At 42.2% G+C, this 59,576-nt stretch overlaps 4 protein-coding genes across 4 annotated transcripts; 2 read left to right on the top strand and 2 right to left on the bottom strand.

The window, feature by feature from the left end:
• Window positions 1-5,989: 5,989 nt before the first annotated feature.
• LOC118399037 (serine/threonine-protein kinase SBK1) lies at window positions 5,990-9,659 on the bottom strand. Its single transcript, XM_035794797.2, has 4 exons — window positions 9,270-9,659; window positions 8,020-8,164; window positions 7,708-7,910; window positions 5,990-7,209 (listed from the first exon to the last, which is right to left on the bottom strand). Exons 1-4 carry the CDS (start codon window positions 9,273-9,275, stop codon window positions 6,406-6,408), a joined length of 1,158 nt encoding a protein of 385 aa, XP_035650690.1. The 5' UTR covers window positions 9,276-9,659; the 3' UTR covers window positions 5,990-6,405.
• A 19,714-nt stretch (window positions 9,660-29,373) lies between these two features.
• Window positions 29,374-36,505, bottom strand: LOC118399258 (sialoadhesin-like). The gene is made up of 9 exons (XM_052471988.1): window positions 36,367-36,505; window positions 36,193-36,275; window positions 35,037-35,405; window positions 32,004-32,315; window positions 31,011-31,277; window positions 30,743-30,839; window positions 30,600-30,618; window positions 30,198-30,287; window positions 29,374-30,025 (listed from the first exon to the last, which is right to left on the bottom strand). Exons 2-9 carry the CDS (start codon window positions 36,233-36,235, stop codon window positions 29,942-29,944), a joined length of 1,281 nt encoding a protein of 426 aa, XP_052327948.1. The 5' UTR covers window positions 36,236-36,275; window positions 36,367-36,505; the 3' UTR covers window positions 29,374-29,941.
• Window positions 36,506-37,016: 511 nt separating this feature from the next.
• On the top strand, window positions 37,017-42,352 carry LOC118399259 (C3a anaphylatoxin chemotactic receptor-like). Its single transcript, XM_035795187.2, has 2 exons — window positions 37,017-37,309; window positions 40,571-42,352. Exon 2 carries the CDS (start codon window positions 40,572-40,574, stop codon window positions 41,613-41,615), a length of 1,044 nt encoding a protein of 347 aa, XP_035651080.1. The 5' UTR covers window positions 37,017-37,309; window position 40,571; the 3' UTR covers window positions 41,616-42,352.
• A 4,689-nt stretch (window positions 42,353-47,041) lies between these two features.
• LOC118399257 (fMet-Leu-Phe receptor-like) lies at window positions 47,042-57,408 on the top strand. Its single transcript, XM_035795185.2, is given in 3 exon segments — window positions 47,042-47,309; window positions 55,665-55,965; window positions 55,967-57,408. Coding segments are annotated over 2 exon segments (1,065 nt in total). The 5' UTR covers window positions 47,042-47,309; window position 55,665; the 3' UTR covers window positions 56,732-57,408.
• Window positions 57,409-59,576: the final 2,168 nt, after the last annotated feature.

The following is a 59,576-nucleotide window of genomic DNA, read 5'->3' as shown; positions in this document are numbered from 1 at the left end:
AAATCGCGCAACATTTCAGCGCCCTGCTATTCATGCCAGGAATATAGTATATGCATATGATTAGTATGTGTGGATAGAAAACACTCAGACGTTTCTAAAACTGGTTAAATCACGGCTGTGACTATAACAGAACGTGCGTTTCATCGAAAAGTGCAGGAAAATCTGATCACTGAAAATGGAAAAAAATATCCATGCGCCACTTCCAAGGATTGTTAAAGGTGAATCGGATTAAATGAGGTCGAGGTTGCAATACCTACAGCTTCCACACGTTGTCTAGAGTCTTGTCATTTGCGGACTATTTGTTTCTTGGTCAAACAGACTCAAGGCAGCACATTTCTTCCGGTCTCCGACCGGATATTTTAGTTGAGATTTATTCGGACAGCATTTCCAGACGGACACCTATAGAATTGACATCGCCTCGTGATCAATTTTATCGCTTATTAACGTGTACTAATACCTAAAGTTGCATTACAAAAGTATTTCGAAGTGTTTTGTGAAAGTTTATCGTCGACTTTTTTTAATTTAAAAATGACGTTACGTTAGAAAACGCTATTTTTTCCCGTTGTTCACACAGTGTTCATAGATCGATATCTAAGCTATATATGGACCGATTTAATCGAAAAAGACCCAAAATGATGTTTATGGGACATCTAGGAGTGCCAAGAAAGAAGCTCGTCAAAGGTAATGAATGTTTTATATTTTATTTCTGCGTTTTGAGTAGCCCCCGGCTATCGCAAAATCTGTCGTTAGGTGACGTTGAAGTATTTTGGGGGATACATGCTATCAGATAATAGCTTCTCATGCTTTCGCCGAAAAGCATTTTACAAATCTGACTTGGTGGATAGATTCACAACGAGTGTAGCTTTAATTCAGTACATTGTATGTGTATTTTAATGAAAGTTTGAGTTTTATCAAAAACTATACGTGGCGCACTTGAAATTTCCGCTGATTGATGTTCCCACAGCGGGAGCACTTCTCTAACAAGTTTTAACTGCACATACAGAACTAACATCAACATGCAGTCTTTCCTGGTTGAGGGTTGACGAGAAATTAACTTGCTTCTCTTCTAGTTTTTATGAAATTACTGTAATGAAAACTCCAGGTTGTCTGCATAATCAAATAACATTCAGCTCAGACATTGATACATAGCCCACAAGACATGCCACCAGGAGTCTCTTTACAGTCCCCAAGTCCAAAACGAATTCCCAGCAACGCACAGTATTATACAGAGCCATGATTGCATGGAACTCACAACCATCTCCAATTACTCAAGCTAACAGCTAAAATATTAAACAATATTTGATGGAACGGAAGAGACTGTGAGTGAACACACACACAGTCACACTCGCACACACAGACACGCTCTAACACGCTGACACACACGCACGCACAGACACACTAACACCCACATTATATTTGTTGTTGTTGTTGTATTATTTGCACTGTTATTTTAATTAAACGTTTTGGTATTGTTTGTATATCCTTTTGTATTTTAAATGTGTGTGACTGTCCTTGTCTATCATTGTATAAATGTTTAGTTACTTCTCATGTGTTGTATTTTTTGTGGACCCCGGGAAGAGTAGCTGCTGCTTCGGGCAAAAGGTCAACACAGTGTTATAATAGTTCATCAAGTTGTCATAAACCATCTATACATTAATACTTAACTTGTTTTATAAGCAGCTTTACAAGCCCTTTATAAAGCCTTTATTAACTATACCTTCATGTACAGGATTACCAAATAGATCAAAGAAAATGGCTGAAATCATATAACTTGAGAAGTTTTCCAGTTGTCTTGTGTCCGTTGATGGTTCTAGATATCCTTCCCGTCCTAGATTCTAGGCGCTGACCTCGTCGTTTCCAAGAAGCTGCGAGTGTCAGAGAGCAAATGTGTTCAAGAAAATAAATTGTCTAGCCGACCATAGTCTGCCGAACTATCGCGCGTAGGGTCGTAGTAAACAGAAACGTGTTGCAATTAGTTTGAAAGAAGGACTATTTTATGGACAGACTTATTGTACATGGAGTTAGAGGGATATGTGGACATGGAGTGTTAATTGTTCATGTATGCGCATTGACGGTAGGAGAAAGAGACTTTGACAGCACTATGTGTACATGTGTGGTCTGTTCAAGGAATTCACCCCGTAGGTTTTGATCATGTTGACTGAAAGTGTGTGTGACTTTTTAAGTGAATGCTGTGTGTGAACTGTTTGACTTTGTAGGGCCACAAGCGAGAAATTGGCAGAAAACGGGGTTGGGGTAGATAGATAGGGGATGATGACAGGTAATAAACTGTGTCCGGTCAATTTTAAATAGGTTTGTGGTGGCACCCTGGGAAGATCTCTGTGTGTGTGTGTTTGTATCTGCATGCGAGGGCATGTGTTTGTATATAGGCCTATGCATGCCAGGTCATCATATTATGGTCCTTGAATAATGTTCAGTTGCTCGCACAACATAATGCAAATGTATCATAACAAGCAGCCATTTTGTTCCAATCTACCCTGAATCTCAGTCACTATGTCCTCTTGTGGAGTGGAAATGGTCCAAATACATCAAATGGCCTCCATATTGTCGTCCATTTGTAATGGAGACGATGACAGATTCTGCCGCCATCGTGCATTATTATGGGCTTTTTTTTTGGAGCACCCTGCAGGGCAGACGAGCAGATTTATGATGTACCAGTTCCTTCTATGGCGAGGAGTATGGCTACTTGTTGAAGGCCCACTGCCTAGTGCAGGCAGTTCACATTATGGCGTGATAGTCATGACCCACTGGGCATAAACGTCAGTTCAACGTCTAGTTTTGACTTACATTTGGTTGAGATGAAATCAACAAAACATGTAGATGGTGACATTGGATTTAGGTTCAAAGTTGGGAGGAAAAATACACAATTCTCTTACTTTTTACAAAGCCAGTCAGTTTTCCATGTTGATTCAAAGTCATCACATCACATCCAAGATGACGTAGCAGTCGGACGTGTGTTTTGTCTTGTCCCGTCCTGTCCTGTGTAAATATCTTTCCTCGTTTTGTTCAGTATATATTTAATATATATTTTAATCTCACTGTCCAACTACGGACTGTATATACTCTCCTGCAACCCACCTCACCCAATGTGGTACGAATCTGCTATTTTTATACTTTTTAACCAGAACCCCCATCAGAAGCTAGCCAGCTAACTTGCTACTAAGTAGTAGTCAGTTAGCCACTGCTAGCGGTCTGCACCGTTAACTTGGACACCAGCCAGCCTCAGCTCGGTCAATACCTGACAGTCTGCACAGCGCAATATCAACCCAGAGCATATCGGACTGCTTTTTCTTAACCACACCTCCGTATTCCTACCGCAAGCTCTGAACCTTTACACCAGATCATTGCAGCTAGCTTTCTGCAATCCGTGGGCCAACTCCGAGCTATCGTCTTTGTCCCAAAGCAAGCACCAGTTAGCCTTAAGCTAGCCTCGAGCTAGGCCCATCTCCCAGCTAGCTGAAGAGGTCCACCAGCTAATTCTTGGGCTACAATACTTATTTTGCCGATTGGCCTGTTTCCTTTACTGCCGACACGGAGCCCCGCTGATTCATCATGACTGGTCTGCCGACGCAATCGCCCGAGTTGGTTTCAACAGGCTCTTCCATTGCGACTCCGCCGAAGGCCCATCTGCTATCCCCGGCCCACTAGCTGTCTGAATCGCCGTGTCTCCAGCTCGCCTAGTGTAGTAGCGACTACTGAATGGCTCCCTGACTCACCTATTGCTGTTTTGGTTAGTTATTATTGTATTATTTCACTGTAGAGCCCCCAGCAATGCCCAATATGCCTTAGATAGCTCTTACGTCCCACCCCCCACACATGTGGTGACGTCACCTGGCTTAACTGGTGCCTCTAGAGACAAAACCTCTCTCATCGTCACTCAATGCCTAGGTTTACCTCCACTGTACTCATATCCTACCATACCCTTGTCTGTACATTATGCCTTGAATCTATTCTTCCACGCCCAAAAATCTGCTCCTTTTACTCTCTGTTCCGAACGCACTAGACGACCAGTTCTTATAGCCTTTAGCCGTACCCTTCTCTGTTCCCCCGGTGATGTAGAGGTTAACACAGGCCCTGCAGCCCCCAGCACCACTCCTATTCCCCAGGCGCTCTCATTTCTTGACTTCTGTAAGCGTAAAAGCCTTGGTTTCATGCATGTTAACATCAGAAGTTTTTTTTTCTTCCACTGCTTTAGCACACCACCAACTCTGATGTCCTAGACGTGTCTGAATACAGGCTTAGTAAGGCCACCAAAAATCCTAAAATTCCCATCCCCAACTACAACATTTTCTGACAAGATAGAACTGCCAAAGGGGCGGAGTTGCAATCTACTGCAGAGATAGCCTGCAGAGGTCCCCAGTCCGGGGCGGCAGCGTAGCCTAGTGGTTAGAGCGTTGGACTAGTAACCGAAAGGTTGCAAATTCAAATCCCCGAGCTGACAAAGTACAAATCTGTCGTTCTGCCCCTGAACAGGCAGTTAACCCACTGTTCCTAGGCCTTCATTGAAAATAAGAATTTGTTCTAAACTGACTTGCCTAGTAAAATAAAGGAAAAATAAAAGTGAAGAGTTCTGTCATACAATCCAGGTCTGTGCCCAAACAATTCGAGCTTCTCCTTTAAAAAATCCACCTTTCCAGAAACAAATCTCTCACCGTTGCCGCTTGTTATAGACCCCCCTCAGCCCCCAGCTGTGCCCTGGACACCATATGTGAATTGATTACCCCCATCTATCTTCAGAGTTCGTACTCTGTAAACTCTCCTTCCAGACTCACATTAAGCATCTCCAATCCAAAATAAAATCTAGAATCGACTTCCTGTTTCGCAACAAAGTTTCCTTCACTCATGCTGCCAAACATACCCTCGTAAAACTGACTATCCTACCGATCCTTGACTTTGGCGATGTTATCTACAAAATAGCCTCCAACACTACTCAGCAAATTGGATGCAGTCTATCAAAGTGCCATCCGTTTTGTCACCAAAGCCCCATATACTACCCACCACTGCGACCTGTATGCTCTCGTTGGCTGACCCTCGCTTCATATTCGTCGCCAAACCTACTTGATCCAGGCCATCTATAAGTATTTGCTAGTTAAAGGCCTGCCTTATCTCAGCTCACTGGTCACCATAGAAACACCTACCCATAGCACGCGCTCCAGGAGGTGTATTTAACTCTTCATCCCCAAAGCCAACACCTCCTTTGGCCGCCTTTCCTTCCAGTTCTCTGCTGCCAATGACTGGAACGAATTGCAAAAATCACTGAAGCTGGAGACTTATATTTCCCTCTCTAACTTTAAGCATCAGCTGTCAGAGCAGCTGTACACAGCCAATCTGTAAATAGCACACTCAACTACCTCATCCCCATATTGTTATTTATATTTTTGTTATTTTGCACCCCAATATCTCTACTTGCACATCATCATCTGCACATCTATCACTCCAGAGTTAATGCTAAATTGTTATCATTTCACCTCTATTGCCTATTTATTGCCTTACCTCCCTAATCTTCTACATTTGCACACGCTGTACATACATTTTTCTATTGTGTTATTGTCTGTACGTTTGTTTATGTGTAACACTTTGTCATTGTTTTTGTCGCACTGCTTTGCTTTATCTTGGCCAGGTCACAGTTGCAAATGAGAACTTGTTCTCAACTGGCCTACCTGGTTAAATAAAGGTGAAATTTAAATAATACAATTTAAAAAAAATAAAATAAACGTTTTTGTTGAAATTACATGGAAACCACGATGATTCAACCAGTTTTTGCCTAGCGGAGCGCTTGCAGTCACAGTTGTTATTCTACCCTCCAAGTCCAATCATTTAGAAAAATCTGAAATCATGTCAATTGTCTTGGTTAACGTAATACAGTAGAGCAGCCAGACAACTTTCTATAGAATCAACACAAAGTGCAGAAGACTGTGTAAATATCACAGCAATCTAGAGAGGGAAACTTTGAATTTATGAGTTTAATCCAAACTCATAATAAACATTTTATTAGACTCAATTCTAACCACAGGAAATGATGACGTACAGATGATATTTACATATTATAAAAAAACATTAGAATACAGAAACAAAATCATCAAGTCACACTTACTGTAGAATTTACGAGATTGAACACATCAACATGCTAATTTATAAAGTGCTTATAAAGTCCCTATAGTAACCAAATGCAACTGTGTCTATCCCCAAAGGCTATCCGGTATCAACAATGACTTGGTGGCTATTTATCTTACAAAAAGTGCAACTGTAGTGGTATTATATACTGTACAGGGTCTTTTTAAGCACCAATGTGACACATCAGAGGATATGTATTGTTTTCTGGGGGTCAAAAATATTGTCTCTTTCACCTCGGAGTTTGTACGTTTATGATCGTGTGTCGCCACTTCCTTATCTCTCCACCCTTCCCTGCCTCTCTTTCTCCTTTCTGATGACCTCTCTCCCTTTAATTCTCTTCCTCTCCTCCTCCAACCGTAACTTCTCCTTCTTCCGCAACCAGTCTCCCCCGAGGTAGCCCAGTACATCGCCGGGCCTACCGCGAAGCCCAGGCTGTGGGTGGAGAAGTGCCTGGAAAAGGGAGCAGCCCAGTGGGGTGAAATAGGCAAACTGGGGGGCGACCGGATTGGATTTTTTCTCGTTCAGATTCCGCGTGCCTTCATCCAAACTCATCACGATGTCCTCGTCTTTTCCTTCCCTCCATAGGTCTAGTTCGTCATCCTGACCATCTTGATCTTTCTCCTGGTCAAACCACTCTTTGTACTTGATGTACGAGCGGTCGTCCGATGCGGTCTCCGTCCAGGGTAGACTGCCAGTCAGCATGGCGTAGATGAGGATCCCCAAGGCCCAGCAGTCTGTACTGACCTCAACCGACACCCACACCCTCTTGATCTTGTTGTCCAACCCATTTCCCCCATCAGGTTTTGAAGAAGTATTATGTCTACTATCCTCCGACTCCTTTGCTATCTCTGCCTCGGGCGTACAGTAAGCAGAACTGTACCACACACCGGGTACCTTGGTTCCCGTGGCCTTGGCCATGCCGAAGTCGCCTAGTTTGACCCAGCGGCAGGCAGCGTCAACCAGGAAGATGTTCTCGGGCTTGACGTCGCGGTGGACGAAACCCAGGGAGTGGAGGTGGGTTAGGGCACTGCTCAGCTGGGACACGACCCTCTGGACACAATCCTCCTCCACACCCACCTGGGAAAAAGACAGAGGCACAGGTGAACTACATTTCACACTCTTACGGCTCTGTTCAATCAGATCCACTTTAGTTGACATCCATCCGTAGGGTGGGTGTTTTGACAGTGTCGGGAGGTGGAACTGCATTATAGGTCTCAAATCCACAAGTGGTTCCCGGCATTATACCTGAAGCGGGCATTGCTATTGCAAGTTGGAACACTAGAATGTGAGATGTAATCTACACCTCCATTATGATGACAGAAACCCTTATTATTTTATTTCAGGATTTTTCCATTTGAGCGTCATTATTTCTATATAGCCTGCATTTTCTAGTTTGGAATTTCTAATGTGTGGATCGCAAGAGCAGCTGCTCACCAATTTGACATCTCCAACGCAGTTACACCTCCAAAACAGGCTCTATGCAGGCGTCTGCCATTGCCGCTTAACTCTTGATCTGATTGGATCTAGACCTTCATTAATACGAGAATAATGACACATTTCCCACATATACTATACCTCAGGGACAATGACGTCGTACAGATCACCGAAGAGGCTAGCTTGCTGGGCAAAAACGTAATGTGTGGGGGTGGAGAAGACAATGCCCAGTGCCTTGGTCAGGGACGGGTGGGTGCAGAAGGAGAGGGAGAGGTTATACTCTCGCAAAAAGGAGAAGAGATTTGTGGAATCACGAGGAAAGAACTTGAGAGCCATTGGAGTTCCTTGAGGGAAGGAAGAGAGAGAGAAAAGTGATCAGAACAAAAGAAAGAAATTCTGTAGATATGAGGCCAGACAAACTGGGTTTAGGGTTAAAACAAACACGTAGTTTACCTCTTTTCCTATGTACAGCCAACATGACCTTCCCGTACGACCCCTCCCCTAACATCTTGACCACCTGGAAGTGGTCCGAGGTCTCCAGTGATGTAAACGACTGGACGGTGAGATGGCACATCTCGTCCAATAACCTTGTGGCCGCCTTTGGAGATGGGAACATAACAGACATCTGTTATGATGCTTGTCGTCATGACGATTTTAGCAGCACTAAACCAGGTATAAACACATCCCTTTATAGCCCTATGAACAGCTCAAAGGCTCTCATTGGACAGTTTTCGGACACCCCCCTATTCAACAAGCCTTTGATTTATCCGTTCAACTGTTTACCTTTTCATTCGCAACAGGCAGGCGATTGTGGGATTTTTTTTATATGACCCCAAGACATCCCATGAATACATAGAGAGCCATGGATATGTACATCTCTGAGTGGCATAACTAGCTCCACAGGGGTAAGCCCTGCCCGGACCCCTGCCAGAGCGGCATAACCTGAACAGCCTGGAGGGACATGGGCTTAGCACCTTGGTTATGTAACTTTGTGTTGGGGGAAACGGAGGTGTGTGGTTTGGGATTAAAGTTATACTCCACTGTACCCAACTTCTGACTACTGCTCAAAATGTTAATGAATTACAATAGACAATGCTTAGGAACATTTGGTATCAATAGTGTAAGCATAAAAAGTATAGGGATTGATTAGATCAGGGTCAGCATTTTCTAATACATATCATGAACAAGCATTAGTAAACTGTTAATATTTCATTATCAAAAAAACATATTTGTAAGCTTTACAAAGATTCCAATTCATAAGCTTCCATAACGTTTCTAGTAATGAATACAGCATTTAAAAGAAAAATGTATAAGCATTTCAAATGGCTTAAGCATGAACATTATTATAAAGTGTTACCAAATAGTACATACTGCATAAACAATTTTCCTTATCTAATAACCTGCTGTCTAATATCAATAACACGTTTGATTGCATTTTGTCACATAATGGGGACATCTCACGTCGGTATAAGGCACTGCACACAATCATTTAATACAATAAAATGTTATTTTGAAATAATACATTTAGAAAAAAAATTAAGGAAGGAAAACTATATTAAGTCAATTTCATAAGAAGTCAGCATCTTAGAAAACTACTACAAATGTCTACCTAAACATTGAAGAATGCTGGCTGAATGAAACACATGGTTCACATTTCTTTCTTGGTTGCAGAGGAAAATGGGGTGAACGGATGGCTTACTTACTGTCATTTTGGCTCTGTGGTTGACTTCAGTCTCTTTCACAGTGATATTGTGATGTTCCTCACAGACAAGTTACAGTGAATCTGTATCCCTGTCCACATCGACCAAGTAGTGCACCTTTCAATACCGCTTCTACAACACATAGGCTGCACATCAGCTCTTCCAACTATAAGGTAAAAGAGTTGCACTAGAGATCTTGTAGAGTAGTTGTCCGTGTTTGTCTTTCTCAGCAGAGGCCGCTCTATCTCTCCTGTTTGTGCCTTTTGATATCTCCAACCCCTACTTTGATCCCTACATTATCTCGCTCCCCTTTTCCTCTCTTCCTGCACTCCTCCCACGTTCTCTCCCTCACACCGGATTCTCTGGTGAGCTGTCTGTCCCACCAGTCGAAGGCCAGCCCCTCCCACTGGTGCCTTTCCCTCCCTGTTGTGGAGCCCAAGGCCAGTCAAAATGTTGAGTTTGTTCTGTCAATCAACAAATTAAATGCCCGTGTCTATCCAAACACTCTAGAATCTCTCCCTTTTTCCAACGGCACCTCTCTCTCTCTCTCGCTCTCTCACTCACAAACACATAGACAGTGGACACACATTCTCTCTCTCTTTGTCTCTCTCTCTCTTGCTCTCTTGCTCTCTGTCTCTCTTTCTCTCTCTCTCTCTCTCTCTCTCTCTCTCTCTCTCTCTCTCTCTCTCTCTCTCTCTCTCTCTCTCTCTCTCTCTCTCTCCATGCTTGCTGCATTCCACCTTTGAAGAGGAGCGAGAGAGGACATGCCACTCTGACAAACCTGTGCTTGGATAACCACTTGTGACCTGTGCTTAACAAGCGGCGCACACTCCATCACAGGCTTTCAAGTGATTGCCTCTTTTCCTAAGCTTTTCCACCTGTTTTGTGCCTCTTCCTTTCTCTCTCTCCAACTCCCTCAATCCCCTCGTTTGACAAACCGAACAGCTGAAGGAGGTTGCATACCAAAACAGCTTTATAGCACGATCCTCTCGTACCTTGAGTGCCTGTCAACTCTATTTCCTCCAGCTTGCCAACTATCCAACTATCTCCCCCACCTCCACCCATCCAACCAGCTATTCTGGCCAACATATTTTCCAACTCCTCCAGCCCCAAGGAGGATCCCTTTCTCTGTGACTAGAATTACCACGCAACTTACACTTGTACTGTCACTTTAGCTGTGTTAGCAATATTTCATGTGTAGCAGTGTTCTGGGTGACACTTCCTTTAGAAGGTACCTTCATAAATACTTATTAACACAATCTTAACCTATACGTAACGAATTCATAAGCAGTTCATAAGCACTAAATATAACAGTCTGTGACTCAGGGGCTGGGTCAATGTTGATCTTCTTAGCCTTCCTGCGACACATGCTGCTGTGGGTGTCCTTAGAGGGCAGTCAGTATGCACTCACTGGTGCGTTCGGCTGAGCTTACCACCCTCTGTAGCGCCTTGCTGTGAGCAGTGGAGTTGCCAAACCAGGCTGTGATGCAGCTCGACAATGTGCTCTCGATGGTGCTCCTGTAGAACACTGTGAGGGCCATCGGGGACAGGCAAAATGTCTTCAGCCTCCTGAGGTTGAAGAGTCGCTGTCGTGCTTTCTTCACCACACCTCTTCATCACCGTCCTTGTGGTTTGACCATTTCAGATCCTCTGAGAAGTGTACGCCAAGGAACTTGAGGTTTTTGACCGTAACCACAGCGGCCCCATTGATGGGGATGGGGGCGTGCCCAGTCTGGTTCCTCCTGAAGTCCACAATAAGCTCCTTTGTTTTGCTGACGTTGAGGGAGAGGTTGCTTATCAGGCACCAGGCCGTCAGAGTGCCTACCTGTAGGCCGTTGTTGGTAATCAGGCATACTACTGTCAAGGAGTTCAGTCCCCGTGCCATGAGCTTTGCGGTGAGTGAGGGCACTATGGTATTGAAGGCCGATCTGTAGTCTATGATCAGCAAGTAGCCTGGCGGGTAGGAGCATTGGGCCAGTAACCGAAAAGTTACTGGCCCAATGGATCTGTCAGGGTGGTAGGCGAATTGGAGAGAGTTGAGTGTGCCAGGGAGGAGGTGATGTGGTCTAGCCTCTCGAAGCACTTCATGATGACAGAAGTGAGTGCTACGGGTCGGTAGTACTGCTATGATAGCATGCTTGATGAATGTGTTATGAAGTCATACGTACCATTAAAGGAAGTTACCCAAACAGTATGTCAGTTTGCATTGAACGATGTAAAGAAATGCAGGACAACATGGTAATGTATCACTGTCTTTAATTTTAGATGGGTAAATCCCATGGATATTATAATGTATTTGCATAAAAAAATATGTGATGCCAGCATCACAAATATAATAGGCTCAGATATGACACACTTGGGTCATAAATAACTATACATTCAGTAAACACAAAACAAAACAGGGTCATAGGCTCAGTCAGATTTAGGGTTAGGATCAGGGTTAACCCTAATTCAAGCACATTCTTCAGTAACAGCACTGTAATAAGGATGTAATAAATGACTGTATATTAAAGAAGAGATCTAACATGCTGACTAGACCTGACACGCACGTGCGTCCGTATGCGCCATCGCGTACATGTTGATTTTGTCCATCCACAACAGATGGGATCAGGACGTGCAGGTTTAAATATCAAAACGAACTCTGAACCACCTATATTAATTTGGGGACAGGTCGAAACGCATGAAACTTTCATGGCCATTTAGCTAGCTAGCTTGCTGTTGCCAGCTAATTTGTCCTGGGATATAAACATTGGGTTGTTATTTTACATGAACTTCTGAAAAGGTCCTCTACTCCGACAATTAATCCACAGATAAAAGAGTCAACCGAATTAGTTTCTAGTAATCTCTCCTCCTCCTCCTCCAGTCTTCTTCTTCTTCTTCTTCTTTGGACTTTATATGGCGGTTGGCAACCAGCTTTAAGGTGCATTACCACCACCAACTGGACTGGAGTGTGGACCTTTCAATCACCCACGTGGGTATATGCTCCCTAAAAACCAATGAGGAGAGGGGAGAGACGGGACAGTGCGTTCGCGAGCGTTGCAAAATAAATGTACACACACGTTATTCAATCATTTCATCCAAACTGCTCATGCGTGTCAACGAGCGTCTGCATAGCCAGGTGCTAAAATATAATTGGTTTTATTTTTTACGATTGTTGTGCTCCAGTCCAGTTGGTGGTGGTAATGCACCTTAAAGTTGGTTGCCAACCGCCATATCAAGTCCAAAGAAGTAGAAGAAGACTGAAGGAGGAGAGATGTTGCTGTTGCTAGTTAATTTGTCCTGTGATATAAACATTGGGTTGTTATTTTACCTGAAATGCACAAGGTCCTCTAATTAATTAATCCACAGATAAAAGGGTAAACCTAGTTAGTTTCTGGTTTCATGCATTTCAACCTGTGCCCAAATTAATATACGTAGTTGGTTCAGAGTTCGTTTTGATATTTCAACCTGCGTGTCCTGATTGCGTCTGTTGTAAGTGCGTGCCCGGTCTAGTCAGCATGTAAAAGTTGAGGACCCCTGATTTACGACCACAGGGGGAGGTAAACAGCAATTGACCTTATAGAGTGCATTATGTTTGAAAGAATGACAACATGTACAGTAAGCTGAATCTTAGATACTCAAGTCGAACACTTCTGTCACAGTAAGTAAGCTTCCCTTGAAAAGTGGCAAAACTCTTTAGTTAAATTCAAAAAGTTAACAGCGCTTTGGAGGAAGGCATTTGTTGTCGCAAAGAGTGGGAACCTAGGTGGCGGGAACCTTGATGTCAAAGGCCCTGAACCCGTGACTTAAGGAGGACCAGCACTCTGGTAGACCATTGACAGTAGAATCCTAACCGTTCAGGAATCTCGTAGGAGAGGAGGACCACGTCCCAGGTTGTGAGTTGAGTTGGGAAAGAAGGAATGGAAATCTGGGGTAATGGGCACGCGATCTATAATGGAGGGAGAAAGGGGGTGGGAAAAGTTAGCATGCCAACTAAGAATGTAATGTTACTGTCAAATATTACATCTTAGCATTCCACAGTCAATTATCAAAATCCAAACAGCTTTTCCATATTTGTTATGTTGTATAGGTCGTTTTTTCCCCACACAGTGACTAAGCTAAAATGCTTGAGTACATTAAGGTTTCTACCACTGACATTAGTCAGCTCTTTTCGTGCCACTTCAGCTGTGTGTCCCTATACTCCTCTAAGGTCAGTTATATTTTCTCTCACTTATGGATAAGGTTAGGAACTTGAGAGTGTAAGTGGATCCTAGATCTGTAACCAGTCTAACTGTCATGGTGGCAAGGCATGTGAAAACACATAGGTTGTAATATGGATTTATTTTTCTGGCCTGGCTTCCCCAGTTATTTTCCACACACACCGCTACTGTACCCAGAGTATATTGAACTACCTACCTGCTGTAGTGCAGTGGAGCAGAGGCTTGAGATATGCTGTAGGCCTCTAGTGACCTCTACTGTCGTGAGAGAGACTGGCAGGCTCACACTGACTCGGACATCAATCAGCCAATCAAGGTGCAGCTTAAAAGAGCGGAAATCCGTGTAAAGTTGTGAGAGAGAGTCGTTTAGCTGGCAGAAAGGAGAGAAGGCGACACGGTGAGTTCTAAAGACTCGGGACTTGACACTGTGTTATAAACACATTATTTAGTACAACATCGAAAAGCTTCTGAAAAGTGTTCCGGGTGAATTGATTAAAGCATCCCCTGATGTATTCCTCACAATATAGTAAATAAACTGAGCAGTGGTGAATTATGGAATACATTTATGTCGCTTTAAGTCACAACATTATCACTTTTTCACTTTCACTCAATGTAGCACTGTATAGGGTGCCTTGGAAAAGTATTCAGGCTCGTTGGATTTCTTCACATTTTATTGTGTTAAGTCATTGTCATTGTGTTACTTAATTGTCAGTTTTGGTCAACAATCTACACAAAATACTCTGTAATGTCATATTGGAAGAAAAATAAAAAAATTTAAAAAGATGAATAAAAATGAAATAACTAAAATATAGTAGTTGCATAAGTATTCAGCTCCCTGAGTCAATACATGTTAGAAACTGTCACGATCGTCGTAGTGAGGAGACCAAAGCGCAGCGTGGTGTGAAAACATTCTTTTAATGGAGATGAAAGAACACGACGAACACTAAACAGACAAACAGACAAACAGACAAACGTGACCGCTATCAATACTGTGTGCAAACATGCAACATCACATAGACAATAACCCACAAACCACAATACACAACCGTCTACCTAAATATGGTTCCCAATCAGAGACAACGACAAACACTGATTGAGAACCATATCAGGCCAACACACATAGAAACAGACAAACTAGACATGCGACATAGAATGCCCACTCATATCACACCCTGACCAATCAAAACTTAAAAACAAACAATGCAAATAATGGTCAGAGTGTGACAGAAACACTATTGGCATCGATTATAGCTTGCTGGGTAAGTCTCATAAGAGCTTTGCACACCTGAATAATTCAGATGAAAAGAATAATGGGGAAATATAGTGCAATATTTGCCCATTATTCTTTTGAAAATTCTTCGAGCTCTACAAAGGTTTTGGGGATCATGACGAGACAGCAATTGTCAAGTCTTTCCATAGATGATCAAGCAGATTTAGGTCAAAACTGTAACTTGGCCACTCAGGAATATTCACTGACTTATTGGTAAGCAACTACAGTAAAGATTTGGCCTTGTTGTTGTAGGTTGAAAGGTGAAACTCTCTCCCAGTGTCTGGTGTGAAACAGATTGGAGCAGGTTTTCCTCTAGGATTTTGCCTGAGCTTAGCTCCATCCTGTTTCTTTTCATCCTGAAAAACTCCCCAGTCTTTGTTGATGTCAAACATACCCGTACCATGATGCAGCCAACAGTATGCTTGAAAATAATTAAACATAAGGCCTTGCATTTATGCCTAAAAGTGTATTCTTTTGTCGTGTTTTTCTGCAGTATTACTTTAGTACCTTGTTTACTTTAATGTTTTGGAATATTTTAATTCTGTATATTTGTATTCTTCTTTTCACTCTGTCATTTAGGTCATTATTGTAGAGACACAAACATGTTGTTGATCCATCCTCAGTTTTCTACCATCACAGCCATTGACCTCTGTAGCTGTTTTAAAATCACCAATGACCTCATGGTGACACCCCTACGCAGTTTCCTTCCTGTCCTGCTGCTCGGTTCAGAAGGACGACTGAATCTTTGATGTTCTGGGTGGTTTAGTACATCACCCACAGCATAATTATTAACTTGACCATAACTAAAGAGATATATAATGTCTGATTTGTTATTTTTAACCATCTACCAATCACTGCCCTTCTTTATGAGGCTTTTCCCATGGTCTTTGTAGTTGAATCTGTGCTTAAAATTCAATACTTGACAGATGTTGTATGTATGGGGGACAGTGGAAGTCATAAAAAAATTATGTCAACCTCAATTATTTCACACATAGTGAGTCCATATAACGTATTATGTGATTTGTTAAGCAAAATTTTACTTCAAAACGAATTTAGTCTTGCCTTAACAAGAGGGGTGAATACTTCTGCAATGACTATATTCTTGTTATTTAATTTGTAGAATTGTCTCTTTACTTTGGCATTATGGAGTATTTTGTGTATATCAATGATAAAGTGTTGCAATTAAATCTATTTCAATTTGTAACACAACAATATGTGAAGAAAAGTTCAAGGGGATGTAGACTTTCTATCGGCACTGTATGTACTGTGTCTTCTGAAAGTGTTCACACCCCTTAACTTTTTCCACATTTTGTTGTGTTACAGCCTGAATTTAAAATGTATTACATTTAGATTTTGTGTCGCTGATCTACACACAATACCCCATAATGTCAAAGTGGAATTGTGTTTTTAGACATTTTTGCAAATGAATGAAAAATTCAAAGCTGAAATGTCTTGAGACAATAAGTATTCAACCCCGCTGTTATGGCAAGCCTAAATAACTTCAGGAGTAAAAATGTGCTTAACAAGTCAGATAATAAGTTGCGTGGCCTTTTAATGACTACCCTATCTCTTCTCTACATCACACATACAATTATCTGTAAGGTCAAAATCAAATCAAATAACATTTTGTTGGTCACACACATGGTTAGCAGATGTTGATGCGACTGTAACTAAATGCTTGTGCTTCTGGTTCTGACAGTGCAGTGATATCTAACAAGTAATCTAACAATTCCCCAACAACTGCCTAATACACCTAAATCTAAAGGGGTTAATGAGAATATGTACATGTACATTTATGGATAAGCGATGGCCAAGCAGCATAGGCAAGGCGCAATAGATAGTATAAAATATAGTATATACATGTGATATGAGTAATTGAAGACGTGTAAACATTATTAAAGTGGTATTGTTCAAAGTGACTAGTGATCAATTTTTTAAAGTGGCCAGTGATTTTGTCTCAGTGTAGGCAGCAGCCTCTCTGAGTTAGCGATTGCTGTTTAGCAGTCTGATGGCCTTGAGATAGAAGCTGTTTTTCAGTCTCTCGGTCCCAGCTTTGATGCACCTGTTCTGATCTTGCCTTCTGGATGGTAACGGTTATGTACAGGCAGTGGCTCGGGCGGTTGTTGACCTTGATGATCTTTTTGGCCTTCCTGTGACATCGGTTGCTGTAGGTGCCATGAGGGGCAGGTAGTTTGCCCTCAGTTATACGTTGTGCAGACTGCACCACCCTCTGGAGAGCTTTGCGGTTGTGGGCTGTGCAGTTGCAGTACCAGTGTGATGCAGCCTGACAGGATGCTCTCGATTGTCCATCTGTAAAAGTTTGTCAGGGTTTTGGGTGACAAGCTAAATTTCTTCAGCCTCCTGCGCTTTTGTGCCTTCTATACCACACTGTCTGTGTGGGTGGACCATTTCAGTTTGTCTATGATGTGTACGCAGAGGAACTTAAAAACGTTCCACCTTCTCCACTGCTGTTCCTTCGATGTGGATAGGGTGGGGGGGGTGCTCCCACTGCTGTTCCTTCGATGTGGATAGGGTGGGGGGGTGCTCCCACTGCTGTTTCCTGAAGTCCACAATCATCTCCTTTGTTTTTTTGACGTTGAGTGAAAGGTTGTTTTCCTGACACCACACTCCGAGTGCCCTCACCTCCTCCCTGTAGGCTGTCTCGTCGTTGTTGATGATCAAGCCCACTACTGTTGTATCGTCTGCAAACTTGATGATTGAGTTGGAGGCGTGCATGGCCACGCAGTCGTGGGTGAACAGGGAGTATAGGAGGAGGCTGAGCACACACCCTTGTGGGGCCCCAGTGTTGAGGGTAAGCAAATTGGAGATGTTATTTCCTACCTTCACCACCTGGGAGCTTCCAGCTTGATGATGAGCTTGGAGGATACTATGGTGTTGAATGCTGAGCTGTAGTCAATGAACAGCATTCTTACATAGGTATTCCTCTTGTCCAGTTGGGATAGGGCAGTGTGGAGTGTGATGGCAATTGCGTCATTTGTGGACCTGTTGGGGCGGTATGCAAACGGAAGTGGGTCTAGGGTGGCTGGTAAGGTGGAGGTGATATGATCCTTGACTAGTCTCCTTAAGCACTTCATGATGACAGAAGTGAGTGCTACGAGGCGGTAGTCATTTAGCTCAGTTATCTTTGCCTTCTTGGGTACAGGAACAATGGTAGCAATCCTGAAGTATGTGGGGACAACAGACTGGGATAGGTAGCGATTGAATATGTCCGTAAACACACTGCGCATGCTCTGAGGACGCGGCTAGGTATGCCATCTGGGCCAGCAACCTTGCGAGGGTTAACACATTAAAATGTTTTACTCACATCGGCCACGGAGAAGGAGGGGGGGGGGTGCAGTCCATGTTAGCGGACCGCGACGGTGGCACTGTATTATCCTCAAAGCGGGCAAAGAAGGTGTTCAGTTTGTCTGGAAGCGTGACATCAGTGTCCGTGATGTGGCTGGTTTTATTTTTGTATTCCGTGATTTCCTGTAGACCCTGCCACATACGTTTCATGTCTGAGCCGTTAAATTGTGACTCCACTTTGTCCCTGTATCGGCATTTCACTTGTTTGATTGCCTTGTGGATGGAATAACTACACTGTTTATATTCAGCCATATTCCCAGACTTCTTTACAAATTCGATGGTTAGCGCTTTCATTTTCCAGCCCGTGTGATCAAAACAATTTTGAAGCTTGGATTCCGATTGGTCAGATCAGCGTTGAATAGTTCTAGTCCCTGGTACATCTTGTTTGAGTTTCTGCCTATAAGACGGTAGGAGCAAGAGGGCGTTGTGGTCGGATTTGCCGAAAGGTGGGCGGGGGAGGGCTTTGTATGCATTGCGGAAGTTAGAGTAGCAGTGATCGAGTGTATTACCACTGCGCATAGTGCAATCAATATGCTGATAGAATTTAGGTAGCCTTGTTCTCAAATTTACTTTGTTAAAATCCCCAGCTACAATAAATGCTACCTCAGGATATATGGTTTCCAGTTTACATAGAGTCCAGTAAAATTCCTTGAGTGCCATCTTGGTGTCTGCTTGAGGGGGAATGTACAAAACTGTGACTGTACCTGATGAGAATTCTCTTGGGATGTAAAATGGTAAGGGGTTTGATTGTAAGGAATTCTAGTTCTGGTGAGCAGAAGGACCTGTATGTTATTATGATTACACCATGAGTCTTTAGTCATGAAGCATACACCCCACCCCCGCACTTCCTCTTCCCAGAGAGGTGTTTATCTCTGTCGGTGCGATGCATGGAGAAGCCCGATGGCTGAACCGATTCCGACGTCATATCCCGAGGGAGCCATGTTTTCGTGAAACAGAGAATGTTACAATCTCTGATGTCTCTCTGGAAGGCAACCCTTGCTCGAGTTTCATCTACCTTGTTGTTAAGGGACTGGGCAATGGCGAGTAGTATACTCGGGAGCGGTGGGCGAAGTGCACGTCTATGGAGCCTGACCAGGAGGCCGCGCCGTCTGCGGCGCCGTTGTTTTGTGTCGGCTTCTGGGATTAGATCCATTGTCCTGGGTGGTGGTCCGAACAGAGGATCCGCTTCGGGAAATTCTTATTCCTGTTCATAATGTTGGTAAGTTGATGTCGCTCTTATATCCAATTGTTCTTCCCGGCTGTATGTAATAAGACTGAAGATTTCCTGGGATATCAATGTAAGAAATAATACATTAAAAAAACAAAATACTGCATAGTTTCCTAAGAACTCAAAGCGAGGCGACCATCTCTGTCAGCGCAATCTTGCTCAGTTGAACAGTTTTCCAATGCCTCGCAAAGAAGGGCACATATTTGTAGATGGGTAAAAATGTAAAATTAAAGCAGACATTGAATATTCCTTTGAGCATGGTGAAGTTATTAATTACACTTTAGATGGTGTATCAATACACCCAGTCCCTACAAAGATAGATACTCCTTCCTAACTCAGTTGACGGAGAGGAAGGACACCGCTTAGTGATTTCACCATGAGGCCAATGGTGATTTTGAAAACCAGTTCCAGAGTTAAATGGTTGTGATAGGAGAAAACTGAGGATGGATCAACAACATTTTAGTTACTCCACAATACTAACCTAAATTATGGAGTGAAAAGAAGGAAACCTGTACAAAATGTTTTTAAATCCAAAACATGCATCCTGTTTGCAATAAGGCACTAAAGTAATACTGCAAAAAATGTGGCAAAGAAACAAACTTTTTGTACTGAATACAAAGCATTATGTTTGGGGCAAATCCAACACAACACATCACTGAGTACCACTCTTCATATTTTCAAGCATGGTGGTGGCTACATCATGTTATGGGCATGCTTGTCATCGGCAAGGACTAGGGAGTGTTTTAGGATAAAAAGATAAGGAATGGAGCAAAGCACAAAGAAAACCTGGTTCGGTCTGCTTTCCATCAGACACTGGGAGACAAATCCACCTTTCAGCAGGACAATAACCTAAAACACAAGGCCAAATATACACTGGAGTAGCTTACCAAGACGACATTGAATGTTCCTTAGTGGCCTAGATAGAGTTTTGACTTAAATCGGCTTGAACATCTATGGTAAGACTTGAAAATGGTGTCTAGGAATGATCAACAACCAACTTGACAGAGATTTCTTAATAATTCTTAAAAATGGGAAAATATTGTACAACACAGCTTTGCAATGCTCTTTGAGACTTACCCAGAAAGACTCACAGCTGTAATCGCTGCCTAGGGTGATTCTAACATGTATTGACTCAGCAGGTTGAATACTTATCTAATCAAAATATATGAGTGTTTTATTTTCCATTAATTATTATTATTATTTGTATTTTTTTACATTTACATTACATAGTATTTTGTGTAGATGTTTTAACACAACAAAATGTTGTCAAAGGGTGTGAATACTTTCTGAAGGCTGACATCATGCAATACGGACTGGACTCGAGAAGATAGATACATACCTTTAGTGAACTGAGGTGATTTGCCGTGTGTTCCATATCTGGAAGAGTGTCTAGGTTGTATTTCAGAAGCTCAATACCGCTGAACTCACTTTCACTCTAAAGGAAGAGGACATGGGTAAGAGTTATATCGGATGGTCAACTAATGAGCGTCTGTTGACTAGCATTGACTGTGCTGTGCCTAGCAAAATGTGGTCAACTCACTCACCTGGAGATTCCTTGTCAGCATCTGCAGGTTTCTCATTTGCTGGACCATCATCGTCAGATGGGCACAGAGGGGGCACTTGTGGGCGGGGCGTGGCCACGAAAGGACAACCCGCTGCGCCAGTAGCAGCAACAGGAGGAGAGACTGTGGTGAGTTAAGCCACGCTGCAGAGATAAGAAATAAATCCTTTAGAGATTAGAGAGGTACATTGTATGAGGCATTGGATCAGGGTTACATTCAAGATCGCAGCATTCATCCACGTTTCAAAATCGGTTTGTTTTGAACAATTGCCACTGTTTACAATGCTATGAAACATTATTCAACCATTACTACGCGGTGATTTAACAGCCTGGTACCAGACCAAATGGTAGGTCTACATTAGAGTGAGTGGACACGCTGATTGGTTGGCACGTAACAGGTTTTTGTCTTCCCAGAGAGCAAGAAGCCATCATGGAACCAGATCTTTTTTTTTACAATGCCACTCCCCTCTTCACTTTGGCACAACGGGGAAAAAGTGGGAAAAACATAGACATGACAGGTTCCATTTAAAAAGGAGGTTCCGTCTGATAATGGGGTCATCCAATCACCATGGAGTCCAACTGTTTCATCATTGACTCATTAAGCCGACAACTTCAAATAGTATTTTCCAGACTATGTGCTTATTGCTAGCAAGCACTATGACTCAGTCTGGACAGCAAGCTAGTGATTCATTTAATGCTATCAAATCATGAAATGACAAGTATTGATTTCAACTGTTTTCCTAGCCAGCAGACTGCATCAGAAACACTGCAACCAAACCTTCATATAAATCACCAACCAGAACTAAACAAGATATCACAGTTGGAGCCAAGTCATTGATGAAGAATGCTGAGTATGTTGTAATAGACATCTTTAGGTTCCTTGTAAACATAAAACGAGTGAGATGGTCTGAGCAGCATATTGGTGACCAGTACATCACCAGTAGAATAATACAGTAGCATCTATATCCCCCTGTACACTTCTTATAACCCGTTATCAATGCTTGAGAAACAGGATAGGGTTTGAAACAACTTCAAAGAAAGTCACCATTTCCTGTGCAGTACTTTCCTTTGATTGAAAAATGCATTTGTCATTTCATTACTTGATAAATAGAACACAGCCTGATGCAGGCAAAAATCTATGATGCTTAAGGTTAGAAACAACATACTTATATGAATATGTTACATTTCATACATTTAGCCATGGAGTTAAAAAGAGTTACCTTAGAGGTAGCCATTTCCTGTTCAGTCATTTCCTGGAAAAATGAATGTCACTTGCACTGTCAAAAAGTTATTTCTGACTCAGTTTTCATACAGATTTTCATCTGTGTCAGATACCACTAAACGGAAGTTTGATGTAGCCTTGGGCTGACCTAACCATGTACTTGAGAATTGCCTTAGAAATTCTGCACACCTTGTTGCTTGTAAGTGCATTGCTTTGTATACTTTCAGTGGATCAGTATTCTGGAAACCTATCATTATAGTGTGTTGGATATGCCTATATTACTCTCCTAAATAGAATAAAATTGCTTAAGTTATAAGGTCAGTGGTATATATCATATATTTATTTATTTGTGAATTTGTTTCCATGTTATTTGCCCAAATCATCTCTTAAATGGATTGTGTTGGTTTCAAATCCTATTTAGATGATCGGGAACTAAATTCTAAACGTTCTAAATGGTGAAGATTAATTTACATGAGGAATCAGTCCAAAAGTGCTGGTGTGGATTGCAGTCAATCTTTGTCCATAGACTGCTTTCAAGGTAAGGAATCAAATACAGACATGCTCAAATTTGTCGGTACCCTTTTACAGCTCATTGAAGTAATGCTTCATTCCTCCTGAAAAGTGAGGAAATGAAAAGCTATTTTATCATGTATACTTGCATGCCTTTGGTATGTCATAGAATAAAGCAAAGAAGCTGTGAAAAGAGATGAATTATTGCTAATTCTACAAAGATATTCTAAAATGGCCTGGACACATTTGTTGGTACCCCTTAGAAAAGATAATACATAATTGGATTATAGTGATATTTCAAACTCCAATCTTGTAATCAGTCATGCAGCCTATTTAAATGGAGGAAAGTAGTCACTGTGCTGTTTGGTATCATTGTGTGCACCATGTTAAACATGGACCAGAGAAAGCTAAGGAGAGATTTGTCTGAGGAGATCAGAAAGACAAGAATAGACAAGCAGGGTAAAGGTAAAGGCTACAAGACCATCTCCAAGCAGCTTGATGTTCCTGTGACAACCGTTGCAAATATTATTAAGAAGTTTAAGGTCCATGGAACAGTAGCCAACCTCCCTGGGCACGGCCGCAAGAGGAAAATGGACCCCAGATTGAACAGAAGGAGAGTGAGAATGGTAGAAAAAGAACCAAGGATAACTGCCAAAGAGATACACGCTGAACGCCAAGGTGAAGGTACGTCAGTTTCTGATCGCACCAGCTGTCACGTTTTGAGCGAAAGTGGGCTCAATGGAAGAAGACCCAGGAGGACTCCACTTTTGAAAGAACAACGTAAATAAAAAAAAGCCAGACTGCAATTTGCTAAAATGCATATTAAAAAGACAAAATCCTTCTGAGAGAATGTCCTTCAGACAGATGAGTCAAAACTGGAGCTTTTTGGCAAGTTAAATCAGCTCTATGTTCACGGACTAAAAAATGAAGCTTTCAAATAAAATAACAATAAACCTACAGTGAAACATGGAGGAGGCTCGGTTGCCTTGAATATGTGCAGGGCACAATGAAATCTCAAGACTATCAAGGCATTCTGGAGGGAAATGTACTGCCCAGTGTCAGAAAGCTCTGTCTCAGTTGCAGGTCATGGGTCCTCCAACAGGATAATGACCTAAAACACACAGCTAAAAGCACCCAAGAATGAATAAGAACAAAACGTTGGACTATTCTGAAGTGGCCTTCTATGAGTCCTGATCTGAATCCTATCAAACATCTATGGAAAGAGCTGAAACTTGCAGTCTGGAGAAGGCATCCATCAAACCTGAGACAGCTGGAGCAGTTTGCTCAGGAACAGTGGGCAAAACGTCCTGTTACAGGTGCAGAAGATTCATTGAGAACTAACGAAAACATTTGATTGCAGTGATTGCCTCTAAAGGTTGTGCATCAAAATATTAGGTTACGGGTCCCATCATTTTTGTCCATGCCATGTTCATTTGTTTTGTTATTTATAATAATATGTTGAATATAAAATCTAAAGAAAAGTCTGATTTCTATTAAATATGGAATAAACCTAGAGATTCTGGGTTCGAGCCCAGACTCTGTCGCAGCTGGCCGCGGCCTGGAGAACCATGGGACGGCGCACAATTTGCCCAGCGTCACCTGGGTTAGGGGAGGGTTTGGCCGGCAGGGAAGTCCTTGTCCCATCGCGCACTAGCGATGGGACACACTGACAGGGTAGACCAGTTGTACGGTGTCCCCTGCTCGCCTAGCGTAGTAGTGACTACCGAACAGCACCCTGAATCACCTATTGCTGCTCATTTGACCCTATGGTAACTTGACTACACAGCTGATGCCCCCTGGACTGTTTCAATAACACGGTACCTCATTTTGTTTACCTGTCAGGTCAGGTCCTGTAAGTACCTAACTGACCCGCTCTGCCCCTTCATCACCATTTACCCGTTGTTCTCTTAGCTCTCCTGATCAACACCTGTGATTGACATTAGAGAGAGGCATAAAGCAATACGCCTTGTCTACTGCTGTCTTGGCTAGTTGGCTAGTTGTTATTGTTTTATTTCACTGTAGAGCCCTCAGTCACGCTCAACATTCCTTAGATAGTTATTTTGTCTCACCCCACACACATGCAGAGACCTCCCCTAGGTTAACAGATGCCTCCAGAGACGAAACCTCTCTCATCGTCACTCAATGCATAGGTTTACCTCCACTGTACTCTCATCCTACCATACCCTTGTCTGTACATTATGTCTTGAATCTATTCTACCACGCCCAGAAATCTGCTCCTTTTATTCTCTGTCCCCAACGCACTAGACAACCAGTCCTTATAGCCTTCAGTCGTACCCTTATCCTACTCCTCTGTTCCTCTGGTGATGGAGAGGTCAACCGAGGCCCTGTAGCCCCCAGTTCCACTCCTATTCCCCAGGCGCTATCATTTGTTGACTTTTGTAAACGTAAAAGCCTTGGTTTCATGCATGTTGACATCAGAAGCCTCCTCCCTAAGTTTTTTTTTCTCACTGCTTTAGCACACTCCGCCAACCCTGATGTCCTAGCCATGTCTGAATCCTGGCTTAGGAAGGCCACCAAAAAATCAACTACAATTTTCCGCCAAGATAGAACTGCCAAAAGGGGTGGAGTTGCAATCTACTGCAGCGACAGACTGCAGAGTTCTGTCATACTATCCAGGTCTGTGCCCAAACAATTCGAGCTTCTCCTTTTAAAAATCCACCTTTCCAGAAATAAGTCTCACACTGTTGCCGTTTGTTATAGACCCCCCTCAGCCCCCAGCTGTGCTCTGGACACCATATGTGATTTAATTGCCCCCCCATTTATCTTCAGAGTTTGCACTGTTAGGTGACCTAAACTGGGATATGCTGAACACCCCGGCCGTTCTACAATCTAAGCTAGATGCCCTCAATCTCACACAAATGATCATGGAACCTACCAGGTACAACCCTAAATCCGTAAACACAGGCACCCTCATAGATATCATCCTGACCAACCTGCCCTAATACACCGCCGCTGTCTTCAACCAGGATCTCAGCAATCACTGCCTCATTGCCTGCATCCGTAATGGGCCCGCGGTCAAACGGTCATCCCTCATCACTATCAAACACTCCCTAAAACACTTCAGCGAGCAAGCCTTTCTAATCGACCTGGCCCGGGTTTCCTGGACGGATATTGACCTCATTCCGTCAGTAGAGGATGCCTGGTAATTCTTTAAAAGTGCTTTCCTCACCATCTTAAATAAGCATGCCCTATTCAAAAAAATGTAGAACTAAAAACAGATATAACCCTTGGTTCACCCCAGACTTGACTGCTCTTGACCAGCACAAAAACATCCTGTGGCGTTCTGCATTAGCATTGAATATCCCCCGCGATATGCAACTTTTCAGGGAAGTTAGGAATCAATATACACAGCCAGTTAGGAAAGCTAAGGCTAGCTTTTTCAAACAGATATTTGCATCCTGTAGCACTAATTCCAAAAAGTTCTGTGACACTGTAAAGTCCATGGGGAATAAGAGCACCTCCTCCCAGCTGCCCACTGCACTGAGGCTAGGAAACACTGTCACCACCAATAAATCCAAGATAATCGAGAATTTCAACAATAATTTTTCTACGGCTGGCCATGCTTTCCAGCTGGCTACCCCTATCCCGGTCAACAGCTCTGCACCCCCCACATCAAGCCTCCCCCATTTCTCCTTCACCCAAATCCAGATAGCTGTTGGTCTGAAAGAGCTGCAAACTCTAGACCCCTACAAATCAGCTGGGCTAGACAATCTGGACCCTCTCTTTCTAAAATTATCCACCACAATTGTTGCAACCCCTAATACTAGCCTGTTCAACCTCTCTTCCGTATCGTCTGAGATCCCCAAAGATTTGAAAGCTGCCGCTGTCATACCCCTCTTCTAAGGTCTTCGAAAGCCAAGTTAATAACAAACAGTTCACCGACCATTTTGAATCCCACTGTACCTTCTCCGCTATGCAACCTGGTTTCTGAGCTGGTCATGGGTGCACCTCAGCCACACTCAAGGTCCTAAACGATATCATAACCATCATCGATAAAAGACAATACTGTGCAGCCATCTTCATCGACCTGGCCAAGGCTTTCGACTCTGTCAATCACCGCATTCTTATCAGCAGACTCAACAGCCTTGGTTTCTCGAATGACTGCCTCGCCTGGTTCACCAACTACTTCTCAGACAGAGTTCACTGTGTCAAATCGGAGGGACTGTTGTCCGGTCATCTATAAGTCTTTTCTAGGTACAGCCCCACCTTATCTCAGTTCACTGGCCACCATAGCAGCACCCACCTGTAGCACGCTCTCCAGCAGGTATATTTCACTGCTCACCCCCAGAGCCAATTCCTACTTTGGCCGCCTTTCCTTCCAGTTCTCTGCTGTCAATGACTGGAACAAATTGCAAAAATCACTGAAGCTGGAGACTCATATCTCACTCACTAACTTTAAGCATCAGCTGTCAGAGCAGCTTACAGATCATTGCACCTGTACATAGCCCATCTGTAAATAGCCCACCCAACTACTTCATCCCCATATATATATTTTGTTTTTGCTCCGTTGCACCCCAGTACCTCTACTTGCACATTCATCTTCTGCACATCTATCACTCCAGTGTTCAATTGCAATTGTTTTATTGTTTCGCCACTATGGCCTATTTATTGTCTTACCAAAAAAATATATATATATTTATTGTCTTACCTCCCTAATCTTACATAATTTGCACACACTGTGTATAAACTTTTCTCTTGTGTTATTGACTGTACGTTTGTTTATTCCATGTGCAACTCTGTTTGTGTCGCACTGCTTTGCTTGATCTAGGCCAGGTCTCAGCAATTATGAGAGCTTGTACTCAACTGGCCTACCTGGTTAAATAAAGGCGAAATAAAAACATTTTTAAAAAGTCCTCTGACACATTGGTGCGGTTGGCTTCCGGGTTAAGTGGGCTTTGTGTCAAGAAGCAGTGCGGCATGGTTGGGTTGTGTTTCGGAGAACGCACGGCTCTTGACCTTCGCCTCTCCCGAGTCTGTACGGGAGTTGCAGTGATGAGACAAGACTGTAACTACCAATTGGATACCACGAAATTGGGGAGAAAAAGGGGTAAAAAATGTATATTCTAAATGTAAAAATAAATAAATATGGAATAAACAATGGTGGATGCCTATTACTTTTGTCAGTTTCAAATTATTTCAGAGAAAATAGTGCATTCTTCGTTTTTTGTGGAGGATACCAACAATTTTGAGCACTTATGTATATAAATATGTCATAATCGCACAACTAAAGATTAAATTTGCACCCCCAACCCAACACACACACATACATCCCCAGTCAATAGTATATCAGAAATACTTACTTTTCATTGTCACCCCAAAATCCAAAAGCTGTAAATAAACTGTCAGCAGCCTCAATCGTTCGTCCCCCTAAATGAGTTCACAAACCCAAACGTTCTCTTTTATAGAATCTGTACGATGACACGTCACCTGAGTCACCCTCTCCATTCATTGAAGAATGCCCCCGCAATTCTCCTCTCTCCCTCCTCCCTTCCAAAACACAGCTATTCACTTTCTTTTCTTTGTTTTCCATCATACCGGTTGGGTTCTTTATACTGGTTGGGTCCTTTTTACTGGTTGGGTTCTTTATACCTATTGGATTCTTTATACTGGTTGGCTTCTTCACCTGCATTGCTTGCTGTTTGGAGTTTTAGGCTGGGTTTCTGTACAGCACTTTGAGATATCAGCTGATGTACGAAGGGCTATATAAATAAACTTTATTTGATTTGATTCGTACTGGATGGGTTATTTATACTGGTTGGGATCATTAGTTGGGTTCTGGTTGGGTTCTTTAAACCAGTTGGATTCTTTATACTGGTTGGGTTCATTAGTTGGGTTCTGTTTGGGTTCTTTACACTGGTTGGGTTCTTTATACTGTTTTGGTTCTTTATACTGGTTGGGTTCTGGTTGGGTTCTTTATACCAGTTGTATTCTTTATACCGGTTGGGTTCTTTATACTGGTTGGGTTCATTAGTTGGGTTCTGGTTGGGTTCTTTATACCAGTTGGATTCTTTATACTGGTTGGGTTCTTTCTGCTGGTTAGGGTCTTTATATTGGTTCGGGTCTTTATACTGGTTGGGTTCTTAAAACTGGTTAGGTTTTACTGGTTGGGTTCTCCTACCAGGCTGTTCTATGGAATAATCTTGGCTTTGAATTAGTGACGCAATCACACACTGGGGGAAAAAATTGTCCCACTCCTTAACTCTGATATGATATGAGTTGCAATGAGGCTCAGCTAAAAGAGATGATTCAAAAAGACCATTAATCAGACATGTTTGATACTGTATTTGAAACGGTTGCTAAGTGGTGATTCATTTTTATCTGAATTTTAAATCGTTCTCCTCCCTTAGTAAAATAATCCCCAAAAATGTCCCCACACTGCACCCCACACACAACCCCCCCGACCCTCTCTGTAGCTAGCAAGTACTGTCAGATCTCTCTGCTAGCATTCTGCCTGTTGTTGTTTCATGGATGGACATGAACGCAAAGAGACTCACACAGAGCAGACAAAGGAGATGAGTGCTCTATGATGTCATCAAAGATCCGCCACTTCCCTCCTGGTGGGAAATCAGGGGGCCCCGAGGGCGGGGGGGGGGGGTCAAAAAGTGATGTCAGATAACGCCCTGCTTCTTTTGCCATTTCCCCCGACCGGCCACCCACTCCTCTACTTTCTTTCCTGTTCATTGATGGAGGCAATGGAATGTGTGGAATTTCAAGAGAGAAAACACGGTAGAATGGCATTTAGAGATTTATTCGACTGATTACCACACAACCCCCTGCATGGTTTAACATCATCTACAGCGAAGACGACAGCAATACACTGATGATGCTGAACCTCAAACCAAAATCCTTCAAGAACAATTTAGTACTATTTTAGGAAATACAACTATCAGTGCATAAAGCATTGCATTAATTCAGATATACAGTCTTACACATTGAGATGTAAATACATAGCTCACAGGGGCAACACAGAGGCATTATGCCCATTGAGTTTATCCATTTGTACACTGAAAATACAGAAGCTATTACGCATGAATCCAAAGATATGCAATTTGGCCATCAATGCTCCCTTTTCTTTAAAATCAGGTGCATGACGCCTCTGGATCATGTTGAACTCTTTCAGGCGAAATACACTAGCAGAGGTTGATGACATTCAGAAAACAACAGGTTAAAATATATAATATCATGTCTTCTGTGACAAAAAAATATACAGTATGATCCGAAGCAAAAGATACAAGATGATCATTTTCCATACAAAAGCTCAAATGAAAAGGATCAATCTGGAGCTGTTTTGCCATGTGGTTTCAGGGCGCAGCTCTTTCACTTCCTCTGCCAATTCCATTGGGGTTTTCATGAGAGTTAGATTTACCTGGGACAGCCCTGGTCATCTGTCAGAGGAAAACATTGTGTATGGACACACACACGAACACATTTATGATTTTTGAACTGTACCTTATTCAAATGAATCCTCATACATAACAGTTAGCTTAAATACCTAAAAACTCAGACTTTGTATTTTGTTGTTTTGAATTTATATTTGAAGTTTTTCTTCATAGTCACCTGGAGTTCGTCATAATCAGAGCTGGTGCTGGCGATCCTTAGGTTGGTGTATGTGTTGTCCGCTTTCCCTGAGAGGGAGAGCTCTATCTGCTAAAATATTGAGGATAAATCATTTCATGTAAACAGAGGAGTCATATTACCCAACAGAGGTAGCAATACTATATAACATTTAATACAAAATAGGAGTATTAGAGTTACATGTTTTATACAAAACCCCAGTAAACGTTGTCAAAGGCACAACATGTATAATAGTCATACTGAGAATTGTTAAAGTTTTGACGTGGAATTTAAAACATCAAACTCTGAGTATCAAACTGCGTCATCTACTGCCAGAGTCTTCAAATTGCTCAGTGGTTGAGGTTGGTTAAACAGAATGTTATGAAATGAAAATGTTCCTCTTACTTTCAGTCTTCTGGAGAGACTTATGAGGGAAGGAAAAGGGGGGACTTGGGTTAGAACAAAGAGGATTGGAACAGTCCTTCAAGAAATCTATTATATAAATCTATTCCTAAACTCGATGGGCATGACTACGTAAACAATGATACCTTTTATATTTATACACATCCACAGTGACAGTCAGAACATAAAGCAACACCATCACTCCACAGATGATGTAGGGGGACATCTTGAAAGATTGGTCGCCTGAAAACAATCAGAATAGAACATGTTTTTTTTAAGTGAATTTGTTGTCCATTTGTCTTGAGTGTTACCCACAGCAGTACTTTTCAACCAATCAAATGGCACTCTATTTCGTATAGTGCACTATGAGGTCAAACGTAGTGCACTATTCATAAAGTGAACAAAATGGCTTACTTTCGAACTCCAGAGGCATGGCCTTTGACCTCTGTGATCCGTTCTGGTTGTGGGCCTCACAGAGGTAGAGCCCGCTGTCCGCCTTGCTGACCAGGAGGACTAGTGTCTGCCCATTGGCCTTCCAGGTCTCCTTCCCACTGATGTCTTTGTACCAGGAGTAGCGCTCCACCGGTGGGTTGGCATCACTCTGGCAGGTCAGGGTCACTGCCCTACCCTCAGGCACAGGGCCTGTTGGGTTGGACAGGGCTACAGTGTTTTTAGGGGCATCTGGAAGACAACATCCACACAGTTAATTCAACTACCTGTGAGGCATACAAGCTCATTTTGATTTTGAAATATTAAACACCAATTCCCACAGGGGGAACGTTCGTCATGTGAGCGTCAACGAGCGTACGGATGTCAACGAGCGTACGGATGTCAACGAGCGTACGGATGTCAACGAGCGTACGGATGTCAACGAGCGTACGGATGTCAACGAGCGTACGGATGTCAACGAGCGTACGGATGTCAACGAGCGTACGGATGTCAACGAGCGTACGGATGTCAACGAGCGTACGGATGTCAACGAGCGTACGGATGTCAACGAGCGTACGGATGATAGAAATACAACGTATTGAAGTGAATGAGAGAAAACAGGAAAAAATACAAATGATTAGTGTCATTTTGAAGTCTCGCTAGTGAGCTGGAAAGCTGCCATAGTATTGAGAACGTGATCTCGAAACCACTATTGAGAAGATACACATACAGTTTACAGAATGAGGAAGGGAAGAATCCTTGCACAGGTATGATTAGCTAAATCACTGCCTATTATCTGCTAATTCATGTCTAAGCAGTTCGTTTTTTAAGCCCTGTGCTCTTCAATACTGTGTAGCACTGTTTAGCACACTCACAAAATATGTTTAAACACAGAATAAGGAGATTACACTACTGTTTACGGTTGTGGTCATAAGGTGGCGGTATGACCATATGATTATGGTTGTTGTGGTCTCTCACACAGAACATTGAGGGTCAGGTTCCCCTGAGTCGTCTTGGTGGTGCCCCCTGGCTGCAGTGTGTAGCAGGCGGCGCATTTGACCATCAGCCCGTGATGCCCGAGTGAGGCGGTAAATGTCAGGGTGGAGGTCATGGTCATGAGCCCATCTACACCCTCCTGTAGCCGGCTCTCAACACTTCCACCCAGCCTAGAGGTCCAGGTCAGGGAGGGCGGCAATGTAGGGCAGGGGGCGGGGGCAGAGCAGCTCAGTCTAGCCCACTCCCCTTCCATGATGTTGCCCATAGGGATCAGTTGAGGTTTGGGTGGGTTGTCTGGGTGGATGACGATATGTGGGAGAAAGGGTGATATTGAATCAATAACATGACAGAAGGTGGCCTGAGTATAGCTCAATGGCATGCCGTGGTGGGGCATCCAGGTTGAAACTAACTTTGCGAACAATGTCACTTTTCATATTGAGTATTTGATTCTAGGGAGCTCGATTCAATCAGATCCGCTTTAGCCGACATCCGCAAACGGTTGTTTTGGTGATTTCTGAGGTGGAATAGTTCAAATCCACAAATGGCTCCTTGCCGTTACCTCATCAGGACACTGAATTGGACCACCAGATTTTACAATTCGACAAATCCCATTGCAGACACATTAGAAGTAGGCAGTTCTGAAAACGTTGCCTCATTGATGACTCCTTACATAAATAAGGAGAACGTAGCCAGGTGGCTTTTGTTGGCTATAGCCCATTTCGTTTAATGATATTACTTGAGAGTAATCATTTCTATCATCGATAGAGCCTACACTTTCTATCCCTGTTTTGAACTTCTAAAGTGGTAGGGATAATAAGGAAGGAAGTGGTTTGTGACACCCAAGAGCAGCCACTCACCAATTTGTCAGCTCTTTCCGCAGTCACATATCCAACACCACCAAAACATCCATTATGCGGATGCCAGCCATCACGCGTTAACGCTCCATCTGACTGGATCGAGCCCTCTATTTGCTGTTAGGATTTATAAGAGTTCAATCTAGTCATTATGTTAGAATGTTTAGCCCTAAGGCTATACTTCAATTGGAAATCATATACAGTGCATTCGGAAAGTTTTCAGACCCCTTGACTTCCCCACATTTTGTTATGTTACAGCCTTATTCTAAAATGGATTAAATTGTTTTCCCCCTCATCAATCTACACAATACCCCATAATGACAAAGAAAAAACACGTTTTTTTAGAAATGCTAGTAAATTTATTACAAATAAAAAAACTTAAATGTCACATTTACATGAGTATTCAGACCCTTTACTCAGATCTTCGTTGAAGCACCTTTGGCAGAGATTACACCCTCGAGTCTTCTTGGGTATGATGCTACAAGCTTGGCACACCAGTATTTGGGGAAATTCTCCCATTCTTCTCTGCAGATCCTCTCAAGCTCTGTCAGGTTGGATGGGGAACGTTGCTGCACAGCTATTTTCAGCTTTCTCCACGGATGTTATATCGGGTTCAAGTCTGGGCTCTGGCTGGGCCTCTCAAGGACATTCAGAGACTCACCTCAAAGCCACTCCTGCGTTGTCTTGGCTGTGTGCTTAGGGTCATTGTCCTGCTGGAAGGTGAACCTTCGCCCCCAGTCTGAGGTCCTGAGCGCTCTGGAGCAGGTTTTCATCAAGGATCTCTCTGTACTTTCCCTTGTCCTGACTAGTCTCCCAGTCCCTGTCGCTGAAAAACATCCCCACAGCATGATGCTGCCACCACCATGCTTCACAGGAATGGTGCCAGGTTTCCTCCAGACGTGACACTTGGCATTCAGGCCAAAGAGTTAAATCTTGGTTTCACCAGACCAGAGAATATTGTTTCTCATGGTCTGAGAGTCTTTAGGTGCCTCTTGGCAAACTCCAAGCGGGCTGTCATGTGCCTTTTATTGAGGAGTGGCTTTCGTCTGGCCTGATTGGTGGATTACTGCAGAGATTGTTGTCCTTCTGGAAGGTTCTCCCATCTCCATAGAGGAACTCTGGAGCTCTGTCAGAGTGACTATCGAGTTCTTGGTCACCTCCCTGACCAAGGAAGTATCACGTTTCAGGTATGACTCAGAGGCAGACAGTGTCAAAGAAACAAAAGTTTATTTCTAAATAGAGGGACAGGCAAACGACAGGTCAAAGGCAGGCAAGGGTCAGTAATCCAGAGAAGATGCAAAGGGTCCAGAACAGCAGGCAGTCTCAGGGTCAGGGCAGGCAGGGGTCAATAATCCAGTGAGGTGGGGCAAGGCATAGCATGGCAGGCAGGCTCAGGATCAGGGCAGGCAGAAGGGTCAAAACCAGGAAGACTAAGAAGACAGGTGCAAGAAACAGAACAAATGCTGGTATGTTTCACAAACAAAACGAACCGGCAACAGACAAACTGAGAACATAGGTATAAATACACAGGGGATAGTGGGAAAGACGGGCGACACCTGGAGGGGGGTGGAGACAAGCACAAAGACAGGTGAAACAGATCAGGGTGTGACAGGAAGAGTCTTGGTGGTTCCAAGCTTCTTCCATTTAAGAATGATGGAGTCCACTGTGTTCTTGGGGACCTTTAATGCTCCAGAAATGTTTCGGTACCGTTCCCCAGATCTTTGCCTCGACACAATCCTGTCCCTGAGCTCTACGGACAATTCATTCGACCTCAAGGCTTGGTTTTTGCTCTGACCTGCACTGTTAACTGTGGGACCTTATATAGACAGGTGTGTGCTTTTCAAAATAATTTCCAATCAATAGATTTTACCACAGGTGGACTCCAATTAAGTTGTAGAAACTTCTCAATGATGACCAATGGAAACAGGATGAACCTGAGCTCAAATTCGAGTCTCATAGCAAACAATCTGAATACTTGTATAAATACAGAATTTCTAAAATCCTTTGTCATTATGGGGTATTGTATGTAGATTGATGAGGGAAAAAATAGATATAATCAATTTTAGAATAAGACTGTAATGTGACAAAATGTGGCAAAAGTGAAGGGGTCTGAATACTTTCCTAGGGCATTATATTTCTTAGGAAAGGTCAAATTCAGTACCTGTATGATTGATATTTACACCTGGTAGAAAGTTATACTTGAGGGGATTTGTTTCAGCACATTCCAGCCTAAAGATATATGTGTCATCATATCCAGCAGAGAAACTGTTGAAAATAGTGGTGCAGTTCTTGTTCAACAGATTTCCTAACATCACTCCCTTGATGATGTTCTTGGCATCCGTTTGGGCTGAGTGGAAAACGATATTTCCCCATTCTGAATGTTTCTTCCAAAGCCCATGGGGTGTGCAGTTGTTCAAGGTAGCATCAAACTCCGCAGGGATCTGGAATCTACATGGGACCATTAGGCAGGATCCACCAACAGCCACAATGCTTTGGGGCATCCACAGACTCCACTGTTGGCAGAGAGCACCTGGAGAACACCGCACCATCAACAAACACTGAACATCAAAACCTGGACTCAGGGATAGACATAACATAGTAAACATAAAATCTGTCTGCCTTCATTTAGTATGATATGTTACGAATTATAATTCGTATATGATATATCACGCATTTCAATTTGTATAATATGTTACGAATTCCACTTTTCTGTGCAAATGTGGGGTTAGGGTTAAAATTACGGTTAGGGTTAGGGGTTAATTTTAGGGGAAGGTTGATCTAACAGGCTAAGTACTACTGTGAGTAGTTGCAAAGTTGCTATTTCGTTAAAATGCTAAAGTTGTCCGTGATTTGATAAAAAATTGGACCCTTGGGTTGCTAGACGTTCACGTCTACCTATCCTCCCCGACCAACCTCCCTCCTTCCTTTCGTTTTTTGAAGTTAATAACCTTCTATCTTATGTAACCATACCAAAGGTAACATATCATACTAATTTGAGTGTCACAGACGTCCTTCTATTATATTACGTCTAGTCTAGTCTATGCACACACACACACACACACACACACACACACACACACACACACACACACACACACACACACACACACACACACACACACACACACACACACACACACACACACACACACACACACACACACACACACCAAGATGTATCAATCTCACACACATTTGTTAAAACGTACAAGCACACATTGCGGAGTTGTTATCAGTAAAATGTCAGTAAAATTGTGAGTAAGTCTAAGTGTGTACAAGTTAAGAAGTACAGTACGCACAATTAGGGAGAAACTGACCTTTCAACAGAAACATGGTGAACGCAATTAACCACAGACCCATCTCTGATGTTGTTGAGGTTGCCTTCCACAGTAACAATACACTTCAAATAAACATAGAGACAGAAAAAAGACTGTGTTTATTGTGTAATACTCTAAAGGTGTCTTTCAGATTCATTTATGAAAAAGCCTTACCTGTGACTGAGTAATGGAGATCATGGATATTGAGATCACAGATATATCCGAAATGGCACAGGGTGTTCAATCAAAGCAAGAAGTTGTCTTTTCTTTTATATGCATTGGGAAATAAAGGGAAATCCAAACCCTGTTTGCTTAATGTTGAACCAATGACAAACATCAGAATAAAGAGGATGTTGATGGAACATTAGAACATTTAAAATTGGTTGCAACATTCTGTGACAGGACCTCTCTGACTTCTCTATTGTAATAAGGCACAACGTGATGACTTGACACAGTCTGCCACCAGAGTGCAACATCCCCATGTAGGAGCCACCAAAACTATCAGGGGCCTGAGGCATCCCGCAGATAGCTTTTATAAAGCTCTGTATACAGTCGTGCAGTACATGCATCAGTAAGACAGCTATTGGTACATTTGGAGAGTGATATACTCTAATCCTAAAGTCATAATTTATTACTAATTACTTTTGATTTTGGGCGCATTCGCCTCATTCTGGGTGTCTGTTGGCTGAACATAGAGAATACAGGCAGGAAGTCGACACTCTAGGACTCCAGTTGAAGAGGGAAGAGCGTCTAACAACCCGAGTAAGGCATGGGCAGTAGTACACACCCCCTTACACACCCCCTATCTGTGTGAGCGGAGAGAGTGGATGGGAGCGAGAGAGATGGAATGTGAGAAAGAGAGAGCGAGAGACAGGAAGTTCACACATCTGATTACTTTTCTCTGGCCACTTCACCCAAGTGACACAATGACTTATGGCTGGAGTTTCAACACTTAGATACACAGACGCACTCACACACTCACACACTCACAGGAAAGACGGAGAAGATCGTCTGTAAACTAAAGACACACAGTTTAGAACTATGAACCTCCACGCTTTGTTCAACCACTGAAGCTAAACATGCTGGACAGCTACTTCTGAAGCATCTCAACTCATAGGTAAGCATTATCCGTATGAATAACTACTGTAAAACAGCATTTTTTTGGCTTTACTTTTCATTTAGTTTCTTAAATCACTTCATTTGGATATTTTAAAATACAAGAGAGAATATTCTCTAGATGTTCTGACTATCTACACTGGCCACTCAAACTGTACTCGTACGTAGTTGTAGCATGCTATGGCCTATTCTGGACAAATGATGAGATTCTGTGGATAGTTAGCTGAATATATACAGATCATCCATCAGGGACTATATAAAGAAGATACTGTATGTTACTCTTTATCTGTGTCCATTGCTTTCCATTGCAATATCACCACTTGCCAGCTCAAATTGAGTTGCCAACCAAACAGATAATAATTAGCCGCTGATATACATTACTACCGTAGATTAAAATATTGAGTCAAATCTAGGCTAGATATGGACGTTTTTTCCCCAGCATTCATTGAAACGTAATTTAGCCAGCAACAGTAAATCGTTGAAAACAAAGTCTCTTCTACGTTTACGAGCAGGGGCGAACAGCCTTTAATCACGTAGGCAAGCATAAATATTGCAGTAACACAAACAGTGCCATAAAATAGGAGGCGTAACAAAACACTGTAATCTTCATCGTGTATACAATGAAGTCCAGAACAAACCGTCCACTGTGCTAGTGGACGCCAGTACATACAGTATGTCAGTCACATCTAACGATAAGACATCATTCTTTATCTTGACAATAAAGATATGAAGCAGAAAGGATTTGACTTTGTAAGGTGTATTTACATGAATGCAATACATCCTCAAACTGATAAAGAACAATCAATGAATGTAGCCTGTCAATATTGATTTTGACCTCGTGCAGAGAGCCAGCTTTATGACAACACTAGAATTTAGGGCGATTCAAATCATATTAGCGTCATATCAAAGAAGCCTCTGCTCTTAAAACAACACAAAACCGTACGAGAGGTGGATTGAGTCCTTGGCTCATGGCACAATAACACATTCCTAATTGTCTTGCTCCTAGGTAAACCCCATCCCTTATATAGACTGGAAGCGTATTGGTTGCCAGACAACAGGACTATGTTTTGTTTTACTGTCTGCTCACTCATGGAAATATATATACAGTGCATTCGGAAAATATTCAGACACCTTGGGTTTTTCAATTTTTTGCTACATTACAGCCTTATTCTAAAATGGATTAAATAGTTTTTATTTCTCATCAATCTACACAAAATATCTGATAATGACAAGGCAAAAAAACATTTTTTAAATATATTTTTGCAAATTTATTCAATACAAAAAATTGGCTGGTGACCAAGAACCCAATGGGCACTCTGACATAGGTCCAGAGTTCCTCTGTGGAAATGGGAGAACTTTCCAGAAGGACAACCATCTCTGCAGCACTACACCAATCAGGCCTTTATGGTAGAGTGGCCAGACGGAAGCCACTCCTCTGTAAAAGGCACATGGCAGCAGTTCGCTTTGTGCTTTTAAAAAGGGTGCCTAAAGGACTCTCAGACCACCAAGAGTGAACTCTTTGGCCTGAATTCCAAGCGTCACATCTGGAGGAAACCAGGCACCGCTCATCACCTGGCCAATACTATCCCTACGGTGAAGATTGGTGGTGACAGCATCATACTGTTGGGATTTTTTTCAGAGGTAAAACAAATTAATCAATTTTAGAATAAGGCTGTAACCTCTTCTGCAGATGTACTATCTCACCACCAGGGGGTGGTGCAGCACCCCTAGTTCTCACAGCTATGACACAGAGACTGGTCAAATGAGTCATAAGCCAAAAACATTTTATGATTCCTGTCTATGCATGCCTCTGGAAAGGAAATGGAGATACTGTATGCAAAGAAGATCAGGATGGAATCGTGTTCTTACACGTTCCTTGTTGGACTGATATTTTTCAGGGGGATTGCAGACAGTATGTCAATATCCGATGAATTGCATAGTATGTGGGCATGCACCACAGGAGGTTGGTGGCACCTTAATTGGGACTCGTGGTAATGGCTGGAGTGGAATCGGTGGAATGCTGTCAAATACAAAGTGGAATGGTGTCAAATACATGAAACAGGTGTTTGATACCATTCCATTTAGTCCATTCCAGCCATTATTATGAGCTGTCCTCCCCTCAGCAGCCTCCTGTGGTGTGCACTTTGGGAAAAAGTTTTTTTTTAAAGGGTAAAATAGTGGGTAGTTCACAGTCCCAGACACCCGCCACATACTCACAAAAATACCCACACACATTCCCAGTCACACACACAGAATGACTCAGACTTAGAAATAGATTGTCCTGAGTAGACTACATCATGCCTGGTACACAACATCCCATCTGAAGATTCAGAATACTTCCTAAATTGCTAAATATATTTAATTGTAATCTTAAAGTCAAGAATTTATAGAGTTCTGTTCATTTGTGAGTATGAGTCCTCTTCCTGATAATATTAAAACTTCTTAAGGATCCGCCCCTTTTTTAAAGTTTTCGTCTAAAATGACATACCCAAATCTAACTGCCTGTAGCTCAGGCACTGAAGCAAGGATATGCATATTCTTGGTACCATTTCAAAGGAAACACTTTGAATATTGTGGAAATGTGAATATAACACAATATAACATGGAATGTAGGAGAATATAACACAATAGATCTGGTAAAAGACAATACAAAGAAAGAAAACTAAAGTTATTTTGGATTTTGTATTTCATCTTTTAAATGCAAGAGAAAGGCCATAATGTATTATTCCAGCCCAAGTGCAATTTAAATTGTGGCCTCTAAATGGCAGCAGTGTATGAGCAAAGTTTTAGACTGATCCAAGGAAGCATTGCATTTCTGTTCAAAACATTGTATCAAGACTGCCCAAATGTACCTAATTTGTTTATTAATAACTTTTTATGTTCAAAATTGTCCACTCTCCTCAAACAATAGCATGGTATTATTTCACTGTAATAGCTACTGTAAACTGGACAGTGCAGTTAGATTAACAAGAATTTAAGCTTTCTGACAATATCAGACATATCTATGTTCTGGGAAATTTTCTTGTTACTTACAATCTCGTGCTAATCACATTAGCCTACGTCAGCTCAACCATCTCATGGACAGTACACCTATCCCGAAGAAGATTTTAACTGACTGGCTGCTGGCTGTGACAAAGTGTTCTACCATTAGAGGAAACAGTGTTACACTATATGACTCATCTGAAGGAAAGCCATTAAGTATACTGTAGACTAGAAGGAAGTCATGCTGTGTATTCACACCCTTGTTGCCTTTTTTTTACAGAATGACACCAAACGCCACCATTCCGTTTGCCCTCGTCACCTCAGCCGCCCGAGATGACGAAGCCAAGGTGGTGGACATCGATGCCATCATGAACAAATTAAACATTGTCCTTCTCACGCTGACCATTGTCCTGGGCACCACGGGCAACTCTGTAGTCATCTGGGTGGCAGGCTTCAAGCTCAAGCCCACCATCACCAATGTGTGGCTGGTCAACCTGGCCGTGGCCGACCTCATCTTCTGCCTGAGCCGTGTGCTCTCGCTGACCAAGAAGCTCTTCTTCGACTACTGGCCGTTCGGCATCTTCTTATGCAAGTTCAACGGCTTCTTCAGGTATGCCAACATGTTCTGCAGTGTGTTCCTGCTCGCCGTAATCAGCATGGACCGGACGCTCTGCATCTGGCACCCCGTCTTTACCAAACGCCGTAGGACGATCTGCTCCGCCCGCCTGGTGAGTGCCGGCGTGTGGGCTGTAGCGGCCATTTTGAGCGCCCCCCACTTCGCCTACCGCCAGGTTTACCTCGGCAAGAATAACCTGAGCAAGTGCTCTCTGGAGGACAATGAGCCAAAAGGCGATAACAGCGCTAAGCTAGCGCTCTACCTAATGCGCTTCCTATGCGGTTTCCTGCTTCCTTTCCTCATCATCCTCTGCTGCTACATCCTGGCAGGGCTAGGCATCAGACGCACCCGCCTGTTGGGCAAGTCACGTCCACTCCGTATCTTGGTTTCGCTGGTCTGTGCTTTCTTCCTGTGCTGGGCGCCCTACCACTGCCTCCTACTGGCAAAGATGGTGAACAGCAACAGTACGTTGGTGACGGGGGGGCTGACAGTGGCCACAGCCTTTACCTACTTCAACAGTTGTGTGAACCCGCTGCTGTACTTCTGTATGGGGTTGGACATGAGAGGGTCGAGGTTCAGGCAGACCTTAGTGGGGGTGTACCGGAGAGCACTAGCCGATGACAGAGATGGTCGAAACACACAGTCCAACGAGCGAACAGTGCATAATAGTTCTGGTTCTGCGTCACAACCTGCACTGAGTCTCAAGTGAATGTGGCCCACGTCTGAGAGAAGTCACATTTGGTATGAGGAGTGGTTTCAGTCCTTATTAGCTCACAGGCTAGTAAACACTGAATAGGTTTTCCCAACTTGTGTAGACACACATATTTCAGAGTTTTTATCATTTGGGATACATATAGACATAGTGCCACTGGTGAATTTGTCATATTGCTAACACCTCATTCACTCTCATTGATGATACAAAGAGGGGAAAATAAAAAGTTGAGAGAAAATAGAAAGAAAGGTGAAAGGGAGTCAGAAGAAGAGGATGTGATCTGGACAACTTGACTTGAGGAAGCGTGGTGGTTGCTTGTTTCTCTTTTTGTCACCACATTGCTCCTCCTAGACAGACGGTTTCCATCATGTCTCAGTCACAAAGCTGGTCTCTCCTTCAGACTAACTGTATCAGAGATGAACACAGAGGCTTAGCTGAAGCTCTCTGGTTGCCAGTTCAGATAAAACCGTGTGGTCACGTTTCCACTTAATATGCAATGTCACACTCACAGCGGAAGAGAAATGAAAACCACAATTCAGTTCACTTTCCGTCTCTTTCTCGCTCTCTCCCTCCTTCTCCTTTCTCTGATTATATTTTTCAGGACTCCTGTACTAAAATATAAGGTATGAAAGAGACAATTCAGCTGACATCTATTTATCTTTTGATAAAAATTCTCAACTGTTTTCCTGTAATGAACACACAGCTCATAAAGAAAGTGGAACTGTGCCTAGATAATAGAAACTAACCTATCAGGGGAAGTGGTATAACAATTGAGGAAAGTCATAGATGACTTCAGTCATGCTATGTTGTAATAAGTGTCATGTTTCAACAGTGGAAAAACAAGGATATTTATTCCCATTTTACATTTCAGCTTTTACATTTAGAGTCAACGTCTACTATCCTTATGTGCTACTGGTGAATTTTCCATATTGCTGACACCTTAATTGATCATTCAACGAGGGGGGTCTGGACAACTTGACTTGAGGAAGCGTGGTGGTTGCTTGTTTCTCTTTTAGTTACCACATTGCTCCTCCTAGTCAAACTGTCTCTATCATGTCTCAGTCACATGACTGGTCTCTCCTTCAGACAAACTGTATCAGAGGTGAACACAGAGGCTAAGCTTCAGCTCTGTGGTTGCCAGTTCAGATAAAACCAGGCTGTCATGTTTCCACTTAATATGAAATGTCAGACACCACACTCACAGTGGAAGAGAAATGAAAACCACAATTAAATTAGCGTTCTTTCTCTCTCTCTTTCTCCCCCTCTCTCTGATTATATTTTTCGGGACTCTTGTACTGAAAGATAAAGTATGAAAGAGACAATTCAGCTAACATCTACTTTTGATAAATATTCTCAATGAGAAACTCAAAACGGTTTTCCTGTATTGTCTGAAACTGTGTAGCTAGCGTTGTCATTCATGAAAGGCCTAAACGTCCAGGATGCAGAGAAACAGAAATCCCCCTCAGGACAATGGAGGAAAGGAACATACATGGATGGGAACAAACAGAACAGACCAGCCAGCCACACCCTCCTTCCTCTCATCTTTTTGATGCTCTGCCCTTTATCAATGTAAAATTATTTTTTTAATCAATGTGTGTAAAACAAATTGACCAATTGCCATTGTTGAGAAAGTACCACGCCAACGGATATCACATTCTTCAATCAACATGTTGACCTATAGGAAGAGGGAACTCCTACTTTATGTCTGATTCATTTGATTTGTCATGAGTCTAAAGGTCTTGAATTGAGCAACATGTGAAATAATAAAATGGATTGGAGGCAGTGGGGGTGAAGGGTGCTGCTGGATATGTATTTAATACACAAGTTAGGTTTTTCTTTGCCTCTATTCCAGCAACACACATCCTCTATAGTTGCTTTTTCACTGGTCAACATTCACAAGGCGGAAAAACAGAGGTTTTCTTGATGTCTTCTCATTTGTTGTGAAAGCAAAAGAAGAGTATCGTGTCTTGTTGTCTTCCCTTGCTAGCAAGTTTGCTAAACACTGCAAGCTAGCTAGCCTTTTGAAATAATCAGATTTCTAATGAAATAATATTAAATGGCAAATACTTCCCAGTGTAACCTACAACATTATCCCAATTTGATTTGCTGCTTCAATGTATTGGCTCACATATCAGCTAAACATACAATGTCATCATTTTTATTCAGGGCCTCTCCTGTTTTAAGCCCCACCTGTTTAGCTAAAAAATGTAATGTTGCCTGTTGTGCATGCTATTTTTGGCAGTAATATTATATTTCAAAATTATTATTATTGAGTTAATAAAGCGGCATACAAACATGTTCTCTTTGTTGCATCTCCAAAATGCAGGCGTTTCAGCCTAGCTCAGTGCTATCTGTGGTGGAGAGGCAGCCAGTGGAAAATACTGAGCCTTAGGGGTTGGTAATCTTCTCTAGTTGCGCCGTGATTGGCTCAGTGTTCTGCCACTCATGGGGACACTATGTCACCACAAAATCTACAGGGAGAGCTAGATAGTTCAAGCCCCCTTGAGTACTGTCATAGATTTACATTCGAAGTGCCCATCCAAGAAGGCTCAAGGTCATTGGCCACAGATTAAAATTACGTCAAATCATGTTATATTTACCATAGCTTTGATAATCTTAGCTAGCAAGCTAGACAAGCAGTCATCATCATGAATCACGTCGGCAAATCCTTTTCAATCCTTGTCATATGAATAGAAATGATAGATAAAACGTATCAGTGCTCATCGGCCATTGGATATTAACATTACACAACAAGTTGGAAATCGCAAATTCAGAAATGAATGGTTTGGATAGAATCAGTGGCTAACTGCAAGTTTTTTATTTATTTATTTTACTAGGCAAGACACTTAAGAACAAATTCTTATTTTCAATGACGGCCTAGGAACAGTGGGTTAACTGCCTGTTCAGGGGCAGAATGACAGATTTGTACCTTGTCAGCTCGGGGATTTGAACTTGCAACCTTTCGGTTACTAGTCCAGTGTTGCAAAGTGATCACTATTTTTATTCCACTACCTTGTAACGGCTGTTGGAAGGAGAGGACATACTTTATTTGGAATGAACACTGAAATAACAAAAATAACAAAGAGAACGAACGAAAACCTAAACAGTCCTGTCAGGTGCAGAAAGACACAAAACAGAAAACAACTACACACAAAAACCATGTGGGAACCACACCCGGCCAACAACAAAGAAATACAAAACATAGAAAATTAACATAGAATGCCCACCCTAGTCACACCCTGGCCTAACCAAAATAGAGAATAAAAGCCTCTCTATGGCCAGGGCGTGACATACCTGCTATTCGGTGGTGAAGGTGGTCTAAAGTCTGTGTTTAAGAGTCTCTTTTCCAAGCTTAACAGGATAAACATTCACACGCAACATCATGGGCCAGAAAAGGTTGAACAAATAGCCCATGCTGTTATTCCAGCATGACTTCTGCCGTAGGCAAAACAGCTGGAAACTCCATGTTTGAATGGTCATCCAACTTGGAATTCCAAGTCGAGAACTCAGGCCTCACTCTAGAGCTCCGACCTGAAGATCACTGACGTCATGATTCAACATGGTTTTTTTCAGAGTTCCCAGTTGTCTTGAAAGCACCATAAATCCAGAGGATGCCAGACTTTGATGACAACGTTTCATTACAAAATGTACCCACAAGAAGGACTGCCAGCACAACATTCCTGTTCAGGTGAGCACAGCACAACACGGTGAGTCCAAAAATGTATTGTAGGCTGCTGCATAAATTATGTAATATGCCAGGGAGATGTGTATACTGTAGTTTAGAAAGTAATACTAAGTGTATGTTGTGTAGTAAGTTATAGGCTAAAGCCCATGTGCCTCACCCAAATAATGTGGTCCCTTTCCCCTTCATAACTTAGCGGTGCACATTTAGCCTATAGCCTGTTTTAGAGAAACATCATCATCGAATATTGTAAGAGCTTTCATTGTCTGCTTATATGTCCCCTTTATTTATCTTACTGTTCTGACTTGGTATACAGAGAGTATATTGTAAGAACGGCCCATGTTCTGAATTCTGTCGCTGTACATTTCAAAAGTGCTGAACAAATAGTTATATTGACTATGTCCGTCCTAGCTCGCTCATCAATGTCTTAATCGAAACTACGGATTGCCTCTTATCCGCTCATTGTTCCCTTATGCCATGGTTTGTACAACTCAATTGTCAGTAGAAACCACATTTGTCAGCCATATCAGCGATGTTTTTTAAAAAGGCAATAAATGAGGCTGAATTAACTGTTTCACTGTCAGACAAGGCTTCGCAGATAGCCAGGTGTAGCGGTGGTGAGGATTCACTCCATGGTGCTGAAAAGAAAGCTCTGCTGTTGGGACAGTTTTATGTAGGCCCTAACTGTTTGTGGGCACTGTTTGTCACTGTTATAGTGCAATTCATGTATTGTTTAGTGTTGTGTTGTGTAATGGCTTTGCTGGCATGCATACAAAGAAATAGTGACGTTAAGTTTGCCCCACCAAGATTTACATGCTAAAATCGCCACTGATCTTCTTTGAGTTATTGTTTGAACAGTCGCTAAGATTATATTTATTTGTCAATGCCAAATAGGCTGCTTATTTAGTACCAAGCTAAACTGAGACAGTAAACTTGAAGTTTAAGTGATTTTAAAGAAGATTAGCTGTGAAATAATCACATTTATAAATTAAATTATATGTTATCAGTAAAAATGTCAGTAAAATTGTGAGTAAGTCTAAGTGTGTACAAGTTAAGAAGTACAGTACGCACAATTAGGGAGAAACTGACCTTTCAACAGAAAAATGGTGAACGCAATAAACCACAGACCCATCTGTGATGTTGTTGAGGTGCCTTCCACAGTAACAATACACTTCAAATAAACATAGACAGAAAAATACTGTGTTTATTGTGTAATGCTTCTGAGATACTCGTGATGACTTGACACAGTCTGCCACCAGAGTGCAACATCCCCATGTAGGAGCCACCAAAACTATCAGGGGCCTGAGGCATCCCGCAGATTGTATACAGTTGTGCAGTACATGCATCAGTAAGACAGCTATTGGTACATTTGGAGAGTGATATACTGTAACTCTAACTAAAAATCTGCAATAAAACAAAACATAGTGATTGAATGATGCATTTAGATACTTTGAGATTGGGATGCCATCATGAAAAAGCCCTCATCTTGACTTAATAAGCTACTAACTACACCATCATTCATCGTCCTAATTGTATTGAGGCATTCATCTCGTTCTGGGTCTGTTGGCTAAAAATTGAGAATACATGCAGGAAGTGGACACTCTAGGACTCCAGGGAAGAGTGTCCAACGACCGAGTAAGGCATGGTCAGTAGTGCACACCCCCTTACAACTCTTGCCCCTTGTATCTGTGTGAGCAGAGAGAGGAGGTGGGAGATAGGGGATGGGAGCAAAAGAGATAGAGCGTGAGAAAGAGAGAGCGAGAGGCAGGAAGTTCACTTCCCTGTGGCCTTTTCACTCAAGCGGCACAATGACTTGTGATTGGGGGCCACATCATTTAGACATGTACACACAGACACGGAAAAGACAGAGAAGATTGTGAGGATTGTAGGGACACAAACCTATCTGTAAATCTAAGACACACAGCTTAGAACTATGAACCTCCACGCTTTGTTCAACCACTGAAGCTAAACATGCTGGACAGCTACTACTGAAGCATCTCAGCTCATAGGTAAGCATTATCAGTATGAATAACAACAACCGTATACAGTGTTTTCTGGCTTTACTTTTAATTTAGTTTCTTAAATCACTTTATTTGGATATTTTCATGGGATGCAGGAGAGAATATTCTCTAGGTGTTCTGACTATCAAGAGACGATCGGTTCGATTTAGTTAGAGACCACCTAAACTCTTTTGACATGAAGCAACTCTGTCTTCTGACTATCAATACTGGCCACTCAAGCTGTACTCATACGTAGTTGTAGCATGCTATGGCCTATTCTGGACAAATGATGAGACTCTGTGGATAGTTAGCTGAATATATACAGATCATCCATCAGGGACTATATAAAGAAGATACTGTATGTTACTCTTTATCTGTGTCCATTGCTTTCCATTGCAATATCACCACTTGCCAGCTCAAATTGAGTTGCCAACAAAACTAATAATGATTAGCCACTGATATATATATATATATATATATATATATATATATATATATATATATATATATATATATATATATATATATATATATATATATATATATATATATATATATATATATATAAAACTACTGTAGATGAAAATATTGAGTAAAGTCTAGGCTAGATATGGACGTTTGTTTTGCAGCATTTATTGAAACTTAATTTAGCCAGGAGCAGTCAGTAAGTCATTGAAAACAAAGTTTCTTCTACGTTTACGAGCAGGGGGCGAACAGCATCTGTCAGCCACATCTAACAATAAGACATCATTCTTTATCTTGACAATAAAGAAATCAAACAGAAATAGTGTGTCATGTTTGTCAAAGACAAATGATCGGATTTGACTTTGTAAGGTGTATTTACATGAATGAAATACATCCTCAAACTGATAAAGAACAATATTGACTTTGACCTAGTGTCGAGAGCAAGCATTATGGCAACGCAAGTATTTACGTGGGAATGCTAATCATATTAGCGTCATATCAAAGAAGCCTCTGCTCATAAAACAACACAAAACCGTACGAGAGGTGGATTGAGTCCTTGGCTCATGGCACAATAACACATTCCTAATTGTCTTGCTCCTAGGTAAACCCCATCCCTTATATAGACTGGAAGCGTATTGGTTGCCAGACAACAGGACTATGTTTGTTTTACTGTTGGCTCACTGATGGGAATATATATATACTGTATACAGTGCATTCAGAAAGTATATAAGTAGAGTCTGAATACTTATGTAAAGGTGTTTTTTTGCTTTTATACATTTCAAAACATTTCTAAAAACCTGTTTTTGCTTTGTCATTATGGAGTATTGTGTTTTGATTGATGAGGCTAAAAAAAAACAATTGAATCCATTTTAGAATAAGGCTGTAACATAACAAAATGTGGAAAAAGTGAAAGGGTCTGAATACTTTCCAAATGCAATGCTCACTGATTGGAATATTCAGCTCTTCTGCAGTTTTACTATCTCACCACCAGTGGAGCTGCAACACCCTCAGCACCCCTACTTCCCACGGCTATGATCCAAAGAGACTGGTCACATCACAGCTGTTACCGCCACACCAGCGGTCACGAGTCATGGAGGCAGTCAAATTCAAATTCCATGTGAAGTCACGGTAATTCGGCTTCTCCAAGCTCTGATGCTGCTGATGGTTATTAGTAGCCTACCAAACTTGCTAACTGCCTGGTACTCACCACTCTATTGTCACTCTGAGAACAATGCAAATGTAATCGAAAAATCTACTCAAACACTTCATGAGAGACCATGAGCTCATTTCTATAGGCTATGTAATTGTGTGAGAAAACAGAGTGATGGCCTCTACTAAAAAGAAGAGGATCCCATCAGCTAGGCCTACTATATTTATTTCTCAACTTTCCTAATATTAAGCACCTTGCTTCTCTTTACAGCACGAGTATAGCCACATAGCTGGCATGAAAATGAACCTTGGGAAAAGTGTCCTCCATTCACTATTTAAGTGCATAGATAAAATATGTATTTTTGTCCCCTGCCCCTGTTTCTAGACAGGTGCATGATAATGGTCCATTCCAAATCAAAACAAATTTCACAGATATTATTTAGTATATGTAAAGGCAAGATTCAATTAAGAATAGTGTGTTGGGTGACAATATTAGCTTACTTGTGAATGAAATATTATCACTTGTGAAAGATGCCCAGCATAAGGCAAGAAACAATGCATACCTTTTTGTTTTGCTACTCTTTCAAATCATAGTCCCACACATCGGCCTCAATGTTTTGACAAGGTTTGTATATCACAACTAAAGTGTCCATATAACTGTAGATTCAAACTGGCTTACATACGCAGTGAGTGAGTTTCAAGTTTGGGGAAGATCATTTTCACCATTAAAATGCACCTTTATAATAGAAGCATTACATGCGTAATTCCATTTTCTTCACTTTTGATAATGGTGTTTTCCAGCTAATGGAACATTCGGTTTATAGCCTACTGGCGTTTGTGCATTGCTGCACAAATAGTTTATCAACATTTTAAGCTAAACGTTCTGATCTGTTGCATCAGCCTCATTGCGTTTTTTTTTTTCATGCTAGCAGTTGTATTAATTTGGGATCTATCACATCCCACAACTGTCCCAGACTATGTTTGGAATATTTATTTTTCGCACAGAATAGAATAGGTAAACTTTTGTACTATGGGGGTGTTAGAGGAATTCTAAATTCCTATATGCTTTATAGCCAAAATCAAATTTGCACTCTCTCTATTTCATTAATGAGTTGTAAATTCATTAATTATGCATAAAATGGATCGAGACCAGTCTTAAAAGTCAGGTAACAGCGTTTATTACAAGAGAGTACTGCCACATACACATTTTTCCACAGGTTATAAACTGAAAATGACGTCAGCATTTTCTAAATGTTCTATCTCTTCATAACACCGGTAGAGGCCCTATAGTTTCTCGCGCTTTCCCTCCTCTCCTAAAGCCAAGGTCAGTCACTGTAAATCAGCATTCTAGACAGTCTGGAGATAGTCCGTTCCTGCCACCTGGAGTTAGTACATTCATTTGTACAAGGAACAAACAGTCATTGTTACTAAACTCCTGACTACATTATATAACTAGGCTATGGGAGCAAGAGAGAAAATTCATATACGTACAGTACATTATAGCATTTGGACTAGTCAGTTCTGATTGGAATGTATACATAATTAGTCATTTCAACCATAATTTCCTCCAACAGGGGGATAGTGGCTTGACATAGGCTAGAGCTTTTGCTGTTCTTTAGGCTTATTCATCTTGTTGGCTGACGACAAGTCAATTATTCCAAAATGTTTAATATGTGCTTCGGAATTGGATGAGGACACATGCAGTTGCCACCCGGATGTGTCTGTCTTTCAACCTGTGAGAAAGACCAGATCACGTGACCGAGAGCCAATATGAGTGAGAGGTGCTTCAGAGCACGAAGCACGCAGGGAGAAGGGAATAACAATTATCGTGTTCATACGTAGAATGTATGCACACATGACTGTAAGTCGCTTTGGATAAAAGCGTCAGCTAAATGGCATATATTATTATTATTATTCAGTCTAAGGGCAGAACAGCCACTGGCTGCAAAATGTATGGATTCTTTCAGGGGGCATTATGGTCCAACAAAGGGGATGCCACTGGGAAATTCGAGGCATTATCAAGTGCTTGTCAAATTGTGAATGAGAGACTGATGAAGTGTGTACAGCCTGCACAAGAAATAAAGCAGAGCTCATGCCTTTCATATGACTTCTTTCAAATCAACATTAGAGTCTCATCATGCAGCCTTAGAATGTATTAAAAATCCAAACATATACGGGGGACGCTTCAGGGTGCGTGTTTCGTCCCCTCCTGTTCACCCCAACATTTGTACCGCAACTAAAGTTACATAAATAACTCTAAATGAAGCATATAGGAGGGCCTTTATCTTTGTTAACCACTCAACACAGAATGGCCACGTGCGCACTCCCTCAAATTGTTTGGAGAAAATACCTTTCTATTTTATTCAGCTTTGTTCCATTGTATTCTTTATACCATATAATACTATAAAATAATGCCATGGTATTCTAAGCAAATCTTGTCTGCTAAATTAACTACCATAGCCCACAGCCATATGGCATAGCCAGATCAGGACCTAACATAAGGACAACTCAGAGTATGCTATTCTTTTGATCTGGACATTTTCCACACAACGTACAGCATACAAACATCAGGTACATATTGTGAAAACTCTTCAAGTTACAATGTTTTTGTTATAACGTCATCATTTAACTTTTAATAGCATAACAAAACAACATTCCTTTTCGTATTCCATCTATCATTTTCCACCATTTTGGCTGACGAAACATATTGTCCAAAAGTCCATTTATTGCATGTTACTGTTCTGAGGTAGGTTCTCCATAGGCCCATCATACATTCCATTCCTCCCCAGTCAGAGGACAAAGGGATTTTTTCTGCTGCCTTAAGATTTACTATGGGTTTACGAACTGTAGAACTTTTTGAGGATCTGGGGACCCATGCCAAGTCTTTTCAGTCTGCTGAGGGGGAAAACGTGTTGTGCCCTCTTCACGACTGTCTTGGTGTGTTTGGACCATGATAGTTCATTGGTGATGTGGACACCAAGGAATGTGAAACACTCGACCCACTCCACTACAGCTCCGTCGATGTTAATGGGGGCCTGTTTTTTTCCCTGTAGTCCATGATCAGCTCATTTGTCTTGCTCACATTGAGGGAGAGGTTGTTGTCCTGGCACCACACTGCCAGATCTCTGACCTCCTCCCTATAGGCTGTCTCATCGTTGTCAGTAATCAGGCCTACCACTGTTGTGTCGTCAGTTGTGGTGTTGGAGTCGTGTTTGGCACGCAGTCGTGGGTGAACAGTTATTTATGTAACTTTAGTTGCGATACAAATGTTGGGGTGAACAGGAGGGGACGAAACACGCACCCTGAAGCGTCCCCCGTGTTGAGGATCAGCATAGCAGATGTGTTGTTGCCTACACTTACCACCTGGGGGAGGCCCGTCAGGGAGTCCAGGTTCCAGTTGCATAGGGAGGTGTTTAGTCCCAGGGTCCTTAGCTTAGTGAGGAGCTTTCTGGACACTATGGTGTTGAAGTCAATGGTAGTCAATGAACAGCATTGGAGTCAGTCTAGGGTATCCGGGATGATGCTGTTGATGTGAGCCATGACCAGTCTTTCAAAGCACTTCAAAGCTACCGACGTGAGTGCTATGGGGAGGTAATCATTTAGGCAGGTTACCTTTGCTTCCTTGGGCACAGGGACTATGGTGGTCTGCTTGAAACATGTAGGTATTACAGACCTGGTCAGGGAGAGGTTGAAAATGTCAGTGAAGACACTTGCCAGTTGGTCCGCGCATGGTTTGAGTACACGTCCTAGTAATCCATCTGGCTCTGCAGCTTTGTGAATGTTGACCTGTTTAAAGGTCTTGCTCACATTGGCTACTGAGAGCGTTATCACACAGTCGTCCGGAACAGCTGGTGCTCTCATGTATGCTTCAGTGTTGCTTGCCTCAAAGCGAGCATAAAAGGCATTTAGCTCTGGTAGGCTCGTGTCACTGGGCAGCTCGCGTCTGGGTTTCTCTTTGTAATAGTTTTCAAGCCCTGCCATATCCGACGAGCATCAGAGCCGGTGTAGTACGATTCAATCTTAATCCTGTATTGACGCTTTGCCTGTTTGATGGTTCGTCTGAGGACATAGCGTGATTTCTTATAAGCGTCCGGATTAGTGTCCCTCTCCTTGAAAACGGCAGCTCTAGTCTTAAGCTCGATGCAGATGTTGCCTGTAACACATGGCTTCTGGTAGGATATGTACGTACGGTCACTGTGGGGACGACGTCGTCGATTGAACTTATTGATGAAGCCGATGACTGAGGAGATAAACTCCTCAATGCCATTGGATGTATCCCAGAACATATTCCAGTCTGGGCTAGCAAAACAGTCCTGTAGCGTAGCATCCACGTCATCTGACCACTTAGGTATTGAGCATGTCACTGGTACTTCCCGCTTTAGTATTTGCTTGAAAGCAGGAAGCAGGAGGATAGAATTATGGTCAGATTTGCCAAATGGACGGCAAGGGAGAGCTTTGGATGCGTCTCTGTGTGTGGAGTAAAGGTGGTCGATAGTTTTTTCCCTCTGGTTAAGCGTGACATGCTGTTAAAAATGAGGTCAAATGGATTTAAGTTTGCCTGCTACTATGAGCTCCGCTTCTGGATAAGAATGTTATTGTTTGCTTATGGCCTTATACAGCTGGTTGAGTGCGGTCTTAGTGCCACCATCGGTTTGTGGCGGTAAATAGACGGTTACGAATAATATAGATGATAATATAGATCTCTTGGTAGATAGTGTGGTCTACAGCTTATCATAAGGTACTCTGTCCTCAGGCGAGCAATACCTCTTCATGCAATGTCTGAGATTTGGGCCCGTTTCTGAGAAAGAAGTTATTCCTTTGTGTCAGACTCGTTAAAATAAAAATCTTCGTCCAGTTTGAGTTATCGCCGTTCTGATGTCCAGAAGTTATTTTCGGTGATAAGAGACAGTAGCAGCAACATTATCTTCTTAAGGAAGTAGCAGAATACAGTTCCCTGGCAGGAACATCACTCAGCGGAGTTTCAGAGCCCCAGCTATAGTTTTTGATAAAACTCAAACTGTCATTAAACTTTCATTAAAATACACATTCAAGGTAGTGAATTAAAGCTACACTCGTTGTGAATCTATCCACCAAGTCAGATTTGTAAAATGCTTTTCGGCGAAAGCATGAGAAGCTATTATCTGATAGCATCTACCCCCAAAATACTGCAACGTCACCTAACGACAGATTTTGCGGTAGCCGGGGCTACCGAAAACGCTACCCAAAACGCAGAAATAAAATATAAAACATTCATTACCTTTGACGAGCTTCTTTCTTGGCACTCCTAGATGTCCCATAAACATAATTTTGGGTCTTTTTTCGATTAAATCGGTCCATATATAGCCTAGATATCGATCTATGAAGACTGTGTGAACAACGAAAAAAATTGTGATTTCTAACGTAACGTCATTTTTTTAAATTAAAAAAGTCGACGATAAACTTTCACAAAACACTTCGAAATACTTTTGTAATGCAAATGTAGGTATTAGTAAACGTTAATAAGCGATCAAATTGATCACGAGGCGATGTATATTCTTTAGCTGTCCGTCTGGAAATAATGTCCGGGTAAATCTCAACCAAAATATCCGGTCGGAGACCTGAACAAATGGTTTGTCTCTTCTTCGTTTGACCAAGAAACAAATCGTAGGCAAATGACAAGACTGTTGACATCGTGTGGAAGCTGTAGGTATTGCAACCTCAGCCCCATTTAATGTGGTTCGCCTTTATCAATGGGTTGAAGTGGCGGATGGATATATTTTTCCATTTTCAGTGATCAGATTTTCCTGCACTTTTCGATGAAACACACGTTCTGTTATAGTCACAGCCGTGATTTAACCAGTTTTAGAAACGTCTGAGTGTTTTCTATCCACACATACTAATCAGATATTCCTGCACTTTTCGAGGAAACGCACGTTCTGTTATAGTCACAGCCGTGATTTAACCAGTTTTATAAACGTCTGAGTGTTTTCTATCCACACATACTAATCATATGCATATACTATATTCCTGGCATGAGTAGCAGGGCACTGAAATGTTTCGATTTTTAACAAAAAGCTGCGAAAATTCGCAACAGCCTTAAATGTACAAATCAGTTAAAAAATATGTTACAAACAACATGAAAAGACTAACAAAATAGCACAACTGGTTAGGAGTCCGTAAAATGGCAGCCATCCCATCCGGCACCTTAATTGGACAGAACGGGCTCGTGGTAATGTCTAGAGCGGAATGAGTGGAATGGTGTCAAAAACAGGTGTTCGTTACCATTCCATTTAGTCCGTTACAGTCCTTATTTTGAGCCGTCCTCCCCTCAGCAGGCTCCTGTGGTGTGCACTTTTGGGGAAAAGAATGAAAAAGGTTAAAACTGTGGGTAGTTCACAGTCCCAGACCCCCGCCACATACTCACCCAGATACATACACACACATTCCCAGACATAGACACAGAATGACTCAGACACAGACATAGAAATAGACTGTCATGAATAGATTACATCATGCCTGGTACACAATATCCCATCTGAAGATTCAGAATACTTCCTAAAGTCAAGCATTTATAGAGTTCTGTCCATTTGTGACTATGAGTCCTCTTCCTGATAATAATAACTGACTGGCTGCTGGCTGTGACGAAGTGTTCTACCATTAGAGGAAACAATGTTACACAATATGACTCATCTAGAGGGAAGCCATTAAGTATACTGTAGATTAGAAGGACGTCATTCTGTGTATTCAAACTATTGTCACTCTTTTTTACAGAATGACACCAAACACCACCCTTCCATTCGTCCTCGTCACCTCAGCCACCCAAGATGACAAAGCCAAGGTGGTGGACATCGAGGCCATCATGAACAACTTAATCATTGTCCTTTACACGCTGACCATTGTATTGGGCACCACGGGCAACTCTGTAGTCATCTGGGTGGCAGGCTTCAAGCTCAAGCCCACCGTCACCAATGTGTGGCTGGTCAACCTGGCCGTGGCCGACCTCATCTTCTGCCTGAGCCGTGTGCTCTCGCTGACCAAGAAGCTCTTCTACGACTACTGGCCGTTCGGCATCTTTTTTATGCAAGTTCAACGGCTTCTTCAAGTATGCCAACATGTTCTGCAGTGTGTTCCTGCTCGCTGTCATCAGCATGGACCGGACGCTCTGCGTCTGGCACCCCGTCTTTACCAAACGGCGTAGGACGATCTGCGCCGCCCGCCTGGTGAGTGCCGGCGTGTGGGCGGTGGCGGCCATTTTGAGCGCCCCCTACTTCGTCTACCGCCAGGTTTACCTCGGCAAGAACAACCTGAGCAAGTGCTCGCTAGATGTCAAGGAGTCAACGAAAGGCGATAACAGCGCTAAGCTAGCGCTCTACCTAATGCGCTTCCTATGCGGTTTCCTGCTTCCTTTCCTCATCATCCTCTGCTGCTACATCCTGGCAGGGCTAGGCATCAGACGCACCCGCCTGTTGGGCAAGTCACGTCCACTCCGTATCCTGGCATCGCTGGTCTGTGCTTTCTTCCTGTGCTGGGCGCCCTACCACTGTCTCCTACTGGTCAAGATGGTGAAGAGCAACAGTATGGTGGTGAAGGTGGGGCTGACCGGGGCCACAGGCTTTGCCTACTTCAACAGTTGTGTGAACCCGCTGCTGTACTTCTGTATGGGGTTGGACATGAGAGGGTCAAGGTTCAGGCAGAGCTTAGCGGGGGTGTACCGGAGAGCACTAGCCGATGACAGAGATGGTCGAAACACGCAGTCCAACGAGCGCACAGTGGATGAGAGTTCTGGCTCTGCATCGCGACTTGCAATGGTGAATGTGGCCAATGTCAGTTTCGAGTGAATGTGGCCAAAGTCTGTGGGAAGTCACATTTGGTATGAGGAGGAGTTCTTGTCCTTATTAGATCACAGGCTAATTAACAGTGAATAGCTGAATAGCTTGTGTAGACAAACATTTTTCATATTTTTTATCAGTTAGGATACATATAGTCATAGGGTAACTGTGAATTTATGTAAATGCCTCAGGAAATAATTATCACACTTTCAAAGTGTTATGTGATGAAAATCACCGAAAGAAAGTGGAACTGTGCCTGGAAAATAGAAAATAACCTATCAGGAGGAAGTGATACAACTGCTGGGGAAAGTCATAGATGACTTCAATCATGCTGTTTTACTAAGTGTAAGTGGCAAATATTCTTATACAGGTACTTACCGGTGTAAACTACAAAATTATCCCAATTTGATAAGTTGCTTAAGGGACAGCTCACAATTTACTGGGGGGTGGTCCAAAATAGGTGAGTGTTGTCAAACTTTGTCTTTGTTGCTTTGTGGTGGGTTGTGTGTTTTTTTTATTGAGCACATGCCAGTATAGTCTACCAGTCTAACGGTCTATCCAGCATTCATAGTGACAATAGTGGTAGATGGATAATTTGTCCAGATGTGCAATAGGCTAACTAACAATCACACCACACATAAAACCATTCAAAACTGCACCTCATTCACTCTCATTGATGATTAAAAGGGGGGAATAAAGTTGAGAGAAAATAGGAAGAAAGGTGAAAGGGAGTCAGAAGAAGAGGATGTGATCTGGACAACTTGACTTGAGGAAGCGTGGTGGTCGCTTGTTTCTCTTTTAGTCACCACATTGCTCCTCCTAGACAGACGGTTTCTATCATGGCGTTGGACTAGTAACCGGAAGGTTGTGAGTTCAAACCCCCGAGCTGACAAGGTACAAATCTGTCGTTCTGCCCCTGAACAGGCAGTTAACCCACTGTTCCCAGGCCGTCATTGAAAATAAGAATATGTTCTTAACTGACTTGCCTGGTTAAATAAAAGTTAAATTAAAAAATTAAATGTCTCAGTCACATGACTGGTCTCTCCTTCAGACAAACTGTATCAGAGGTGAACAGAGGCTCACTTCCTGACTCTCTCGCTCCCTCCCTCCTTCCCTGTCTCTCTTTCTCTCTCTCTCTCTCTCTCTCTCTCTCTCTCTCTCTCTCTCTCTCTCTCTCTTCTCCTCCGATCTGATTATATTTTTCAGAAATAAAAAGTATGAAAGAGACAATTCAGCTGACATCTATTTATCTTTTGATAAATATTCTCAATGAGAAACTCAAAACTGTTTTCCTGTATTGTCTGAAACTGTGTAGCTAGCGTTGTCATTCATGAAAGGCCTAAAAGTCCAGGATGCAGAGAAACAGAAATCCCCCTCAGGACAATGGAGGAAAGGAACATACGTGGATGGGAACAAACAGAACAGACCAGCCAGCCACACCCTCCTCATCTTTTTGATGCTCTGCCCTTTATCAAAGTAAAATAATTTTTTTAATCAATGAGAGTTAAACAAATTGACCAATTGCCATTGTTGAGAAAGTACCATGCCAGCTGATATCACATTCTTCAACCAACATGTTGACCTAGAGGAAGAGGGAACTCCTACTGTATTTCTGATCCATTTGAGTTGTCATGAGTCAGCAACACACATCCTCTATAGTTGCTTTTTCACTGATCATCATTCACAAGGGGGAACAAACAGAGGTTTTCTTCTCTTGCCTTGTTGTCTTCCCTTGCTAGCAAGTTGGCTAAACACTGCTAGCTAGCTAGCCTTTTGAAATAATCAGATTTTTTATGAAATAATGTTAAATGGCAAATACTTGTACTTTCTGATGCAACGTACAACATTATACCAATTTAATATTCTACTTCCATGTATTGGCTCCCCTATCAGCTAAAAATAGAATGTCATAATTGTTATGTCATAACAGGCTTTTTACATTTTTTTGTTCTGTTTTTACGTTTCAAAATGAGGGGATTCTAATAATATATTCTAATAATAATATTCTAATTCTAATAAGTCTTGTCCAGTGCCAACCCGTCATTCAGGGCATGGGGGGGGTTACAATTATTCTTGACTTAATAAAGCCAGATACAAACATGGTCTCTTTTTTGTTTTCTTGAGTAAGGCAGCTCCAAAATGAAGGTGTTTCAGCCAAATTCAGTGCTATCTGTGGTGTAGACCCAGCCAGCGGAAAATACAGAGCGTAGTGGTTGGTCATTTTCTAGTTGCACCGTGATTGGCTCAGTGTTCTGTCACCATGGGGACACGCTGCCAGAAAATCTACAGGGAGAGTTCAGAAGTTCAAGTGTCCTTGGGTGCTGCCATAGATTTACATTAGAAGTGCCCATTCAAGAAGCCTCAAGGTCATTGGCCACAGATAAAGTGATGCAGTGGCGACTGGTCATTCAGGGCAGGTGGGGCTCATTTGAGCTCCCATTTAAAAAATATATATTTATATTTTATATAGGGTTTTTTTAGGGGGGCTTGCCTGTTTTGCATGTTATTTTGGCATTAATACGTGTCACATATCAGTTTGCAAATAATGTAAAAATATTAGTTAATAAAGCTGCATACAAACAGGCAGTTCCAAAATGCAGGCCAGCAGAAAATCAAATCAAATTCTATTGGTCACATACACATGGTTAGCAGATGTTATTGCGAGTGTAGCAAAATGCTTGTGCCTCTAGTTCCGACAGTGTAGTAATATCTAACAAGTAATCTAACAATTCCACAATAACTACCTAATAAACACACATCTAAGTAAAGGGATGAATAAGAATATATACTGTACATATAAGTATATGGATGAGCTTACACTGGAAAGGCATACAATACTGCACCGAACGAAGTA

Source organism: Oncorhynchus keta, chromosome 20, assembly GCF_023373465.1.
Source record: "Oncorhynchus keta strain PuntledgeMale-10-30-2019 chromosome 20, Oket_V2, whole genome shotgun sequence".
NCBI classification, from domain to species: domain Eukaryota; kingdom Metazoa; phylum Chordata; class Actinopteri; order Salmoniformes; family Salmonidae; genus Oncorhynchus; species Oncorhynchus keta.
This window is presented reverse-complemented; position numbering and strand designations above follow the sequence as displayed.

Coding starts and splice junctions, on each gene's coding strand:
- LOC118399037 (XM_035794797.2), bottom strand. Junction 7,911..8,019: donor GGCTGTACATAGGAAAAGAG/GTAAACTACGTG, acceptor CCTTCCCTCAAG/GAACTCCAATGGCTCTCAAG. Junction 7,210..7,707: donor ACGACGTCATTGTCCCTGAG/GTATAGTATATG, acceptor TCTTTTTCCCAG/GTGGGTGTGGAGGAGGATTG.
- LOC118399258 (XM_052471988.1), bottom strand. CDS start 36,235: ATGGGTCTGTGGTTAATTGCGTTCACCATGTTTCTGTTGAAAG. Junction 32,316..35,036: donor TGTAAATATCAATCATACAG/GTACTGAATTTG, acceptor TCATCCACCCAG/ACAACCCACCCAAACCTCAA. Junction 30,840..31,010: donor CATGCCTCTGGAGTTCGAAA/GTAAGCCATTTT, acceptor GATTGTTTTCAG/GCGACCAATCTTTCAAGATG.
- LOC118399259 (XM_035795187.2), top strand. CDS start 40,572: ATGACACCAAACGCCACCATTCCGTTTGCCCTCGTCACCTCAGCCGCC.